We start from the raw sequence: 72,089 nt of genomic DNA on the forward strand, positions 1-72,089 counted from the left end.
TGAAGCAGAGTAAAAGAGAAGAAGTAAAAGGAAAAAGGAAAATTAACAAGTTCTAACAAAGAGTTTAATTGCTTCTTAACCTATTATTATTACCGAATTAAATGACTGAAAAACCTATGATTTCTAAACCCAACTGAGATGAAGAGTAATAAAAGGATACCGGCTAGATCGATGGCTCACAGGTGATGGCATACGGCGTGAAGAACCTCAACCCCATGGTGTGAATTGTAACATTGAACACTAGCCGGAATTTCTTCAATGGCTTGTGCTCTTTGTCATAGTCCTCATCACGAGTCAAAAATGAAGAAGAAACAGAAATAATGGCCCATCGGAGATTGTTGACCAAACTCGACTACCATGCATAAAATGAACCCTCAGCCAATTGGTGTTTTCACTTGAAGCTGGTCGATTCACATATGTCTAACACCAAGAAGAAGCTAGATTAGGTGGAAATCAGAAGAAAAGGGATGAAGGGGATTTCAGTGCTAACTTCGTTCTCCGATTTGGAGAGAATGAGTGGTTTGGGAGAGGAAACAAGGGTGGATTTGGAATGGAGGTGCAACGGTGGTTATATGGTCAACATTTTAGGGGTTTTGGAGATCAACCACCACCGTTGGCGATTTTCGGTGGGCAGCGGACGATGGTGAGAGGTAAGGGTGAAAGAGAAGATGAAACAGGGGTCCTAGGTTATTTTGATGACATTCAGACACTTTTAATTAAATGGGATGAAGCCCTTATTTTGATGACATTCAGACAAGGATCTTGTTACAACCCATATTTTTGTATGTGAAAGTACGTCGTAAGTCCGTTGATGTAAGCTCGAAAATGAGATCCTCTTGGAAAGTATATAAAGTAATTTAATGGTGTTACATCCCTTTTTTTTCAAGCCTTTGAGAGTTAATATTAAAGGATAAATATTTATAAGGGTACATGTTGTTACACCCCGTACTTCAGATGTTACTATCATTATAGGATTATCTAATGTAAACTCAAAAAGGATGAAATCCTTCTACAAGGACAAGAAAGGTTTGCCGAAGTGTTACGCAAGTTAAAATGAATATAAGACTTGTTAATCATGATTTAAATGAGTTTAAATACATGATATGACTATATATGATATTTGAATATGAAGTATAAAGTTTGAGAAAAATCGGATTTAAGTTGCGGAAAAACCGACTAAGGATTTGCCTTGTAATAAAGTTTTTTTTAGTAATATATTTCGTGTGCTATATGAGATCTTTTTGGGACATATTACATACCAAATTGAAGGTCTTGTAATATAGTTTCCAACGCTCTTAACCGTTTGTTTATACGACATCCGGATAAAAAGATATAAGCATTTGAATTAAAAAAAAGGTCAATGAGAGAGTGACACGTGGCACCTTTTTGACTTTTAGAAAAGGGGATGTTTATCTCTCTGTCTCGTATCTTACTTTGGTTTTCCAGAGAGCTCGACCATATAACACCCCTAAACTCATCCTCAAGTCCTCCATACGGATTTTCAACGATACTATCATCCGAGGCACGAAATCACAAAGCAATAACACAAGAACGATCCCCACGACGTAAGTATTGCTATATAACCTCTCTTTTTCTTTGTAGTTTGAGTTTTGGAAGGTAGTTTGAAGTTAATAAAAATTCCTAATTTCTGGTTTCAAGATCTTAAATATCAAGTAAGGTTGATTAATTCATTTCATAATACTTAGAACTCACGGGACGGTGATCGGAAGCCGTGAGTTCGAGTTATTTAATTTGTAATGGACTGTTTTGTGGGCTGTTTCATGTAGCTTTTGAGCTGTATATTTTGCTGCTATTTAATGGAGTTTTTGGAGGATAAATTATGTGGAGAAACACCACATATTGGTGAAATAGTGGATTAGTCATTCTTTATAATACTTTCGGGGTGTTGGATACTACGATAGTCGTTGTTTTTTGTATGAATTGATTGGGGTATGTTGGGATGTTGTAAGCTAAATATAACATGAATTTCGACGTGCATCTACTGTAGGAGGTAATTATATTGTGTTCCAACAAGTTCTTAAGGTTATATTGACATCGGTTGAGTTAAATGGATGAACTAGTGAATAAAGTTGCCAATTAAGAATAATTGAAGTTGTGGATCATTTTCTTTGTTATGGATATATGGTATAAGGCTGGAATTACTGATGAATGACTTCATTATCATGTTAATGATACTATTAAGTTAAAGTAAAAAGTCTATAAGGGATGATATGGGGTATACGAATTCCAATTGGAGCTTGCCGCTCGTCGTAAAATAGTTATGACTTGTTGTTGTTTTATGGTGTCTTGTTATTGATGATTATGTATTGCTGGATTTCTCTGGTAATTTTTGTGGGTATATTATATTGGAAGAGGCTCTTGTTACAGGGGATATGCTGCCCGAATTTATATAAACGAGCTACAAGTTTAAGTTGCAGATTTAGCCTTTCAACACTGATTTTGAATCTCCTTATGTAATGGTGGATTGAGTTGAGTTGTTTGAAGAGTAGCTTGGGAGGTATTAAGGACTCACCATGGTTAAGGTATGTTAAGGTACTTTCTTCTTTCTTTTTGCATGATCTAAATAGAAATGAACATAAACGATACACTATTTCATAATGAATCTACTCCTAGCAAATAAGGTTGTACATGTTGTTATTTCCGTACAAAGTTATTCTAAGAAAGTATGTATGATCCTTGAGTCCTAGTGAAGTTCATATTGATGGTATGATGTCCATAATGGTAATCAAAGGTGAAACGACCTTACGTCACTCTGAAAGGTTTAGAACGTGATTCCATGAGTCTAGCATGCATTATATATAATATCTATTTTGATCTACCGAGCTGAACTATAGTAGGCCGGGTACGACACCTATTGTGCAACCACTGATCAGTTGGATTTATCGAGCTCTACGTGGCCGGGTACGATTCTACCGAGCCTTATGATGGTCGGGTACATTTTTTCCGAGTCCTCTTTAAGGCCGGGTACGATATGATGATGATGATGATGCCTACAGAGACATATGTTTTTAGAAGTTTATGTATATATATGTATTATGCACTTCATGTCAGTAGCTCCCAGAGGCACGCAGATGTTACAGGTTGTATCTCCTCTATCTCTCTTTATATTAATGTTCTTGTTTATGCTTTCCTGCCTTACATACTCGGTACTTTATTTGTACTGACGTCCTTTTGCCTGGGGACGCTGCGTTTCATGCCCGCAGGTCCCGATTGATAGGTTGACAGTCTTCCTAGTAGGCTATCAGCTCAGCGGAGGTGTTGGTGCACTCCACTTGCTCCGGAGTTGCATATTTGGTTAGTATGCTTTGGATATGTATTGATTGGTATGGCGGGCCCTGTCCCGACCTTTATGATTTTATGTACTCTTAGAGGCTTGTAGACAGATATCAGGTTTATGGATACGTGTATGGCCTTATTGGCCTATGTATTGAGTTTACAAAGGGTCATGTCAGCCTTATAGGCCTGTATGTCACATGTATAAGTTTGTATATCATGTTGGATCGTCATATGTTGAGTATTCCCTTATGATTTATTCTTGTTATCTCATGACGGATTTCTGGCTCATTTACGTAAGATAGTATAATAAGAAAGATATGTTATGTTGGTACTCGGTTGAGTAAGGCACTGGGTGCCCTTCGCGGCCCTTCGATTTGGGTCGTGACAAAAGTGGTATCAGAGCAGTTCTGTCCTAGGTAGTCTACAAGCCGTGTCTAGTAGAGTCTTGTTTATGGGTGTGTTGTGCACCACACTTATAAGCAGGAGGCTACGGGGCATTTAGAACTGTCACTCTTTCTTCTTACTCTAGATCGTGTTGTAGAGCTCAATTGTAAAAATCTAAACTTTTAAATTCTATTGTGTTCGTAATACAATGATACCTCATCCAAATAAATAGATGGTATGAGATTGAATGTGGTTGTGGAAGAGTTGAGTCAGAGGAACTCGATTTTGCATCATGCTTATGATGAGGAAATGTGGGGTCTTCAGCAGATCATGTGTGTTCTAAGATGTGTAAGCTTCTTGATAAGGATCCCTAAGGCAAGAATATCTATCCACTCGTATGGTAAAAAGGAATAAGTGAATAGGAAAGTAGACACAAGTTTCAGCAAGTAAAACAAGCAAGATGACGAAGGGTACGAGGTACCTAGTTAATGAAGATTATCAGTATTTACAATTCAGGCAGAGAAATGTAAGTATTGGTGTTACCTTCAATATTAACGGTGATATATACAATTGACGACACTCATATCAGTTTTTCCCTATGAGAGCTAACAAATATAGTTTAAAAGAAGAAGGTGATATCAAGATTCAACTCGGGTTAGAGTAACTCAAAATTATGGATGGATTGTTATCATTAATTAATGTTTCCGAACAATAGCGCAAATGTGGTAATATATCTTTTTGTGAGACACCTAGATGGTGAACTTTAGATTAGTACAATCAAATATGAATACTAGAATATTCATAAATTTCAGAAGATAGGCGGTGGGATCCTAGAATAGGCAAATATTTACCTTAGTATGACTCCAGCCCCGAGTAAAGAAAAAAGAGAATGTTAGGCATTCCGAAGAGCCAGTGAGATGAAGAAAGGGGAGCTAAAAGGGAAAGAATATTTTGTCAGAGTTTTCAGAATAAAGTGATAGATAAAGATATTATCCGGAGAATAAGAAGGGAGTAAATAAAGCATCATGAGTAAGATGTGATAAATGGATGATAACGGTAAATCAAAATATGACACAATGATAGAATCCATAGTCAAGTGAAGGAAAATACAAGAGGTGACAGGCCTTGAGGCAATAAAAGAGTATAAGCCATAAAGTTATATCCTTATTTCGAGAAATGAGTTGGTTCCTTCAACGTGATTACCAGGAGGAAAGGTTAGACCCCAGAGTAATAAAAATCAGTATGTGTTGGTGAACAAGATAAACTAAACATGAATTAAGGGCTGAAGGATTTTATAATGGTTGATATCATGAGAATTTCAGAGATAACATTCCGACAATAATAGAATGGACAACAAAAGAATAACCTTTAAGGTTCGTTTAGGAAGATGCTTCCCTAAAACAAGCACGTGGAGCAGAGTTAAGCTTAGGGAACTAAGTGTGCCAGTTACACTAAGTGTCGCCCTTATGCGTAATAAATTCGATTATCCCCGATATAGAGGGGTTACCGCAAGGCGAGTAAGATGTTAGTGAAGATGTGAAAAAATGGCAAGATGAAGAGGTAACTATGGAATAGTAAAGGAGGATTGAGGTAAAAGGGTGAAAGGAATGAGATAGAATCTATTCAGATCCTATAGATATGATATGACTCCAGAACATTATGCAAGTATGACGCTGGAGAGAAGCTTTAAGTGTTGCACACCCGATGATGTTGATAAATAAGTGAAAATGAATACTCGATACATAAGGAGTGAGCGTGGGAGGTAAATTAAGACAAAGTAAATAACCAAAGAGAGATTACGAGGAATATAGATATGAGAATGGACCAACGAGTAGTTTGTAGTTGATTCAGGAAAAGCTAAGTTATGGCTAGACAAAAGGTTATAAGCAAATCATGCAAGATAAACGTCGTGAATCCTAATCTAATAAATTCAGTCTCACAGATATGATGTTGTAACCTTGAGAAGTATTCAGATAAGAGTTGGATTACTAAAGGTACCGTATAAGTGTTACGGAAATAATGGAGAGTGCCAATAAGGAGACAATCAAAATCTGAGTTTAGAAGTAACCTTACGAGCACAAGGGCACGAGGTATGTAACTAAGGATGTTTGTAGGCGAGTAAGAATATCGAAAATTCCTTCGGGTATACAGTATAACAAGGTCGTAACTTTACAAGATCCAGAAGGTCTCCTTAAGTACTACAAAGAAAGACTAGCTGAGGAAATAAGGAAGAAGGCTTCAACTTAAGCATAACCGATCTAAAGAAGAAATGGTCTTGTAACAATAGTCTCACTACAACATGGTATACACTTCATAAGAAAGTGGCACCTATCGTGATTAATGAACGGGAAGTCAGAAGTGATATTTGAGATTATATGAGTTATAGGAAATTCAAGTATTGGTGGGCAATAAGATAAGCCAAGTATTGACGCAACAAGTGGCATAACGACCAGGAAAAGTGATTGCTTAGATTTAAAGAACGCTGAGAAGGCACGAAAGGAATTATTCAATCAATGACCCAGAGTTGGTTGCGTTGTGAACACACTTAAGATTTCAGATTTATATCCATGACATTCATACAGCTATAGGAGACTCTAGTATAAGTAAAAGAAAGAATTAAGTCCACGTCACCGACAAAGACTTGAATTGTTAGAAGATTATATCATGGATGCTACATAGAGTCCATGAAAGGCTAATGTAATAGCTAATACCCTAAGCTGAAGATTGGAAGATAGTCTAAGCTTAATTAAAGGCTGATAAGGTAGAGGAAGCTCGAAAGTTACATCACGAGTCCGATTGTTAGACCCAGATGATTATAGAAATCGTGACTCAAACCATAGCAGGAGCACTTTTAATAGCAGAGGTATAAGAGGGATAGTACAACAATCATATTCTATAAAAGCTCTACGATAAAGCAATTAGAAGAGTACTAGCCTCATAACACGTTAATGTAAGCACGTGATTTTTGCCCTACATGAGAATTACTCCCAAAAAATGCAAAATAAAATGATTTTCCTTGGTGTGCAATTTTGAGTATTTTTGTGACATTTTTGGATTATTATTTGTATTTGTCTGTGTTTGTTTATTTGCTAAATTAATAAAAAATACAAAAATATGTCGCATTTGCATGTAGGATTTAATTCTATAATTGTTAGTAATTAAATTAGTTTTATCAAAATTAAAAAATTTACAAAAAATATGCATCTTTTGCATTTTTAGCATTTAATGTCCAAATGAACAATTTTATGCTTAATTATTACTTAATTGTGCGTTAATTGTTATTGGTAGTTAATTTGCGCTTTTATAACTTAATTTAGTTCTTAATAATAATTTAAGTATTCTTATAATTTAGTTTTAGAAAATAAAAGAAGAAAAGATAACAAAAATACAAATAAAAATCGGATTGGGCCACTTCTTCAATTTTCAACCCCAGGCCCAAATAATTGTCCACGACCCAGTCCACTTCACACGGGTCGACCCGGTCCGCCCCATTAACCCATTAACCCAACACCCCTCTTCATTCAAAAAACAAAACAAAAGAAAAAACAAAAAGAACAAAAAAACCCTAAAAACCTAAAACTAACTATCCGCCCCCCACACCCATTTTTGCTCCTTCTTCTCCAAAGCTCCAAGAAAGCATCCATGGCAACCTTTACCCCCAACACACACACACACGCTGTCCAGCCCGTTCCCAGTGCGTCGTCGCTTCTGCTTCACTCCATCTCCTCCACGCACACAACCAGTCGCCGCTGGTTCGTCTTCCCCGGCGACGAGCTGGAAGCTCGACACCCATGGTTGCTGCCTCCTTAGCTTCGACCTCCATCCATGGCTACCGTAGTTGCTTCTTCTGCTTTCAGCTTCATCGTCCAAACGGACCCAACGAACTGGCTTCCTCACCTCCAGCTTCTCCGTCGACCACTACTCGTCGCAACACCCGAAACCCACCAGCCCGTCGAACACCACCCAAACACCATCCAAACACCATCTACGGCCATAACCAGTCGACGACCAAACGACCCAAACCATCACCCTCGTCCCCAGCTGCACGTCGCAGCTGCTGCTGCGTCGTCACTATCTCGTCGCCCCAACTCCCTCTCCATCTTCACGTTAGTCAACCACGTCTTCAGCTCCACCAAGACAGCCATGGCTGCTGCACCATCTTGTCCGAAAACCCCAGTCCAAACACCACCCCCACGACCCCTCGTTCTTTTGAAACAACAACAATCACTGCTGCGTCGTCAACCACCATTGCATCGCCTCAATATCGAGCGGCTGTCCGTCGACCTCCCCGTCGACTTTGTCGCCGTTGCTTCTCCGTTTCCTCCATTTGATGCTGCGTCGACTGCTGCTGCTGTGTCGACTGCCGCTACTGTCTCGACGTGCTTCTTAAAGTCAAGTTCGTCGTCGAGTTAGTCGTTGAGTCCGGGCAGATTTATTCCCATCTGAGGTTCGTCGAAACAGTTCATACAATCGAATCCGTCGTTTTTCATCTCCGGTTAGTAGTTTTTTGATTTTTATTTTGTCCGTATTTTGTTTTGATATTTTCGAATCTAAAATCGGCAAAATGTTTGTTTTGTTCATATCTATGGCTAGATATTTGATCTTTTGTTTTGTTCATGTTTCTGTGTTTTGTTGAATTAATTTTCAGATTTCAAATGGAAGTTAATTAGTTATTTTTCATGTTTATTTCATGTTTGTTTAAGTGAATATTTGTTAGTTTAATGTTTGTTAGATTCAAATTGGAATTTAATTAATTATCTCTTCAATTTGTCTCATGTGCTATGTATTTTCCAGAAAATATTAATGTTGTTTGAATCGTTAGAATCCGTCATGTTTGTTGCTAAAAATAGATTTAATTCATGTTCATCTTTGTTTGAAGTTCATGTTTAAATCCAGTGATTTAATGTGAGTTTATGTTTGTCTTTGATTTGTTAATTTAGTTTGAATCATGTGTTTTGTTGTTCGTATTGTTGTGTTCTTGCTCATACATTCATGGTCTAAATTAACCAGGATTGGTTCCCGATATGGTTAATTCATTCCATTAATTTTGAGTTGTGTTGTTCATCGTGTTCATATAATTGTTGTTGAAGATTGTTGAGAAATTGGTCATCTTGACTATATTTTGGTTGAGTTATGATTAATTGTTTGTTTAGAGCTGAGGGGGTAGTTTTGGTAAATTGCATTGCATTCGGGGGTAGAATGGTAATTGCAATAATGTCAGAGGGGTAATTTGGTAATTAAACATTATTTTGATTCTTTATGTTAAGCATGGGGAACAAATATAATGGGGTGGAGTTTTTGATGTACTTGTTTAATGTAATAGGGGACAAGACAAAACATAATGGGGAGGAATCTTGTACTTCTTTAATATAGGCATGGGGAACAAATTGTAATGGGTTGGGAATGTGTTATTTATTTAATGTAGGCATGGAGGACAATATTTAAAATAAAGAAAACATTAAGTAGTGGGACAAAGCATGCCATTGGGGGAATAATTTTGGGGTTGGGAATGGAAGACTTGTCTTGCTATATATAGAGGACTATTCTTGACATTAAGGGGGGGAACTTGAACATTGAGAGGATTTTTAGAGAGAAGAAAAAAGGTTGAACATTATTGAGAGATTATTGTTGAGAGACTTTTACACTTGAGAGTTGACATACTTTTATACTGGAGAGAGTCTGTGATAGTAAAAGAGAAAGACAATTTGAATTTTCACTCGAACAATTCTGTTTGCTTTTCTTCGAGTGTTATTCAAAAATCCGAAGCTGCTGCATCTCGTATCTTTTCTCTCTTCTGCTTTGACTGCGATTGTACTTTTGCACTGCTGAGTTTTCAATCTGTTACTGGGTCATTCTACTGGTTGTTACTGGTTTCGCGGTGTTGCTGAACCTGCTGTTGCTGTGTTATTACTGCTGCTGACTCCTACTTCTTTTGTTCTTGTATTGCTGTTTCCAGGTACACATTTGTACACTCTTGGTTCGAAGCAAAAAATGAAATATTAATCAGGCTCCTGTTCCTGTTGAATTCTTTTGTTTGGATCTGTGTTTGAATATTAATTTTCCTCTCTTGTATAAAAATGTAGTCGATTAATTAATGAGTAATGAGGCTGCATATGTATGATTTCTTCATCTAATAATGCTAGTTTAAATTATTTGAAGAATAGTTAATCGGCTTTGATATTATTGTGTATCCCCCTCATGTTCTAGCATTAGTAAATAATAGAATATAAAAATGAAAGTAGTTTTTCTTTGTACAAACTCGATCGCAATTTTCCAATCGCATTAGCCGTAAACTAATAACTAATAAGTTACGTTTTCAGCATGTAAATAATTAAGAGATTTTCTTTTATTTTAGAGACAAACTTAATAGAAAATATAGTCACTATAGGTTTATCCTTTAAAATAAAAATGAGACGAGCCTCGCCAAATAAATCACAAACCGCCGGGGCCCTCAATAAAATACATAACCATTGACTAGACTTTGGATTTGGCCGTTTAATGAACCTTCACGGCCTCTTCCTAAAATAACAATACGTTAGACTCTTTAGGACGCGCCTTAATAAATCTTACCTTCTTAAACTCGGGTGCACATTTATGTGACCCAAATCCAATTCTCAACGGAGTCGAAATGTGTTTCTAATCACGGGTACATTGATTGTGACGTGGTTCGAGATGCGTGTCCATGACGTTGCAAATTCATTTAAAAAAAATAAGAATGAGATGAGCCTCGCCAAATAAAATACAAATTGCGGGGCCCTCAGTAAATATTTGCTTTAAAAATTGTTTAGACTTCGGGATGGACCGTTTAGTAAAATTCCACGGTCCTACCCAAAATAAATACGCTAGTCGCTTTAGGCGCGCCTTTAATAATTTAATTTCCTTAAACTCGGGTGCACATTGATGTGACCCAAATCCAAATCTCAACGGAGTCAAAGTGTGTCGACGACCACGGGTACATTGATTGTAACGCGGTTCGAGATACATTTTCACAACGTTGCAATTCTTGATAAAAACAGTAAATGATAAAAGCGGTTAAAAGTTAAATTTTGCACATAAGTTCACACTTGTATAAAATCAGATAATCAAGCCGAATATAACAGTTGAGCGACCGTGCTAGAACCACGGAACTCGGGAATGCCTAACACCTTCTCCCGGGTTAACAGAGTTCCTTATCCGGATTTCTGGTACGCAGACTGTAATATGGAGTCATTCTTTTCCTCGATTCGGGATTAAAATTGGTGACTTGGGACACCCTAAATCTCCCAAGTGGCGACTCTGAAATAATTAAACCAATCCCGTTTTGATTGTCCTTTAATTGGAAAAAACTCCCTTGCACCCTCGCGGGTATGTAAAAAGGAGGTGTGACAGCTAATACGAAGCTCCTACCAGATTGTGTATGCACCAGGGTTGCAAGTATTATAGTAGAGCTTTAAGGTATGGATGTGAATTCCACTAATGTATAAGGGAGGTTATGAAATTGATAGAAGATACGGTGCGAGATTTAAAGGTAAGTATGGTAAATATGAGTGAGAAGGTGACAATAATAGGCAAGGTCTCAGGACTAAACCCGTCAAAACAAGAGGTTTGATGATTTCCATGAGCTATAGAAAGCTCGGTACACTTTGAATGAACTCAGAGGAGTATAAGAACATGAGCAATTAGAAAAGATGGAATACTGCCCTGGTAGTAGAATAAGGGTGTAATTATGATAGTTAAGAGAATGACGTTTGGGCCTTCGATTGAGTAATGATTTAAAGAAAAGATATTTCATGGATGGCACGGTATTAGAATGCCCTCATAAGATGAATATGTTGGGATGTTATGAAAATGCAGTTATTGAAGTATAGTATCGTCCCTAGGTGCATCAAGAAAATCACTTCAGATGTTCCCTGATGAGACATGAGCCTTAGTGACAATGTATTACATCCGAGGCGATGGTTGGAGTTAGTGAAGGACTATGACGTTTATACTTTATATCATCCAGGGAAGGCGAATGTATTAGTCAACGCCCTCAATCGTAGATCTATGTTTAGCCTATCATATTTACAGGCATAGAAGAGTGAGATAGCTTGCGAGATTCATCTGCTAGCTAATCTTGGAATTCGATTACTAGATGCATGTGGTACCAGAGTTACTACTTAGGACATGGAAATCTCCTCTTTAGTAGCTAAAGTGAAGGAATGCCAGTATGAAGATCATGTGCTAGATCATTATAGAGATACAACCCTTCAAAAGGAGAAGACACTACTTGAGATTACAGAAGATAGAGTCCTTAGATATTGAGGTCGATTATATGTTCCTAATGTAGTAGGGTGAGATAGAGTCCTTAGATATCGAGGTCGATTATATGTTCCTAATGTGGTAGGGTTGCGCCAGCAGGTTATGGGAAAAGCAATTAGAAAGTAACCTAGAGTTGTGTAGCACACCTCGGTAATAATACCAAAGCTATAAAACGAAATATAGCAATAGTCGTACATTCAGCAAAGTACCAAGCGAAGAACTTAAGTATACCTATATATGCCCAGAGGGACATCTTGTCATAGTTCTATATTTGTATTCACAAAGTGAAGCCAACAGATTGGCAAAAAGCTGGAGGAAAAAGGAGAGAAGAGTCGTGCATAAAAGGGCATAGTCATATAGGATACATCATAGAAGGTAGTCGAAGTTACGAGATCGGAAGGACTCCGGCCATAATTCGCGAGGTGAGAATAGGACTAAAGGGGGAAATGCCCTGGTTTTTAAATTTATTCATAGAACAATTGCCTAGATGACAAAGGATAATGTTAAAGTATTCATAAGAGCCATATGGTATGAGAATGAGAAGCACATCAGTCAACATTCGAGGACGAATGTTCCAAAGGGGGGAATAATGTTACAACCCATATTTTTGTATGTAAAAGTACATCGTAAGTCCGTTGATGTAAGCTCGAAAATGAGATCCTCTTGGAAAGTATATAAAGTAATTTAATGGTGTTACATCCCATATTTCTTTTTCAAGCCTTTGAGAGTTAATATTCAAGGATAAATGTTTATAAGGGTACATGTTGTTACACCTCATACTTCATATGTTACTATCATTATAGGATTATCTAATGTAAACTCAAAAAGGATGAAATCCTTCTACAAGGACAAGAAAGGTTTGCCGAAGTGTTACGCAAGTTAAGATGAATATGAGACTTGTTAATCATGATTTAAATGAGTTTAAAGACATGATATGACTATATATGGTGTTTGAATATAAAGTATAAAGTTTGAGAAAAATCGGATTTAAGTTGCGGAAAAACCGACTAAGGATTTGCCTTGTAATGAAGTTTTTTTTAGTAATATATTTCGTGTGCTATATGAGATATTTTTGGGACATATTACATACTAAATTGAAGGTCTTGTAATGTAGTTTCCAACTCTCTTAACCGTTTGTTTATACGACATCCAGATAAAAAGATATAAGCGTTTGAAAAAAAGGCCAATGAGAGAGTGACACGTGGCACCTTTTTGACTTTTAGAAAAGGGGATGTTTATCTCTCTGTCTCGTCTCTTACTTTGGTTTTCTAGAGATCTCGACCATATAACACCCCTAAACTCATCCTCAAGTCCTCCATAAGGATTTTCAACGATACTATCATCTGAGGCACGAAATCACGAAGCAATAATACAAGAACGATCCCTACGACGTAAGTATTGCTATATAACCTCTCTTTTTCTTTGTAGTTTGAGTTTTGGAAGGTAGTTTGAAGTTAATAAAAATGCCTAATTTCTGGTTTCAATATCTTAAATATCAAGTAAGGTTGATTAATTCATTTCATAATATTTAGAACTCACGGGACGGTGATCGGAAGCCGTGAGTTCGAGTTATTTGATTTGTAATAGACTGTTTTGTGGGCTGTTTCATGTAGCTTTTGAGCTGTATATTTTGCTACTATTTAATAGAGTTTTTGGAGGATAAATGGTGTGGAGAAACACCACATATTGGTGAAATAGTGGATTCGTCATTCTTTATAATACTTTCGGGGTGTTGGACACTACTATAGTCGTTGTTTTTGGTATGAATTGATTGGGGTATGTTGGGCTGTTGTAAGCTAAATATAACATGATTTCGACGTGCATCTACTATAGGAGGTAATTATATTGTGTTCCAACAAGTTCTTAAGGTTATATTGACATCAGTTGAGTTAAATGGATGAATTAGACATGAACTAGTGAATAAAGTTGCCAATTAAGAATAATTGGAGTTGTGGATCATTTTCCTTGTTATGGATATATGGTATAAGGCTGGAATTACTGATGAATTACTTCATTATCATGTTAATGATACTATTAAGTTAAAGTAAAAAGTCTATAAGGGATTATATGGGGTATACGAATTCCAATTGGAGCTTGCCGCTCGTCGTAAAATAGTTATGACTTGTTGTTGTTTTATGGTATCTTGTTATTGATGATTATGTATTGCTGGATTTCTCTGGTAATTTTTGTGGGTATATTATATTGGAGGAGGCTCTTGTTACAGGGGATATGCTGCCCGAATTTATATAAACGAGCTACAAGTTTAAGTTACAGATTTAGCCTTTATTCAACATTGATTTTGAATCTCCTTATGTAATGGTGGATTGAGTTGAGTTGTTTGAAGAGTAGCTTGGGAGGTATTAAGGACTCACCATGGTTAAGGTATGTTAAGGCACTTTATTCTTTCTTTTGGCATGATCTAAATTGAAATGAACATAAACGATACACTATTTCATAATGAATCTACTCCTAGCAAATAAGGTTGTACATGTTGTTATTTCCGTACAAAGTTATTCTAAGAAAGTATGTATGATCCTTGAGTCCTAGTGAAGTTCATATTGATGGTATGATGTCCATAATGGTAATCAAAGGTGAAACGACCTTACGTCACTCTGAAAGGTTTAGAACGTGATTCCATGAGTCTAGCATGCATTATATATAATATCTATTTTGATCTACCGAGCCGCACTATAGTAGGTCGGGTACGACACCTATTGTGCAACCACTGATCAGTTGGATTTATCGAGTTCCACGTGGCCGAGTACGATTCTACCGAGCCTTATGATGGCCGGGTACATTTTTACCGAGTCCTCTTTGAGGCCGGGTACGATATGATGATGATGATGATGATGATGCCTATAGAGACATATGTTTTTAAAAGTTTATGTATATATATGTATTATGCACTTCATGTCAGTAGCTCCTAGAGGCACGCAGATGTTACAGGTTGTATCTCCTCTATCTCTCTTTACATTAATGTTCTTGTTTATGCTTTCCTGCCTTACATACTCGGTATTTTATTTGTACTGACGTTTTTTTTGCCTGGGGACGCTGCGTTTCATGCCCGCAGATCCCGATTGATTGGTTGATAGTCTTCCTAGTAGGCTATCAGCTCAGCGGAGGTGTTGGTGCACTCCACTTGCTCCGGAGTTACCTATTTGGTCAGTATGCTTTGGATATGTATTGATTGGTATGGCGGGCACTGTCCCGACCTTTATGATTTTATGTACTCTTAGAGGCTTGTAGACAAATATAAGGTTTATGGATACGTGTATGGCCTTATTGGCCTATGTGTTGAGTTTACAAATGGTCATGTCGGCCTTCTAGGCCTGTATGTCACATGTATAATTTTTATATCATGTTGGATCGTCATATGGTGAGTATTCCCTTATGATTTATTCTTGTTATCTCATGACGGGTTTCTGGCTCATTTACTTAAGAGAGTATAATAAGAAAAATATGTTATGTTGGTACTCGGTTGAGTAAGGCACCAGGTGCCCTTCGCGGCCCTTCGGTTTGGGTCGTGACAGATCTATCCTATGTTGAGGAGCCAGTGGCGATATTGGACAGGAAAGTTCGAAAGCTGAGGTCAAAGAGCATTGCATCAGTAAAGGTTCAGTGCCGGGGTCAGTCGGTTGAGGAGGCGACTTGGGAGACCGAGCTGGATATGTGCAGCCGTTACCCTCATCTTTTCACCATTTCAGGTATGTCTCTATACTCGTTCGAGGATGAACAAATATTTAAGAGGGGGAGGATGTAACGACTAGGCCGGTCGTTTTGAGAATTAATGCCTCGATCCCCTATTAACTGTTTTCCCCGTGTTTGTTTCTGCTATTGTGAGTTGCCGGGAAGATTCGTTTTGAGTTTCGGAGTATTTTAGGAAACTTAGTCCTCAAATAAGAGTTTAAGCTTAGAAGTTGGATCGTAGTCGGAACGGTGTGAAGACAGCCTCGGAATGGAATTCCGTCGATTCCATTAGCTCTGTTGGGTGATTTCGGGCTTAGGGGCATATACAGATTGGGTTTTGGAGGTCCGTAGCTTATTTAGGCTTGAAATGCCGAAAGTTAAATTTTTGAAGTTTCCGGATCGATAGTGAGATTTTGATATCGAGGTCGGAATTTGGTTCCGAAAGTTGGAATAGTTTTGTAGTGATGAATGTGACTTGTGTGCAAAATTTGAGGTCAATCGGATATGGTTTGGTTGGTTTCGACAACTATTGTAGAATTCTTGAGATTTCAAGTTCATTAGGCTTGTATAGGAGGGTGATTCATGGTTTTACGGTTGTTTGATATAATTTAAGGGTTCGACTGAGTCTGTATGTTGTTTTAGGATTAGTTGGTATGTTTGGTTAAGGTCCTGGGGGCCTCAGGTGAGTTTCGGATGCTTAACGAAAGTGAATTTGGACTTAGGCAATTTCTAAAATTTTGTTGAACCTGTTGGTTTCACAGCTGCGGAGTTTGGACCGCAGATGCGGCGCTGCAGAAGAGGATTGGTGACCGTAGATGCGGTATGAGGCTTGGAGATCAGAGGTCGCAGATGCGGCTCCAGGACTGCAGAAGCGGAACCGCATCTGCGAGTAAAGGGGCGCATGTGCGGAAATCCGGTCGTTTAATGAAATTTCGCAGGTGCGGAGTAAGAGCCACAGGAGCGGGACCGCAAGTGCGGTGGAACCCTTGCAGAAGAGGAATTCACTGGGCAGAAAAAGAGAAAACGAGGGTTTGAAATTCATAACTTCTAAAATCGAATTGGAGCTCGGTGGAGGGTGATTTCTGGAGAGATTTTGAAGGAGAAAGATTGGGTAATAAATTCAAACTCTAATTTGGTCCTAATGCACTAATCTATTACTCCCTCTGCTCCAATTTATGTAAACTTGTTTGACTAAGCGCGGAGTTTAAGAAAAAATGAAGACTTTTGGAATTTGTGGTCCTAAACAAAGCAAAAGGGGGCCTAGAGTATTTGTGTGCTTATAAAAGCTGCTCATTAAGGGTAGAATTGGAAGTTTAAGCTAAATTGTTACCAAATTTAAAAAGGGATTATTCTTTTTGGAATGGACCAAAAAAGAAATAGGTTCACATAAACTGGAACAGAGGGAGTATTATTTTCCTCATTTAATCTATGAATTTGAGTGGAAGAATGGGGATTTGGGGGAAAAGTTCCCCAACCAAGTTTTTGGGTTTTGATTGGGTTTTAGCTGTCGCAATTGAGTGATTTTTGGACCAGTGGTCTCGTGAGTAAATGGGTGTTCTAAAATTTTAACTTATACCTGATTCCGAGACGTGGGCCCGAGGAGGATTTTTGGGCGTTTTTCTAATTTCTTGCTATAGCTTTGAATACATTAGTTAAATTAGTTGCTTGTAGTTTTATTTACGTTATGTAATTAATTTGTTTAGATTTGGACCACTCGGAGTTGGATACTCATGGAAAGAGCGTGATATCAGATTGATTTTGAGCTGGTTCGAGATAAGTGGCTTGCCTAACCTTGGGGGGGGGGGGGACCCCCCTTTGGATTTTGGTACTGTTGTTATATGAATGTTGTGTACGTGAGATGACGAGTGCGTACATGTGCTAATTATTGAAAATCCTTGTTTTCATTAAGTAAATATCTATGTTTTCTTTTAACTGAGCAATACTAGTATATGAAGCCTCCTGTTTAGCTTAGGAAAGCATGCTTATGTGACTTAACTGTCTTACCTGCTTTAACTGCTTACTTGGATTTTGTGTAGCATGTTTAGGGTAGAAATTTCGTATTTTCCTGATATGAACTTGAATAGAACTGTAGGATTCTTTCTTGAGACTGTTGTGTGTTTACTTTGGGACTACGGATCGGTATTCCGGGAGATACCCCTGCACATTTATAATTGGGACTACGGGACGATGCCCCGGAGATTCCCCCTGTATTGGATAACTACTTTGGGACTACAAATCGATATTCTGGGAGATTCCCCTACATATTTATGATTTGGACTACGGGACGATATCCCGGGAGATCCTCTACACATTTACGTTTGGGACTAAGGGACGATATCCCAGGAGATCCCCTGTTGCTATCACTGTGTACTTAGTTATATTTTTTCTGTGATTTTATTCTTACTCGACTATTAGTATTTTTACTATACTGTCACATTTCATACTGTTGTACCTTGTTTTATATACATAACTAGTAGGGTCCTGACCTTCCTCGTCACTACTCGACTGAGGTTAGGTTTAGCATTTGCTGAGTACCGTTGTGGTGTACCCATGACCTTTCCTGCACATATTTTCCATGTGCAGATCCAGGTTCTATTTCTTAGCCATACTTCTAGTGAGGCGAGGCGATCCAGAGACTTCTAAGTATATCTGCCGCGTCCGCAGACCTAGAAGTCCCTCTCTATTCCTCTTTTAGTTATAGACTTCCTGTATTTTTCTTCGTTGTTAGACTTTCTGGAGATTAGATACACTATGTACTTATGTAGCTTGTGATTTCATGAGATTTCGGGTTTTGGAAGTGCTTTGTGTTCCGTTTGAGAGAGTGTTATTGTATATGCCGAGCGGCATTTTAAACTTCTTTATTATGTTACTCGTAAATTGCTAGTTTCGTATCTTTATTTTCTTTTTCCGCAATTGTTAGGCTTACCTAGTCGTAAAGACTAGGTGTCGTCGCGACAGTTCACGGAGGGAGAACTTGGGTCGTGACAATAAAACTTAATGAAAATATATTGCTAGTGTAAAACTTCTTCTATGTCGAAAGAGAATTATTACTAGAGCTCTCTTTCACTCTTTTTTTACCTTTTGTAGATGACTTTCTTACTTAAGCGACGAGTAACTTAGTATTGAAATCATGGGATTATTGGATTAAATTTCGTGCATTATCTCAACTTATGACTCAAGAAAGAAGAATTTCTTCTTGGTATAGCACAATTAGATGATAAGGTGGCTAATTAAACTAATATATGATGTACTTTAGAATTTAGAATGAACCTACTGTGACAAATTTTTGGGCAAAATACATAATTGGTCGGCCGACCGAAACTAATTGAATTTACTAGTCAAAATGTATATAAAATATATATATATATTATGTATATAATACATATATTACCAAAAAAAAAAAAATAGTGAGTTATTATTTTTGGAAAAGGCTAAAAACATACATTTTTCAAATTTATATAATTGGTAAGTTAAATCCAATAGAATTTTAGTAATGCAAAGGGCAAGGGAAGTTGAAACGGCAGTATAGCGCTAGCGAGGAATCTGAAACTACTGCCATGACTTTTAGCTCAGGTCGTAGTAGACGTTTGTCTGTTAATTGGTCGAAAAGGGGCCGGGTGATGAATGAGTTTAATTTTTGCTTAAAATACTAACACTAACAACTGCTATTTTCGGCCTTTGATTTGCTGAAATTGGTGAATCAATTTCAATTTCTCAGCGAGATCTTCATGCAATGGTATTAATTATGCCAAGATCCCAGAGTTTACTACTAATTGAATTTAAATTATATACAAAGACGCTCCATTATGCTATAAGCAAAGAATTTTTACATAATCATGCTACTTAAAAGTAGGGTTGCTTATCGTGTGGATCTAGTGTATATTTACGCTTAACAATTCGGCTTATCGGTTATCAGCTTTAAATGTACTGATCCGCTAGCCAATCGATAAGATATTGAGCAGTTCAGTATGGAGTTAGCATTATCGGGCGGTTAATAGGCTAAAAATATACATTTCTTTAAATAAAGACCAAAATTTGGAATTTTATAAAAACAAACAATGTACAGTTAAGGGAAGCCACAACAGTACAATTCGTATTTATAGTACATCCAAAAGACTCAAAGTTACTGGAAATGTAAAATCAAGGTAACAAGTTAAACTGATCATGAAACTAGTTATGGCTGAGATTGGACTCTTCAATCTTATCCCACGATTTTGTCTTAATTCCAACTGATTTCACTCTCCAATCATAAAGTTGGATCTCTGCTCTTTAAAATGCTACAAATTAATTATGGCAAAATGAGAATTGAGATAGGAATTAAGTAGCTAGTTAGATATTTTATATACGTAGGAGTAAAAATGTCAATATAATAATTATTGAGGGGTTAATAATTTATTCGATAAGAAAATTAAGTAATCTGCTCCCGGACCGATAAACCATTAATTAAAAAAATTTAATCTGTTCATGAATCGTTAATCCGATAACTCGATACCAATAAACTAATTTTGCAGTTCGATTAATTATTGGTTACGATTCAATTTTAAACAGTCCTACTTAAAAGCCAATTTAGCTACACGAAACTTTCTATAGTAAATACATATTGGAAACTCGAATAAAAAAGGTAACTAGTAGTCTAAAATTGGCAAGATATAATGACATTACAAAGAATTTTACACCGTTAACGTATTTTACTTAAAATCCTTAAGGTTTGTGATCAAAATTAAATTGCATTCTGGTTGAGCCAACCATGAGGCCTTCAATTCCTCTAGCAAGTTTAATTTTGAATATTATGTAAGTTGGTAATAAATTTATAAGCAGGATTTTTTTTTCTTTTTTTCGCTATGTTATTTTCTTTGAGAAGTGACGAATTAGCTGAAAATAAGGGACAATATGGGGAGAAGCAGTTGGTTTAGTTTCAGTACAGTTACTTCTGCACATTCCTCATCAATACTGGAAAAGCGCATTGTGGACCCTTTACGTGTGTGCTTCATAAATACAAAATCTTATAACTGCAATAACTTAAATATATAGCCCCACAATTTTATATATATATCAGAGTAAAAAAATCCCAAACCAGAAGTTTGGTGAAAACTAGATCTCTGCTTATATCTATATAAAGACAATGCAAACACAATAAAATCACAAGGCAAACAGCGACTATCCTCGTGTGTTCACGCAATTGGTTACTGCAGTCAAAAACATCAAATATATCTGATATTGCATTTACCTCTTTTCATGAGTCTCATCTCCTCTTTTTTATTCCTCTTCATCTTACCAACTCCACCCCCCTCTCTATAGTCTATACCCTTCTTTTTTATCTCCATTTTTCTAATAGAATTTAAGTTATATATACACGCTCTATATCTGTTGTAACAGATCAGTTACTAACGTTTTGCACAGGTAAACATCTCATACTTGCTATAGAAAGTTATATATATATATATATATATATATATATATATATATATATATATATATTACTTAATGGATTTTTAAGTGATCTAATAGCAGAGGCGGACCTATCCTTTTGGGGTAACTTCGGAAAAAATATATGTATATATGTGTATATATAACAGGTATATATTTTGATTGGCTTCATAAGATTTAAATCTTAGACAGATGCATTAGTCGACGTGGATGGCACAACTTGAATTTTAGTGTGTTGCCTGGGTTCGATTCCGGCTCTAGCATTTGCTCAAATTCTTATTCGATAATAGTGTAGCCGCCGCTTTCAAATCTTGGGTCCGCCTCTAACTAATAGTGTACAAACATTTTACCGTGACACTATATAGAAATTAAATTCTTTGTAGTATGATTTGCATAGCCAGCCTGTAGTAGTACATAGACTATTTACTCCAGACCAAGAACCTCTTCAAGAATTATAGTAGTATATATTAAAGCTTACCTTAAGCTTTTTGTGCATGACACAAAACACTAAAAAGGACAAACTAATGAACCCCTTTATAGTTTTGCAGGCTATCATGTAGTGATCATTTGCCTTTGTCCTCGTTTTCAACCATTTCTGATCTGACATTCAGAAATAAGTCTAGTATTTCTCCATTATTTTTGCCATTCTTGGAAATAAAGACTGTACTTTTTTTCAGTCCAAAAAATGGAGAGTTTGCTATGTGATGAAGTTTGGCTCATGAGCCCTGAAGATCATGACGTGCATGTAAATAATGAAGAAGAAGGAGATACTAGTTTTTTCTACTCAACCAAAGAAGAATGCGAACAAGCTTTTGGGATATTATTAGAGAAGGAGATGAGTTACATGCCTAAACCAGATTATGTGAAGCGAATAAAAGAAAACTGTTTTATTGAGAATGCTAGGTTCAAAGCTATTTACTGGCTTATTAAGGTAAACTTAAATTTTATTTTCTTGCATAACACTTTTATTTTTATTTTTATTCTATCTTTGGTTATATTAAAATTACTCTACAGTGTCAAAGGAGGTGGAATTTATCTAATGAAACTATATTTGGTGCTGCAAGTTACCTTGATCGGTTTATCTCTTTAAATAAGTGCCAGGTAAGAATACGTTAAAAGAAAGTTTTTTTTTTTTATAAAAAATTTCCAAAAGAACCAAAAACATTGAATTGAATTCAGTTGAAAAAATTCCATTCTATGCCAAAACTAAATTTGTAGGGATGGAGATACTGGATGTTTGAGTTACTTTCAATTGCTTGTTTGTCTGTGGCATCCAAATTCCATGAAACAAACCCTCCTCAATTGCTTGAATTACAGGTGAGTAGTCCTCCACCATTTGTTTTTATTTATTTATTTTGTTTAATCCGGATGCTTTCATTTTTATTTTTTTTTCTAGACTGTTTGTGAAGGGGAGTTGCGGATCGGAGCAACAGTAAAGTTGTCTTTGTGTGACTTATAGGTCACAGGTTCGAGTTGTGGAAGTAACCACTAATGCTTGCATTAGGGTAGGCTATCTACATCACGCCCCTTGGGGTGCGATCGTTCCCCGGACCATGCGTAACACGGAATATTTTGTGCATCAGGCTGCCCTTCTAAACTGTTTGTATCTTTAGGGTTAGATGTTATTAATGTTATGATGTTGATTGATAAATTAACAGTTGGTAGGATGATTGCAGATGGAAGGTGTTGAACATTTGTATGAATCAAAAATGATCAAACGTATGGAGTTGACATTGTTGGAGGCTTTAGGATGGAGATTAAGTTGTACAACACCATATTCATACATTGAATTGCTTCAGTGGAATATCAAGTCCCTCAAAATTCAAGATTTTACTTCCCGTGTCAAGGACCTACTTCTTGGAGTTCTTTTAGGTATACAAAAACACTTGGAAACCTTGCTATTCTTTATCTCCGATTTAACTTATATGCGTTGACAATGTAATTGATATACTATGATCAGTGCGCAGAAGTTAAACTTTTAAGAAGAACCAAATTAATTAATTTGATTTGAATATCTGAGTTTTCCTAGCATTAACCACTAAGCCTGTTGACAGATGCTAAATTCTTGGAGTTCAGACCTTGTGTCATTGCACAATCTGCTGTTAACTGCGCTTGTGAAGATTTCTCTCCGTTAATAGATGACTATTTCAACAATTTTTCTAGACTCTTCCCTCAAGATCAAAAGGTAATTAAGATTAATCACACATAATCTTTTTATTTTTTTCATGAAAAACATGCTTTCTATAAGAACTTGAGTGCTATTCCATTGATTTCTCATTAATATATTTTGGTTTTTCTCATTAGGATGATCTAACAAAGTGTCAAAAAATGATGAATAAACAACTCTTGGTAGAGGAATTTCAAGAAATGGTGACATATGGAGGTTTTTATTATGGCCCTTCAAGTCCAGTAACTGTATTGACAATGGAACAGCATGAGTTGTGTGATTGCCAACTTCTTCATCATTGCTATTGCTCTCTCTTCAACATTCCTCAAGGGGACATCAATTTCATATCAAATGTTAAAAAACGTAAGAGGGATCAACAAGATGTCTTCTAAGGTTGTCAGCTACAAATAATGTTGTAGTAATTTGTTATGTGTTGTACTAATTGATAACTCTTTAAAAGCTACTAGCTACAAGTATAGGAAGATTGAGAATCAAGATTATCATTGTCCTACTGGCTATTGTGAATCGCATAAATGAGAGAAATTTCTCTGCTAATAGCGAAGCTTTTAGCAAAACTCTAAACCTTGTCACCTTGTTACCTTATCACCTTAATTATCCTGCTGTTGTTAATATTTATTGTGTTTCTTCTTTTTCATTTTTACCTTATCGGAAACAAGTTCTCTACCTTCACAAGGTAAGGGTAAGGTCATTCTACCCTCATACCCTAGCTACTTTGTGGAATTACACTGAATTTGTTGTTGCTGTAGCCAAACCAAACAATCAAATAGCGGCATAATTTTTCTATTTTGATTTCAGATGCATTTTATTTGATGTATTTGAATATATCTAATCATCTAACTTTTTCTACCAAAATTAATATTTCTGACTAAGCATTTTCTCATCGTTTGAACCCTTCATTCTCCAATATTTGACATTAAGAGCACGAATCTGTCATCTTCAGTTTTGGTCATTATTTGTTATAATCAGAACATAAAGGTTAATGACTTAGATCGAAAACTCAACTGAAAAATAAATTCAAATGATATAAAGATTCTTTTTTTACATGTCAAAAATATTACTTACTTAAAGATTTATGCAGATATGCTAGAATTAGTTGCATGGGATAATGGCAACGTGAGCTTTTGTAGTGATTGTAGTTGTAGAAGTGGGCCAAGTGGCTACGTGGCCCCTTGGAGTAGAGTTTACGTGTTTCATTCTTGTCTTCTTAAATTCAACCGTTGAAATTTTGGTCTTTATTTTTTTTTTCTTAATTTGCCAATGAAGTGGAGTAAATTTTATAGGGGTCATTTAACTCGTTCATTATCCAAAAGTAATTTTATATTTTTTTTGTTATGTAAAAGTCATTCAACTTTGTGTTCATACCCAAAAATTACTTTTTCTTTTTTTGTTAGGTAAAAGTCATTCAACTTTGTGTTCGTTACCCAAAAATCACTTTTCCTTTCTTTTGTTACGCAACAATTATTTATTTTGCTCTAGTTATCTCAAAAGTCACCGTGGGCAAATTTTTATAACGTTTTTACTTGAAAAGTCTATTATGTCCTTGACATCAGAGACGGATCTACAATTTGAACTCTATGGGTTCAACTTTTAAGTTTTTTAGTATTAAACTCATTATAATTTTTAAATTATGGGTTCATATCTACTATTTTTACAATTTTTGTGAATTTTTACATATGAATTTTTATTCCGCATCGAAAGTTATGTGTTCAATTAAACCTGTTACTATCACATTACATATGCCCCTGCTTGACATTATAAATTTTTTCATTTATGTAACACCTTCTATATTATATATCATTTATTCGTAACCAAAATAACTTTATATTGTTTTATTTATTTTATTTACAATATGTTCGTATATTTAATTTTTCTGTGGTACTTAATTTGTTTAATCATATTCAAACATGAACATATTTTAAAATATAAAAATGACAAAGTTATTTATTTTCTAATATCTATTTGAAATAATAAAAATAGATTTATTTAACAAATGAGTTTTTTATAGTCAGTTAAACTTTTAAAAAAATCAAAGATAATTTTGTTTAAGATTAAGTTTTTTAAAAGCTTTATCTATTAATATTCTTTATTTGAAAGTATTAATTTGATGTGCCAGTGTGATAAATGTGTGCATTTTATTTATTTGGATTAACGAATATGGCTTGGCACTATAAATCTATGAGCTTTGATTTTATAATTTTTATTAAAAATGTTTCATCAGGCATGCTTGTGAAGGTTAACTTGAGATTTTTTCATAATAATGTTAGTGACAAATTTAATAATGCTACATATATATCTTGAAAATTAATATTAAGAAAAATTAAATGTACGAATATATTATTAAAATAATAAATAAAATAATATTTTTTTTTTAAAAAAACACCTAGGTAAAATATATTATTTATTATATATATAGAAGGTACTACATAAATCGGAGGATTTATAATGTCTGAGGCATAATAGAATTTTTAGGTGAAAGTTTTACAAAATCTAATCAAAATAACTAGTGTGATAACTAGAGCATAGTAAAATAATTTTTGTGTAACAATAAAAAGAAAAGTGACTTTAAAGTAATGAACATAAAGTAAAATAATTTTTACGTAATAAAAAAAAATTGGGTAATGAACACAAAACAAAATTACAATGTGATGTTTTCTCATTCAAAACTAATACATTTGGAAAAGTCGCATATAATTGGACCTTTTTCTTTTATTTTTCAAGTAGTTATTGTGTTTCTAAAACAAAAGGAAGGGAGCGAATAATGTTTGAGAAAAGAATATGAGGTACCAAGCGAGACACCTACGTGGGGGTTGGGACCCAAAGGGTAACTCCACTTATCTGAATTTGGAGACCACAAAATTGTTGATAAGGTAACAGAAAAACAAGAACACAATGGACATGCTGTACGTACATTTGCTGCAACAATGGCTGCTACTACTTCACCTGCACTCTCATCTTCCTTCCTCTCAACAGCAATCCCTGCAACTCATTCTCAGAATCAGCTATTCTTTCTCCCCCTTAATCCCAACTTGAAAATCACCAAAAGGTCCTCCTTCAAGATTCAGGCTGCAAAACTTCCTGCCGGAGTATGTTTTTTACTATCTATATATTTCTTCCGTTTCATTTTATATGATGCTACTATTTTCTTAATCTAATACACCCTTTAAGATGCGGCCCTTCCCCTGGATTCTGTGTGAATGTTGGATAATTTGTACATCGGGCTGTCCTTTTTGCTATTTTTTTTAATCTGTTCTAAAAAAGAATGACATACTTGTAAATTCTTGTCTTTTAATTTTTCATTCTTACTAATAATGACACGATCTTATAACAATAGAAATGTCACGATTCGTTTAAAATCGACCTCCAATTATACATGTCCCTAGCTCTACTAACTACCAGAGGCGAATGCAGTTCAATCGAATTCAGTATTTTTGACACATAGTATGGGTATATATGTGAAAAACTACTAAAATTTAAGCTTGTATTATAAATTCTTAACCCATAATATTAAAAGTACAACGAGTTCATTACATTAAAAATTTAAAGAAAATTGATGTACTTGTAAATCGCACTATATTGCGTAGGTGGAGTTGCCAAAGGAAGTACCAAAATTGAGCAGACCATTTCTGGGATTTACAAGGACAGCAGAGATATGGAATTCTAGAGCTTGTATGATTGGTCTTATTGGGACATTCATTGTGGAACTGGTAACTACATATCTTTCTTATGTGAGTTTAGTTATTCCCTAAGTACTGTATTATGATCTTTGTAGGTTTTTTCCTCTTGCTATTTTCAGATTTTCAACAAGGGAATTCTTCAAATGATTGGCGTAGATATTGGAAAAGGCCTTGATATTCCACTCTAATAGTTGTATATGTTTAATTTCTTCATGCACAAACTCCAATTCTGTTGCCTATGTATTCAGTAATGTACAACAGCGAAAAATTCATAATTCAAGAAAATTTGGAAATCTCTTCTGGGATTAATATGGAAAAGCAATTCAGCTACAACCTTAAAGAACATTAAAATCATTCCATATCACAAAACATTTCAGACCTTTATTGTTCATTAGGTCGTTTCTGATGGGCCCACATAATCTTATGCAATTCGGGGTCAGTCGAGCGTATTCAAAGGTGTACTACCTAGAAGCTTACATAATTCTCAACTTTTACATTGCAACTCATAAAAAGCATATTATATCTACAGAAGTATATAGATACATGTTAGTTGTGACCATAATACATCTCAAATTTCCGAAGAAAACATGTAAGAGAGGAAACTACAGGACCCGGCTGATTCGAGTATCTATGACAGCCACCTTGGTCGATGACTCGGATGGCTCTAGTGCCTCGGCGAGTGACAATCTGCGATTTGTCCAAGCCTTTTCAGCCCACTGCTTCATTTTTTCACCTTCTGCCTTTCTATTTTGTTGCACGATAAGCGTCTCAGCATACCCACCTGCACAACAACCAAGCAACTTGATCCAGGCACTAGCATGGAATTGGCCAAACTATAATTTATACACATGAAAAAATTATACTTCATGTATAGCCAGAGTACATCAAGAAGTCATTTCATGATACTTATCAAGGTAGGCAGCAGTCTTGTATAAGAAACAGCAGCAAGCGAAAGCAGAGTGGATAAATGGAAGCTTGCAATCTTATCGACAGTCGACACAACAGATGTGCCCCTTTAAACAGAACCATTTTGCGGAAGAGGCTATCAAACTGTTAAACCTAAGATCAACCCTTCAAGTACAAACAAGACTTTCACTGATCGTTGCAGCAGAATTCTTGATGAATTTTCTGTATCTTTTTTTTTTTAAATCATTTGAGTCAACTTAAATAGATCGTCCATTCTTGAAAAAGATAGAACTGAAAATCAGGAGGCATCTGTTACTTCGCTCAAAGCACAACGTTCCGGAAACATGCTAACCCCTACAATCTATAGCTTGTCTCTTTCAATGAAGACTCAGAAACTAGACTGCCAGAGGGAAGCAGGGGTTGAGGAAAGAGAGACACTTTACCGTAAACGATAAATACACATCTTTTGCTACTACTATAAACTTTTGGTCCAGAAGAAAGTCTTGTAATTTGGGTAAAAGAAGACTTTCTGGAAGAGGTCAAATAGCTCCACAAAAGACGCGGATAAAACATAAATAAGATCCACTATATTTCAGAAGCAAGGAATACCTCTTGCAAGGGCAAGTATGTCCCTTCTGGACAGTTTTGCTTCAACACCTGTAAAAAGAAATCAAATGGTCATTATTCTATCTATAGTTGACTTCCGCACGATGAAAACCTGAAAAATTTTCAGGTTTGAGAACTTCAATTGCTCATACCTTCTATTTCCAAGGGTGGAGCTTTGAGCACTTCAATTGCTCTTCTATAGAGCCCCTGCATTCAAAGAAACCTTTTGAGAGAGTATTCTCACATTCAACTATTAGAACTCTAATACTTAGGTCATTCGTTAAATCTTTGGATTCAGGTCAATTGAAGCAAACTGTTTCTTAGCGATATATTTTGAAACAGCTCTTCAAAATCATCAACAAAAAAAATCCAAAACAAACACCACCTTAATCATATAGGCAACAAACCCAAATTCTGTCCATTGAACCATGTGTCTTAAAAAATTTGGAAATGCATCCCAAAATCTTCTCCAACGGCTAAGGTGAATTCGACTCGAGCCAAATAATTGTTAATGGCCTGATGTTGCATAGGTGTTGCAAAGGTAAAGAGACGGTAAAGGTACATGGTGTATAGATATTTGTAATGGCTTTGAGCATAGACTCAGACCTCTTGAATCAAAAGAGAGCTTGACCGTTCCATGGCTGCTTTATGCCGATACATGAGAGCTATGCAGGTCAAAATAATACCCACCTTTGGATGATAATTACCTGCATCACATAAATAAAATACAAAATCAATAAGCATACAAATTATTTTGTCGCTCATACAACGATAAATTGATGTATCAAACCAAAACCCTCTTCTGCTTTCTTCAGTGCTGCAGTCAGTATTTCCTCAGCATCATCAAAATTCCTACAACCAGAAAAGTCGGTGCATGAGGGAAAATTATAGAATTATATGCATTTACAAGGGAAAGCTACATATTAAGAGATAGGCTCACCCCAAATGAGCCTCAAGCTGTCCTAAAGAACAAGTAGCCCCTAATAACGACTCCTCCAAATTCATGTTACAAGCTGATAAGGACTGTGAGTCGGTAAAATCTTTACTTTCTGATACATCCTGCATTGCCTTTTGATATAACTCCCTCGCCGTTTGGAAATCCCGCTTACAATGAAGGAATTCACCATAAGATAGTGCAACGTTGCCTATACATCACGATATCAATACATTGTAGAACTATGTCATCTGTGATGTCTCACAAGGCAAATCCTTACCAAAGCAACCTTTATCACCCTGAGCTCCTTCAAAGAATGTCTGAGCTGAAATGAACCGGCTCAAATTTAAATACCATAAAAATAAAGGATAGCCCAGAAAGCAGAGGAAAAAGCGCGACCACTATATATGTCTCACCTGATTCAACGTTACCACGGACCAACTCCACAAGCCCCTTCAATGCTTTTGCACGAGCTTCCAAAAACTCAGATCCGCCACCACCAATCTCTAGCCTTATGGTTTCCAGCAGTTGCAAGCATATCTCTGCAGTTGCCGATGAATGATCATCCTAAAATGGGAGACAAATTTGCTTATTTTCCTTAATATATAAAACCTTAAACCTAAATCAGTTCATGCAGACATCAGAAGTTCAATAGCTCTTACTTGATGCGATTCTAAATAAAGCCCAGCAAGTGCTTCAGAAGCGGCAACTGCAATCATATGCCTAATTGTTACCATGGGAACTCCAAACTATGATTTCTATCAAAAGTTTCCACAAGTTTTTACCTTTAACAGCTAAAGATGACAAGCCTAAATCTTGAACTTTCTGGAGCTTCTCAATGGCTTCACCAAAATTTCCTCTAAAATAACACACAGAAAGGAGAATAAAATAATTAAATTCAACTTAAAAGTCAGTCAAAATTGTTAGCAGATAACCATAGAATTATTAAGACTCTGAAACCTTTCAGAAAATAAGGTTGACATGGCGATCAAAACCAATCCTTTAGCACTCTCATCCAGCTGAGCTGAGTGGCACTGCTCAAGTACCAATTGAGCTTGTGCATATGATTCATCTACAAACCCCGCATGGAAGATCAAAGAAAACTCACAATTACAACAGAGAACCAAACTTAAGAGTTAAGACGCAAACCTGATGAGCTGGAAAGTAAAAACGCCTGATTTTATAGAAACGGGAAATCAAAGCAGATTCTTATTTAAAACAGAGAATCAAGCTCAAGACATGAACTTGATGACTTGGGAAAAGTGAAAGACCTGATTTTGGAGTGAACATCTACCACCGTATGGAAAATTAAAGCAAAATCACATTTACAACTATTATATATGGTCGACCGCTTCCAGAGCTTAGCTCAAGTAGCAAAAGTTGAGGGATTTGTGACTTAGGTCACAGGTTAGAGCTCTGCATCATGTGAACCAAGCCTGGTATTTAAGTGGAGAATGGTAGAGCAACAAGCACATTATCCCCGAGTTTCAAAGGTTGTGGTTGGTCATAAGGCTTGGCCGCAGACGGATTTCTCAGTCTCATATATGGTAGGTTACAAATTTCAGAACCGCTTAGTCCTAGCCGATTGACTATCATGTTTTCTCGAAAAGACACGTTCATTTATGAAAGGGTATCACTTGAAAAATCACGACTTTTGTTTCCATTAGAAAGCAACTCTTCCTAAAGAAATGAATTGATGCCTTTATTAGTCTATACCTATAATAAGTAAGACTAACAAAGTACTCATGAAATGTGTTAATAAGTTGTTAGATTAGATTGAATTTTCAAACTTAGAAAAAAGAGAACTAGGAATTTTTCAGTATTACTAACAATATAAGTCATATGATTTGGTAATATCCTAGCAGAGTCTTTCCATGAAATAACTTTGTGCAGGGGAACATAACTAATCTAAACAGAGCGTTTAGCATTAATCTTCATTTGCTTCTGTCAACTTTCTTTCACCAAACATTATAAAAACACAGAATCGAACTCAAGAATTGAAAACAGGCAACTAAGACCCACATGTAAATCAAAGCAAAATTCACATTTACACCAGCAAAACAAACTCAAGAATCAAATTCATGAGATGGGTATAGTGAAAAAAAACCTGATTTTTGGGAACGGGCAAGGGAAAGAGCGTAATTGATCATCTGAAGAGCAACTGGGTTGGTCTTAAAACTACTAGTGTTAACATTGTTGTTGTTAACAGAGAAGAATCTTGGCGGTGGCAGTTGCGATGACCCGAAAAGAGAGCCACCAATTGTTGCAGCTCTAAAGAGCTTAGCTCCGATTCTAAGCATAGTAGCTGCTTCTCCAAAAACCCTAACAGGTATTCAAAGGGTTTATCAGATGAAGATAGAGACTTATTTTCCAGTACCTCTTTCTTGCTGAATTTGGGGTTGTGACCATTTTAGGCGGTTTTGCCCTTCAGGTCCAAATTATTCTTTGGAACATATTTTGGAAGAGTAAATAATTTTTGAAAAACCATGGTATTATTATTCTCTCTTGAAAAAAAAATGTTTTGTAGTACGTGGACTAAAACATAAACTTTCTGTGTGTTTCTAATAAGTATCTCAAATTTTAGAGTCATACAAATATAGGATATATTTAAAATAATAATTAAATTTTTTTTCTTATACTTCATGCCAATTTATAGCCTATTTAACTGAGTTTCATTTGGCCAAAAGTACTTTTGTCTAAAGTTAATGTGTTTGGCCAAACTTTTAAAAATAAAAAAAGTATTTTTGAGTAGAAGTATTAGCAATTTTCAAGAAGCAGAAAAAATTAGTTTCTCCGTAAGAGCCCGTTTGGATATAAGAAGTTTTTTCTTTTTTTTTTTCGAAATCAGTGTTTGTTCATAAAATTTTCAATTTTCACTTGAAGATGCTTTTTGAAAATTTTCAAAAATTTTAAAAATTTCAAAAATCTGTTTTTCAAAATTTTCATTCAAATCACTCACAAAACTTCAAAAACAACCCAAAATTATATTCATGTCCAAACACAACTTTAAGTAGGCGTTTGGACATAAGAATTGCAAAATTCAAAAAAATGGTGAAAAAAAATTTCAAATGAAAATGGTATTTGCAATTTAGAGTTGTGTTTGAACGTAAATTTCAGTTTGGGTTGTTTTTGAAGTTTTGTGAGTGAAAATTTTGAAAAATATTTTTTTTACAGTTTTTTAAAATTTCAAAAATTTTCAAAATGCATCTTCAAGTGAAAATTGAAAATTTTATGAACAAACGCTGATTTCGAAAAAAAGTGAAATTTGTTGGAAAAATCTTCCATCAAATTTTATGTCCAATTCACTTGAAAAAAAAAATTCATCCTGTTTTGAAATTTTACAATTCTTATGTCCAAACGCCCACTAAATATACCTTTGTAAAAAGCATTTTTGAGAAAAATATATGTTAAAGTACTATTTAAAACTTAGTCAAACTCTAATTACTGCTTAATGGTATTTTTCAAAGTAATTAACTAAACACAAACGGAATCTTACCAAAAATATTTTTTTTTTGAAAAACACTTCTCAAAATAAGTCAATTTTAGAATCACTGTTAATTTCATATGAAGTAGTGAAACAGAGGAAATACTAGCTAGTAACTATCATGTCTTTGAATTTTTACTACTTGTTGTCATTTATTATTTTTTTTTCCTATCCTTTCTCGTCAATTCATGACACAAATATATACATTGGTTTGCAAATAAAAGATTTATAACTTATTATTCTATCGATTGTAAAATGGGGGATAAAATTGACTAAATAAAGCATTTCTAGTTTAATCGAAAAAGTATAGGGATGTGCTTGCACCTATTGTCCTTGGTTCGAAAATTATATATGCATGCATATTTGAAAAGTTCTTGAAGAAAATTCGCATTCTTTGTCAATTGTCATGAAGGAATAACACAAATGGTTTAAAACACCCATGTCCTTAATCCTGAATCCGCTAATAATATACTTAAGTGGAAGGATCTTTTCTCAAATGCTCTTTTGCTAATATGTTCACAAATAAGCACATGGTTTCAAGGTCGAGAATTTGGGTTGAGAGTTAATAGATAGTCAAGCACTTTTTTTAGTACCAGTAGTATTGGTGTAGTTTTGTATTTTCTTATTTGTAGATTTCTATTAATACTTGTTGTTTATTTCGTTTTAGTTTTTTTACTATCTTGTTGTTATTGCTTGTTGTTAGTGCCGCTTTTTTCATATTTTCTTGAGTCGAGATTCTATCGGAAACACTCTCTCTACTTTCTTAGGTAAGGATAAAATTTGCGACTTTGTATATACACTACCTTCCCCGGACCCCACTTGTATATTTACGCTGGGCTTGTTGTTGTTGTTGTTCACAATAAGTCATGTTGAATTAGATTTGAGGGAACCATTCTAATCTTTAATGTGAAGTTAAGCGATGGCTTAACACTTAATGCAGCTAAAATTCTCCCATATAACGAATAAGGATTCTTTATTGTAACTTTGTGCACAAACTTGTCCTTAATATTGTTAAACAAGTTAAATAATTCAGGCACGTAGGGGACATGTATTATGGACGAATTCTCTGATCAGACCTAGGGGTGTAAAGAGGAAACCGACAAACCGCACCAACCCGATAATCCGAGTCAAATCGAGAAAAAAATCCAATTATGGTTTGGTTTGATTTGTTTTGGTGTTGGAAAAAAAATACCCGACCATAATTAGTTTGGTTTGGTTTTAACTAAAGAAAGTCAAACCGAAATCAAACCAACCCGACATTACATATACAGAAATTTTAGATATATTTAATATATAAATATACTATTGTGATGTAATTTATAAATATTTCTTAAAAATTTTCATAATTTTATCTTTTAAGGTATTATTTCAAGGTTGGACTTAGAACTTTTGAATGTTCCAATAAGTTTTATAGTCAGTAATATTAGTAAATTAAATAATGCTAACAAAAGCCCAAACCAAAATCAAATCAATACTAATGCTAAAAAAAAATCAATTCAATACTACGAACGGGAATGTATTGAATATCTATTTTTTGTTTTGCAATAATTAAGATAAAAATACATAACTTATTTTTGTTTTTTCTTTAGCGTTTAGTCATGTAATTAATACTCTCTTATTAGTTTACTTATTTTAGCATGACTTAGTTTTAATCCGAGAAAAAACGAGAGTGAAAAATCTGAGTTTTATTGGTTTGGTTTGGTCTTTAGATTTAATAACCCGATACAATTGGTTTGGTTTGGTAATTGTAAAATTCGAATCAACCCGACCCATGTACACCCCTAATCAGACCTCAGTTAATCAAAGATGATTTAAGCGTCTAATGAGTGAGTCAAGTTGGAAATTGAACACAAGGCACTTAAGCTCTAGGGGTACAAGTCCTCCCCTTGAAGTAATGCATATATGCCTTTGCTCTTTAAAAAGGAAGAAGAATACCTATGACAATTAAAAAAAATTAAAAGCACTCTTAAAACAGAATGTTCAGTCTGTACTTTAAAATCCTTAGTTCTCAGAGTTAAGCAGCTAGCTCTTCCACTCCCCACAAACTCAGTACTCACTCTTAAAGTGCCAAATGCTGGTTTTATATCATCTAGTCAGTATTCCACTCTGTGTATTCCTCTTTCTTGTCAGCACAAGTAATTCTTAGCTCTTAATCCTTTTCTTAGTTTCAAGTCTGCATGCATAATATTTTCTTGATTTGTTTTACTTTTTATTATGTGACTGCAGATGGGACACAACTTATTCTAGTTAACAACTGCAGAAGAAGCATATGGCCTGGAATTCTTGGCAATACAGGACAGATGACTCCTAAAGATGGTGGCTTTCATATGATAACTGGTGAGGAAGTAGTCTTCGATGTGCCTAAGAAGTGGTCGGGTAGGATATGGGCCAGACAGAATTGCCACTTCGATAGAAATGGCACAGGCTCGTGTGACACTGGCGACTGTGATGGCCAGTTAAAATGCCGGGGGCTAGGAGGCAAGCCCCCGACTACTGTTGTGGAAATGACATTAGGCTCATCGACTTCGCCCTTGCATTTCTACGATGTGAGCTTAGTCGATGGCTTCAACGTGCCAGTTTCAATGAGACCTGTGGGTGGAGGAATAGGTTGTGGCATGGCGGAGTGTGATGTTGATCTGAATATATGTTGTCCATCAGCACTAGAAGTGAAGGTTGGTGGGAAAGTGGTAGGGTGCAAGAGTGCTTGCTTGGCTATACAATCAGCCAAGTATTGTTGCACAGGACAGTTTGCAAATCCCAAAACTTGCAAACCGACTATTTTCGCTCTTCTTTTTAAGGCCATCTGCCCTAAGGCTTATAGCTATGCATTTGATGAGTCCTCTAGCCTAAACAAATGTAGAGCTTCAAGGTATGTCATTATTTTTTGCCCTCCCAAATGAGGAACTTGAAAATCTATATACAAGTTTTTGTACCTTAGCATAGGCACTATGAGTCCAACTTATGTAATTCAGTCTCAATGAGAAATTAGTGGAAGGCCAATAAACAGCAATATTAGTACTAGTTGAAATTCCCACATGGTGATAAATTGACCCCTCAAAGAGAAAAGAACCAGATCCAACAGTTGATGTTTTAAATATACTGCAACCAAAAAATACAGCATTACACGCTGAAAATTTCAGTTAAACAACAAATGAAAAGAAGAAAATTGGATGACACAGATGAGAAGAAAGGACGATAAATTATCCAGAAAACACTAGGCATCTAACATACAAAGTTAATTGTGGTCACAAGAAATGTTCAGACAAAGAACTGGTATTGCCTAAACAACGTATATCATGCAGAAGCGTTTCTATTTTCTTCCCCAGCCACGGTTTCACTGGAGCTATTTTAGGCAGGGGGATCCTGTGCAGGTGGACCTAGGCCTAGCAGTAATGGGGCCTGTTTCTTTTCACTACTCGGCTTCGTATCATCATTCCTATTTGCAGCCCAGGCTCTCAGAGGTGGTTCAAAATGCTTACTAGCCACATCAGGCGGTAATGCATCATCCTCTCCGGGGAGAACAACTAGGCCTTGTTCTCTAAGAGAAGAAGGCTCATTGTAGCAGGTATTCCAGAGGGAATCCACAAGCTGCCGCTCTTCTTTAGCAGCACCAAGATCTTCAGGTGACATAGCGGAAATCCCCTTAATTCGCTCCTGGAGTATTTGCTTGAGTTTTTCATCATCTTCACTTGACGAGCCATTTGCCGCCTGTGCTGTCCTGTCTTGGCCAAGATCAAGAAGGCCTCGTAGGGCACCCTCTCGCACCTCTCCATCCTCACTGGAGGCTAGATGCATAAAAATTCGAGGAAATCCTAACTCGGTTACTACAGCACAGTCTGAACGATTTTCATGTAGTAAATAATGGATCAAGTTAAGGGCTTTCCTGGGGAAAAAACAATACCTATTAGAACGAATACAACAGGGGAAGCTTTTACAGAAAGTAAGCAGTAACTTTATCCGATTCTTTTGATTCTCAAAACATATTGAACATGACATTGCAAAATCATACCTTTGAAATCTCACACTCTCGGAACTCAAAGCATCTCTTAGAGCTGCATAACCATTTGCAAGACGAAATGCAGCAATGCCAAGCTTGTTGTGCCTGATTAAAGCTGGAATAAAGGGGAAAGAATAATTGATCAGTGTTATTGCAACACGGATGACATGTCAACTGAAATTAAAGGACTCAATTTACTAATGAATCATTCATCAACAGGAAAAATACCCACATGAGATTGCACCAAGAGCTTTAGTGCGGGCAGTAACATCAGGATCTGAGGTGAAATTTGAGAGAAGAGATTCTAGGCCGTTAGCTTCCATTACCAGCTGTTGACTCTTCGGATTGTTCTGAACAATTGTACTTACGACTTCCGCAGCTTTGGCTCTAATGTTTGCATGGGAGTTCTTTAAGTAACCAAGAAGAGGCACCAATCCACCAATTGAGTGCAGATCTGCCAAATTAACAATAAAAGGAGAGAACATGAGACTAAAACTTCTAATAATGGGAATAGTATTAACTATTGAAATCTCCAAAAAAAATGTCAACGTAGTCAACCGAGTTAAGGAAGCAATATCCCCAATTAGTCATAGGCTTTCTAGTTTAATACAATGCAGTAAAGGATGAGAGCTAAAGTGCTATAGTGGGTTTTTTATTTCATACTTTTTGATACTCTTCAAGCCGTCTTCTGTAAGTGTTTCATTTTTATCCTAGGAAGAAAACCAGTTACCAAGCTCTTAAACAGGCACCAGAATCAAAAACAACTTGAACTGTAATTTCCACTCTCTTTATGCCCATGCAAACGGCAAACCCCTTGACTGCAGTCATACCAAAGCATCTAAGATACCTCTTTTTTGTCTTTTCATTTTGTTTACTGTCCTTTTTTCTTCCAGGTTGAATAGAAGTCTCAACCACCTCATACCGTAGGGCACAATGACACTGAGAATATATATATATAAAAGAATATTGCAACTACAACAAACAACAAGAAGAAACCCAATGAATCCCACACGTGGAGAGGACCCTACCTTTAAGAAGGCACAGAGATTGTTTGCAGTAGACCCTCGGCCTAGGATAAAAGAATATTGCAACTGCTTATATAAACTATCACAACTAAGCTTATGACGCAAAACAGTGGGACAGAGGATCTTGAGTGATGTATGGTGCTATGCAATAGTGTCAGCTTAATGGATCTTGTGTGAGGTATGGTACTGACTACATAATAGTGTCAGCTTGGTCCATTAATGCTCATTATTTTGCTTTCCAACAAGTACTACAGTGTAGAATGGATAATATCTGGACATCACCAATAACAACCCCTAGAAACCAGGGATAAACAGCAGGAAATCAGGTGCGATATCCAAGAGGATTACGTGAAGTTCAGGTTTTTATTTGTTTTGGTTATGTGATCAAGCACAAAGATCTTCAACAGAGATGTACATGAAGTTACATATCTTTACTGAAAACTTTTAGTCACATGCATATTGCCTTACGATGAGCGGATGAATGTCCTTGAACTAGTCGGAAGTAAAAGATCAGTGCAACATCATTACTGCTATTTTAAGAGACTTCATCAGTCTAAGGAAAAAACCAAAGTAGAATGAAGGTTTAAACAGGCCCATCATGCATACTGCAAAGTAGCTACTCTACAGAAATACAGGATGCTTGTCAGGCCATATTTCAGAAAACAGAAAAAATTTACAGGCTTGGCTCCTAGATGAACACATGATATGCACCACCTTAATGTATCAACAAAGGACAGGTCAATAAAAGAATGGAATCATATAACCAATAAAGTTACTCCTTGATTAGGCACTTTTTTTTGTTTTTTAATTACCAATGGATAGTGGGGCACGGTTCTAAACTCGGTAATAATGGGCACACCAATCTACCATTCTCTACTTAAATAGCAGGCTTTTTTATGCCGTAGAGTTCAAACATGTGACGTGCAACATTAGAAATTTCGACTAGACCTTCACAATATTATTAAGAAAACGAACTTTGTGCGTAACTCAACTCTAAAAGCTAGTTCATAAGGCGAAAATTGCGCAAGATCATATAAGGAAACGAGAGCTAATTCTCTCGCCCAGTGTATTAAAAGGAGTTTTCGGGGCGAGGCGCACCAAAAACGCCCCGAGGCGACATTGTGGGGCGAAAGTCTCAAGAGGCATACGCCCAGCAACTCGGGGCGTACGCCCGGGCGTTCGGCGCATGTTTTTATAATGAGGCGTAAGCCCAGAGACTTTTTCAAATTAAAACAAAATTTGTTGAATAAGTCCTTTGATGACTATAAAATATTCATATATTATATACTTAAAAATAAATTATTTTAAATTATATATATATATATATATAAAATATGTCAATTATCTGTATTTTCTAATAGTATTTTGCAGGAAATAAAAATATCATGATAAAGAAAATAAAGGAATAAAAGAGAAGCACGAGGCATCACGGCAAAAGAACCACGAGGCATCATGGCAATAGAAGCACAACGCATCATGGCAATAGAAGCACGACGCATCATGGCAAAAGAACCACGAGGCATCATGGCAAAAGAACCACGAGGCATCGTGGCACCTTATGAGATTTGATTTCTATAAATAGGATGTTTGTGTTGAAAGGAAGAAGATCATACGTGCCTAATTAGCAAACCTTTCTCTAGCTTTGGTCTTTACTTCCCTCTTTATCTATTTCATTTTATCTTGTAGTCTTTGAATTTTCTAAGAGTGTTGATAGTATTTTAAGAATTTCTTTCTTTGTGAGATTTAAATACTCCATAATGGAGTAATCTCTTTTGTTGGGATAGTTGATGAAGCTCGATAGCGTTATAATATTAATCTCAATTTTACTACATGCTTGACCTGAAACTTTCTAATTATATTTCTATATTGTGCTGGAATATTAGTTTTAATTAATTATTATCACTTCTATCTATTTATTCTCCAACGTTAGTTGTATGTCAATTTTGTAATTCTCACGAAGCAAAATTAATATACGATAACTATTAGGTAAAATAATAGAGTGAGAGTAATTCTTTTTAAGCTATCATTCCAAGTCTGTAATCTTGCTTACTTCCATTCTAATTCTCACAGAGTGAGAGGAGTTGTAGATGGCAAGATTATTGATTATTAGTAAAAATTAATCGCAGGAGGTTTTTGCTATCTTTTAGCATAATTCAGGCAAGAAAATTATTTCAGTTTAATCATCACGAGTCATATATCAATTGATTTACATAACCTCGCGGAGTGTTATTAATTGATTATTTCTTAGTGAGCAAAATATAACTGTATTAGCAATAAACAGTTATTCCTAAGAGAAATACATGTAGAAGCTAAGATTTTATTATTATCACGCTATCGAGTGAATTCAATGATTCCCAACTCTTTTTAAATATAAATCTTCCGAAAGTTATTTTGTTTCAACTTAAGCAATTTAAATTTTCAACAAACAAAACTTCATCAATCTGATTCTCTCAAATAGTAGTAAGAATATTATAAGTTTGTAACTAGATTCTCCAATCTCTGTGGGATGATATCATAAACTATACTAGAATTTGACAAAGTACGAGCAGCAAAATCTTATACGCATTGGCCTCGTCATCTTTCATATAATACCCAAATTCTCAAAAGCCGGCTAGTAATTATTCAAAGGTTTTAAAAAGGAACTTAATGTATTAAATTAAAAAGTCAAGACATTTTTTTATTGATTGAAGCCTTAATTCATGATCTTTCCTAATTCTTTATCTTGTCCGCTAGTCTGCTAATATCTCCCAAAAGCAACGAATATTCAATTTTTTTTATATAAAGAGAACTACATTCTCCTTCATAGGAGCAAGTTCAAAGTTCAAATTGCAGGTTAGTCATCCTTTTTGTTCCTCCATGTACTTTATTCTTTTTGACTCAAGTTACTTGTTTGTGCTTGTAAGTAGTGTATAATAGATTGTTCTGACTAGTTTTTTGTGGGGATGGAGCACATATATATCACATATTTATAGTTTTCTTCAATTTTTTCTGCAATTTTACATGTTTATAAATATTTACTGTAATTATATAATTTTATAAAATATTAAAAATTAAATATCTATGGAACTTACACCCCGTGCCTCGAGGCTTATGCCTAGCTGAGGCATATGTAAAATGCCTCGTCTTGCGCCCATGCCTTTTAAAACACTGCTCTCGCCCGATGTGGGACATGCTAACACTCCTCTCGACGACCAAGCTAGACACATGGAGCATGAACATATTAACATGGGGACCTAGCCAAGAATCATATTGGTAAAGCTCTAACACCGTATTAAGAGAATGGACCTTGGGATATCAACACCAAAAGCTAGCCCACCAGATGAGAATTGACCCAAACCATATAAGGAGACAACAACTTATTCCCTTAACTAATGTGGGACATTTTACCAACTATCGCATCAAATTAAATCTTCCACATATCAATTAACTAGGTCTCAATCCCTAATTAGTTTTAGAATTATGCAAGACGTAATAAAAATCAAATCATGATATGCAACATGTTGCTGAATATCAAAGAACTCACCGTTAGCCATGTCAATCGATTCAACATGTTCTTGTAGCTCATCCAGCATATCTGGAAAAATCACCAGACCAGCAAATAAGACCAAATGACCAAAGGTCACAAAATAGAATACACATTGGCCAAAAAACTACATACAAAGGACTCAAAAATCAAGTACCTTCAATATCTTGGGAAGTTACCCCCTGTGATTCCAAGACCTGCTCTGGAGTCTGCATTACAAGAGTAATCTCCTTCATTCTCTTTACTACATCTACAGTTTGAGCTTGCATAGCTTCCATGAACCACCTCCTGTCCTCCTCACTGGTAAGCCAATAAACCCATCAGCGACAAACTTCAATCCGAAACACAAACTCCCACATAAAAGAACAACGAACAACAGAAACTGCATTTAAATTACAACACCAATCAACCACGCCTCAATCCCAAAACTAATTTGTCAACTATATGAATCCTCTTTTATCCATTCCACTCATATTTAAACTATTTTTAGCTGGTCCTCAACCTACAACAAAACCCCTCGTTTATCTAGGCATAAAACTGGCTTGGCGTTCCTAACATACGTGGAGCTATTATTACTACCGTTCTTCGCTTAAATACCAGGTTTTTGCCTACAGCACGGGTTCGAACCTAATAACATAGGTGGAGCTATTATTCAAATAACTACGACCAAAGAAAATGAAATTAAATATAAAAAAAATACCAAATCAAAGTTCCAATCTTTTAACTTTTCAGTCCCATTAACAATACATAAAATCACTCAAAACAAGATTCAAACTTTCCATGACCTCATGAGATAAATTCGACTCACTTCAAGAAACCACATAAACATAAACATAAATATTTAAAAAAAAAATTATATTAAAAGGGGTTACCTCAAATTGCGAGTAGGATTAGTACCATCAGCATGAGACAGACTCCACTTTAGTAGACCATCCCAATTAGGTCCCTCTTTTGCCATTTTCGGTTCTCGTTTTTTAATGAACAGCAAAAATTTCTCAAAAACCTTATAGCTTAGTAATAATATAATAATAAATAAATATAAATACAAACGTTGGAGAACAATGGGTATATATAGAGGTGGGTATGCAGACACGAAGAGGCGGTAGACGATGAAGGTTCAAGGACTTTTTGGAGGGGTTTGTAAGACTTTCTCGAATGTACGCGAACTGTCTAGACAAAAAGAATGGACCTTTTTCGAATGGATCTGGAATATAAAATGGGCCTTCCTTGGGTAGACTATCAAAAATTTAAGCCCATTAATGTTCCACTTTGGGCCAATTTTAGTTAGTTGGATGATGGCCCACGCTTTTATGAAGGAATTTTGAATTGATAATATTTGCCAATATGTTTAAATTACATGTGCTTCTTCCCAAACCAGCTATGTCCATTTATAAGTAGCTTATTACAAAAAATGATCAATTCATTAAATGTTACTAATGTTAGCCAAATATTGTCAATATTAGCCAATTAACTATTTGTAGTAAAAAAAAAGATTAAATTTTTGCTTCTTTTGAGTGGGTGTTGTTAGAATAGATTGGGTACATCTTAAGGAGTTTGAATCTCAGTTTTGGGATGATTTGGTGAAGTTTTGAAATAGTTTGAATTGAAAATTCGAAATAGAAGACAAAACATGGAAAAATAATGTGCATCACATTGTATATCATTTTGTATCACATATGTATCATATTTGTATCAAATGTGTATCACATGTATATCCATACATACCTGTGTGTGTGATACATGAGTGAGACATGTGTCGTAGAAAAATTTTTTGAACTCGATTTTAACTACAAATTTTGATATCAAATCAGTCCAAATCACCTCCAATCTTCCTCAAAATTTGTATATTGACTCATCTATATGTTTTCAATGAATTTCAACCATACCCATAGAAAAAGATCCTTTTTTGCTTAGATATGTAAAATCTTATTATATATATATATATATATATATATATATATTTCATCACCTTGTTTGATACCTCATCCATAATATTTTCTTTCGATCTTGCATCTAATGTTGCTGATCACGCTTAAAAATATGGAAGGAGATTTTTACGTGTGATTCTTAGAGAGAAAGAACCTTTTATTTGAGTTTTCAATTTTTATATGTGTTTGGCTAGTTTTGGTAAGTCTATGATTAATGGCTAGAAGTTGGAACTTATTTCGGAGTCTATCGGAAGCTAGCTTAACTGACTCAGTCGTGGTGGCCTTCATTGCTCTTAACATCCTCTGCATTCTATCAATAAATACCCGAGGGTCCTCGTTTGGATCTGTCCTAGTGAATACCGGAGGGTCTAAATTAATGAAGTTACGTACCCTCGCACTGACGGACCTATCTGCCTAACCAATACCTACTTCCTGACGTCGAGCCTGTGTGGCTATTAATCGGGTTAATAGCTGAATAACATCTTTCATCTCTTGATCGGTGTATTTGGCTGAGGGGTTGAATGTACAGGAACAAGCGCTGCAGTTGGTGCCCCTCGGAGCTCTCCTAGAGAGGGCGAGGTATGTGAAGTCTGAGATGGAATCTCACTATGAGACTCTCCCCGAGCCCTGGTAACTCGTGGCGATCGACAGGTAGTCTCTCCAGCCACATACTTTTCCTTCTAGGTAGTTGTAGTCTTTGGAGGCATCGTTGAAACGTAACATATCGTTAGGAACATGAATTTTTATATCGCACGATCTAAGATAAAAAGAGAGGATAACACATATATGTCTTGTAGCCTCCTGTCTATAAGTGTGGTGTACAACACACCCATAAATAAGACTCTACTAGACACGGTCTATAGACAACCCTAGGACAGAACTGCTCTGATAACACTTTTGTCACGACCCAAATCGATGGGCTGCGGGTGCCCGATTTCTACCTGTCGAACACCCTTAAGCATGCATCTAAGATATAAACCTGAATGACGTCTGTTGAATTTTGAGAATACATACATGAAGGAAACCTGCCAAAAAGGCATATGTACATATACATGCGAAATACAGTGGGCGAGCCGGCAAGGCTGCTATAGACAACTATATACCCATAACTGAAAGCTGACAAGGCCACATACTATCCAGCTATACATAACTATCTACAGACCTCTAATAGAAACATAACTGTATAAAGATGGGACTGAGCCACGTCATACCCATGTATATATACAAGCATATCGTACCAAAATCAAAAGACGCTCCGGATTAAGTGGAGCACGCCATCTTTCGTTGATCAAGGATCCTAAGAAGGGGGACCGTCAGCTTGCCTACCTGCACCTGCGGGCATGAAAGCAGGTCCCGTAAAATAGGGCGTCAATACGAAAAATTTACTGAGTATGTAAGGCATGAAAATCTATACATAAAAGACATAGATGGAACATAGAATAAAGAGATCCATATATAAATCTGAATAACTTTGTAAATTCTGAAGCATTTATAATGCCATGCACGTGTATATAAATGTCGTGTCATGCATGGGTATAGGTGTACATAACATCATCAAGCCATTGAGGGCATCCCATCATATCGTCTCGGTCACTGTGGGCAACATCATCAACATATACCAACAGATCAGGTGGTGGTGCGTATAACACCGTAACCTCTTTTCCATATCCCATATACATAAATATATCTATATTATTAAAAAAAGCATGAATAAAATGTTGGATTACAAAAATAACCTTTTAATATTAAGCATAATAACTTATAATAAAAGGATATAATCGAAATTCTAGACATTAGCCTTGTAATCCTATTAGTGTTAGGACATAATACTATACGTTCGGAATCTTACGTGATTACCTTTATGAATTAGATTTTATTCTTTTTATTTAAAAAAATAATGTATGTTGCTACTAAAGTTCATATATAAAAGAATCAAATTTACACTACGCAATGTCAGCACACTATTATGAAAAGTCCAAGAATCCCCTTAACAGGACGTTTCGTAAATGTCCAAAAGTCACTTTCTTTTATTTTAATATTATTAAATAATTAAACGTCCTGTTAAGGGGATTCAATATTTATGCTATTCAATAATTTATGCTATTTCAATAATTTAACTTTTAACTTTTGGGGTTCCAACTTTTATAATAACACGTGATGATTTAAATATTTATTTATATGAATGAACAATAAAATTTAATTAAAGAGATAAATTTATATATATAATAATACAACAATCATCTAAAGTATAATAACTCATAATAAAAGGACATAACCAGAATTCTAGACATTAGCCTTGTAATCCTATTAGTATTAGGACATAATACTACACATTAGGAATCCTACATGATTACCTTTAGAAATCCCATTACTGTAATTATGTTCGGGCATAGATATATAATACTACATGTTAGCATGTAAACCTAATAAATTTAGGAACATGTTAGATTTTCTATTAGTATAATTACTTTCGGGATATGGATATATTTTTAGACATGTAATCCTATTACTTTACGATATACTTCTTAAAAAAATTCTATTGCTAATTTAATTTGAAAACGTATTATATTGTCTAAATTCATTTAGAAACAGGAGAGCTTATATTATTATAAAAGTACAAATATAATATTGAATAGACCAAAATAACCCTAAAATATTAAACCGAAAAACTCACACGGAAATGACATAGTTGTAATAACTTATTTTTTTGAACTACAATAACTTCTATGTTAATTTTTTTAATATTTAAGATTTTAAAATTAATACAATCTTTTATATTGGATTCTTATTAAAAATATGAAGGAAGGTTTAATAAAAATAAAATTTCATAAGAATCCTCCATAGTGGTGGTAATACATTACCACTCTATAATATTCGATACCAAGAAAAAATAAAAGAAATGCTAAAAGGATTGCATAGAGCGTTGAAATTGAGAAAACAAATCCCTGCAATAATATATTATTATATTATATCTGAACTGCTTTCTACTCAAATAATATTTTTTATTATTAATTTTTCGTGTAATGTAGAAAAATATATTCAATTATTAAAGAACAACTAAGAAATTTTTTAAGAATATAAATGTATGAGAAAAAAAAAGATTGGTAAGAGCCAATACTACTAATGATTTGCAAATATAAAGATCTAAAAGTGGAATGTCAAATTGATCTTTTTACTCTTTAAAAATAAATTTATGGTAGATAAAATTATAATTACGGTTAAATATTCAAATATGAGATGAACTATTATTAAAAATGTAAATCAATAGAAAATAAATTATACTTTATGTTAAACCAAATAATCAAAAAATTTAATTAATTATTTAGCAAGAGAATCCAATTAGATTATTTTTTAAAATTCATATGAGTAAAATTATTTTTCAAGTTAAAAAAAGATTTTAGGGAGGTGATTTCTGTCAAGTACGAAAAATTGGCGAAATCAGAAACCGTAAAAGCTAGCTTGCCTTAATTATACTTATGACCTCAAATGAAAAATATTCAAATGACAAGAAATATAAAAGTAAGAACAGATTCAACATTCAGTGACTTCTTGCTTCGTGTCGGAAACGAAGAAGAACATCCAATAAAAGATGATTTGGTTCTTCTAGAACACTTGGTTATCAACCCCAATGGTACTAGTAGTGCATTTAATAAGGAGAATATTTTCATTATTAGATTAAAAAGCAATTTAGGAGAATTACATGATTGGAATTAAAGAGCTATCTTAAATAGTAGGAATGAATTTGTTGATCAACTAAATAAAATGTTGATTGCTAAGTTTCATGGTAAAAATAAAATACTTTTTAGTTTTGACTCACCAGAAGATGATACCAACAGTTATTACCAAGAAGAATATTTAAATACTTTAATACCAAATGGTCTTCTAACGTACATGTTTGTTGTCAAGTTCATTATTTCTTAAGTATGTTACTGTGACCATATATATATATACATAGGCTAAGTTAAAATTGATCTTTCATTGCATATAGGTTGATTTTGAAGAAAAATATGTCAGTCATGCTACTGCAAACTTAGATTCGCTGAATAGCTTATGTAATAGTACACATACGGTATATAGAAGTTTTGACGATAACGTCATACATGCAAAACTTATGATACTGATCAATGTGCTCCTAAGTATGTGTTTATCCCCGAATTTAACTTTCGTCTTCCGAAACTAAAGAATATCCTTCTAAATTTGTGTAAAAATAATTTTCAGTATGTTTATGTTTTGTAGTTATAATAAATAAAGCACAAGGGCAAACATCCTAAATATTGGACTATATTTACTATAATATATTTTCTTATACGAATAACTATATGTTGCACTTTCAATAGAGATATCAATATCGACAACATGAGTTCTGATTATGGCAGAAATAACCAAAGTATTATAAGGAAACATATACAAAAAAACATCGTCTATAAAGAAGTGTTCGGTAAGATGTCATCACATTAGATACCTTTAAACTACAATACATAATTATCAACTTAACATGACTAAAATTGATCATTTATGTAAGTTCCGATGATGTCTTTTCCTTTTGAATTCACGTATTATGCTAATGTAACAATATTTTTCGGTATTTAGATGATTGTTATAGTATTATATATAAAATTTCTCTCATTAATTAAATTTTATTGTTCCTTTATATAAATAAATATTTAAATCATCATATGCCATTATTACCGTGCAACGTTCATTTATAGATACTAGTACATATAAATACGCATATATAACGTCGTCTGGTCATGGGTCAATGTATATGCATAAATGAATAATGCATGAAAATATGTTAAACAATCTCAATATTCTTTTTGGATAAACTTTATCAACTGCGTATTATTTTGAGACCCATGATATAATAATATGGCATATGGGGAATCAAGAACACAGAGACCCTAGTATTTCTATGAATATAATCATTTATGAAAACTGTATGTTTGCTCGTTTATTCTGTATAACTTGGATCATGCCAAAAAGAAAGAGGGGATAGCCTTAACATGCCTAGAGTAGGGAAAACTCTGTATAATATTCTTGGAGAAGATTGCATCGTACTCCTTTAGAACTGCAAAATTTTACATTGCTACGATTCTAACAATTCTCCTTGGAATTGTGTTGTGGCAAAAATTTCGTTGGAAGTCTTTGAATTTAGCTTTTGTCCTTGAAGTAATTTGAACTAAGAAAATGCTATATGGTTCTTGCTTTAGAATTTAGGGACGTTTGGTTCTTTGTCCAAATGAATGGAACAAGACTTGTAATAAGTCTTATTTGTTAAATGCTAATTAATCCTAGATAGCCACCTAGTCCTAGAATGACTAAGAGTCATTCTCTTGGTTTATGGCTCTGTGCCACATTTTTTTGGGGAGGGGGATTAATCTTATCTTATATTTTAATAATTAACTAAGTAATGTTCTGTTACCCAATAATTAACCAATTACCCGTATAATTAAGAATTATCTCAAATTACCTAAAAATACTACTCATTTTTAATATACTTTATAAATTATACTACCATGGTCATATGGTACCTTGCATGGTACTAGTTCATAATTATCGGGTATTATCACTCGACCCATACTTTATCCCAATTGGCCACTTTTAACGAAACTCGTTTCTTTAATTTGTGTACCCTTTATCCTTTATAACACTTACTTATCGCTTGTTATAAATAGTGTAAATACGTTAACCTCAATATAATCTCACCCCCGAGTCTACATTAATTAACAGAAAATGAAACTTTTAACGTACGAAAACGCGTGATGTAACATCCTTCCCCCCTTAGAAACATTCGTCCTCGAATGTTTAACTCTCCGGGATCAATAACGACAATGGTCTCACACGATCAACGACAATAACTGACACAAGAATCCATACATGTACCTTAAGGTTATGACGTCTCAGTCAGACCCTTCTCTGAAGGAGGAAGTAAGTAGGGATATCTAGACTTCATGTCTTCCCTGGCTTCCCAAGTCATTTCTTCCAAATTTTTGTTTCTCCAAAGTATTTTCACCGAAGCTATGTCTTTAGTACTCAATCTCCGAACCTGTCAGTCTAGTATAGCAGTTGGAGTTTCTTCATATGATAGCTGCTCTGTGACCTAAATGTCGTCAACTAACACAATTCTGGAAGGATCTCCGATACATTTACGGAGCATAGACACATGAAAGACTGGATGTATAGACTCCAATTCTGAAGGCAAGCCTAACTCATATGCTACCTGGCCTACCTTGCGTATGATCCTATATGGTCCAATGTACCGAGGGATAAGTTTTCCCCTTTTTCCGAACCTCATAACGCCTTTCATCGGTGATACCTTTAGGAATACCCAATCGCCAACCTAAAATTCCAAGTCTCGCCGTCGATTATCCGCATAAGACTTCTGACGGCTTTGAGCTGCTAATAGCCTTTCCTGTACAAGCTTAATTTTCTCGATTGCCTACTGTACCAATTCTGGTCCTACTAACGTAGTTTCCCTAACATCAAACCACCCTATAGGTGACATACACTTCCTTCCGTAAAGAGCTTCGTATGGAGCCATCTGAATACTGGAATGGTAGCTATTATTACATGCGAACTCAGTAAGTGGCAGATGATCATCCCAGCTACCTTTGAAGTCTATCACACAAGCTCGTAACATATCCTCCAGTGTCTAAATAGTACGCTCAGCTTGTCCGTCTGTATGGGGATGAAATGCTATACTAAGACTTATTTGAGTCCCCAATCCTTTTTGGAAGGACCTCCAGAAGTTAGCTATAAATTGAGCTCATCTATCCGAGATAATAGATACAGGGACACCATGCAGTCGTAATATCTCTTTAATATAAAGCATTGCATAATCTTCTGAGAAATATGTAGTCCTAACGGGAAGAAAATAGGTTGACTTTGTAATCCTATCAACAATCACCCATATCGAATCAAACTTACGCTGCGTACGAGATAAGCCTACGATGAAGTCCATATTGATTACTTCCCACTTCCAAGTCGGAATCTCCATCGCCTACAACAACCCACTGGGTTTTTGATGCTCAATCTTGACCTGCTGACAGTTAGGGCACTAAGAAAAAAACTCTTTTATATCCTTTTTCATTCCGTCCCACCAATATGCTTCCTGAATATCATGATACATCTTTGCTGCTCTTGGATGGATAGAATAACGAGAATAGTGAGTTTCTCCCATAACCTGTTGACGCAACCCTGTAACATTAGGGACACATAATCATCCTCGATATCTAAGGACACCATCTTTTGTAATCTCAAACGGTGTGTTCTCCTTCTGAGGGGTGGTATCCCTATAATGAACTAACACAGGATCCTCGTACTAGCGTTCCTTCACTTTAGTTACTAAAGAGGATGTTGTCGTATCCTGAATAGTAATTCCAATATCACCTGAGTCTAGTAATCGAACTCCAAGACTAGCTAGCTGATGAATCTCATGGGCTATTCCCCTCTTTTTCGGCTATAAATATGACATGCTACCCATAGATCTACGACTGAGGGTGTCAGATACTACGTTCGCCTTCCCCGGATGGTATAAAATATCAACGTCATAGTCTTTAAGTAGCTCCAACCATCTCCTTTGATGTATATTTAATTCCTTTTGCTTGAAGATATACTGGAGGCTCTTATGATCCGTATAGATATCAACATGAATGCCATACAAGTAGTGCATCCATATCTTTAGTGCATGAATCACTACAGCTAACTCTAAATCATGGGTCGAGTAATTCTTCCCGTGCTTTCTCAGTTGTCTAGAAGCATAAGCTACAACCTTACTATGTTGCATCAGTACGCAACCTAGCCCAACGCCCAAGGCGTCACAATAGATAACATAACTATCGGTCCCTTCTAGGAGCGTTAGAACCGGTGTTGAAGTTAATCTGTCCTTCAATGCCTGGAAACTCCGTTCGCAAGCATCAGTCCATTGAAACTTTGCTCCCTTCTGAGTCAAATTTGTAAAAGGAGCTGAAAGGGAAGAAAATCCCTCTACAAATGTCCTGTAATAGCCCACCAAACTGAGAAAGCTACGAATCTCCGTCGGTGTTATTGTTCTAGGCCAAGTTTTTACTGCCTCAATCTTTTGTGTATCCACCCGGAAGCCTTCACCCGAAATGATATGCCCATAGAAAGCTACAGAGTTCAACCAGAATTCACATTTAGAGAATTGTGCATACAACTTCCCTTTTTATAGTACTTTGAGCACAGTACGCAGATGATCTGCATGCTCAGCCTCTGAACAAGAATACACCAATATATCGTCGATAAATACAATTACAAAGAGATCTAAAAAGGTCCTGAACACACTGTTCATCAAATCCATGAATACTGCTGGGGTATTGGTCAAACCGAATGACATAACACGAAACTCAAAGTGCCCGTATCTGGTCCTGAATGTTGTCTTCGGAATATCTTCCTCCTTAACCCTTACCTGATGGTACCCGGATCTCAAACCTATCTTTGAAAAACACTTGGCACCTTGCAACTGATCAAATAAATCATCAATCCTCGGGAGCGGGTACTTATTCTTGTTCGTCACCTTATTCAACTGTCTAAAACCAATACACATCCTTAAGGAACCATCTTTCTTCCTCACAAATAACACAGGTGCTCCCCACGGTGATGTACTAGGTCTGATAAAGCCTTTTTCAAGCAAGTCCTTTAGTTGTTCTTTCAACTCTTTCAGCTCTGCGGGGGCCATTTTATAGGGAGGAATAGATATTGGATGAGTATCTGGTAGTAGGTCAATAGCAAACTCAATTTTTCGCTCTGGCGGAAGGCTCGGAAGCTCATCGAGAAAAACATCGGAAAACTCATTAACCACAGGGATGGACTGAATGGTTAGTGACTCCACTTCCACATCCTAAACCCGAACTAAGTAATAAATACAGCCCTTTGTGATCATCTTCCTTGCCTTGAGATAGGAAATAAATCTACCTCTCAGCTATGCCGTATTACCTTTCCTGTCACGCTCCAACCTCGGGAGGCGCGGCCGGCGCTCAATCGAGTAAACCCAGGTGAGCAAGCCTTTTTAACGATTTCTACTCAGCTCATTACGATTAAGAAACCATGCTTTCATTTATTTAGACAATAGCAAAATCGTACATTCAACATTGTTAATTCATTTTCATACCACGAACCTTAAGTCGTGGTTAAGTTTTTAAGATTCATACAGTTACCGCTTAGAAGAACTAGAGTTTAAAATTACTATACAGTACATTGTCCCATCCGACATCTGAACACAACCCACATAAACATCTACGGAGCCTCTAAAGATACAAAAGACAATTATGACAACGCCAGCGACAAGGCCCCGGCTATACCTCAAAAGTTGAAGTCTACAACAAAGATGTACAACATAACCCCTTGGAGAAGAAAGGGGGCTCACCAAGACTTTGAGAGGAGGATACTCCGCTATGCGCGATCGGCACTGTCCGCTATGGAGACACCTACATTCATTCAAAAATGTAGCGCCCCGGTAGAAGGGACGTTAGTACCATGGAATAATATTAGTATGTATAACTAAACACCATCCTGTTAGAAAAAACAACCATACAAGAGTAAAAAGAAATCATAAGGACTACAAAGCTTCAAACAAACACCACGCTAGCAATATAAAAGGTTCACATAGTTTCCGAAGTTTTAGGTTGGGGCATTCTATATTGTTGCATAATCATCCGCAATACCACCACTCCCTTGAGCGGAGTCCGATCACGGCCCGATCATCTAAGCCGTCTCACCAAGATGTTACCCTTATTTCATTCTCACTTTCCAGTTTCAATTATCAATACATTACCACCATGTATGTATAACATGACATCTGATCACAGCCCGATCGGCTAAGCCATCTTACCAAGACGTTACTCTTTTCCGTTAATCATCTCACTTCAATCTTTTCTTTCACATGTATTAGTTCATCGGCACTTGGGGGCCACAATTACCACATTTCATAACTCACGTTTCACATTATTCTCATTTTCAACATTAACCTTGCCATTTAAGATCATAGGTATATACATAAGCAATTTAAATTATAAGCATAGGGAGGAATCTATCTAGTTCGGCATATTAATCACAATGTAACCTTGACTTGACATTTAGGCATTTAGCACATAGCTCATGTTCTCCACACATCCTCAATTTACAAAGAATAACACATTAAACATATGGAGAAGCACCTTCCACATACATTTTCACAACATCAATTCATTGGACATGACAAGTACTACATCAATTAAATTTCGGACTTACAACCTTTGCACGGGCACCATGGAGGCTCAATTTCTAAGAGGAGGGGTTTTTAGCCATACATACCTCAATAGATCTTTCCTTAAATCCTTACAATAAATTCCGGAATTTCCTAGCAACTTTGATCTATTTTATGAAAATTACAAATTGAACCAAGAATTAGAGGCATGAATAAGATTCTAACTCATTTAAGTAAATTATCAAGCACTAAGTGTGCACAGTGATTTTAGGACTCTTTTCAGAGATTTCTATCATTTGCACCCCAATTTCTATCTTTTTAGTTCACAATCTACCCATACCCTATTATCTTTTATACATGCAAGAACATCCATTCTTATACCCATGAACCCCCAAGCTAATTACTCATTCTAGTGTGAATTTCGAAACCAATGGTTAGGGCTCAAGTTCTTACCTCTTGGGGTGAAGGCCTAGCAAATTTTATTTGATAATCTTCAAGGGTTTAGGCAAGAATTGAGTGCGGATTTGATGAAGATCACCCTCTCTCTCTCTAGAACTTCCCCTTTCACTCTTTTCACAGAAGAATATCTTAAATGGGGTCTAATGGGGTATTTTTAATGGGATGGGGTTGAGTTTTAAAAGTTAGAAAATAGGAGCCTTGACACGATCTGCGATCGCATATTGGACATGCGGCCCGCAGAATGGACCACAAAAATGGCCCCAAAAACCCGAACAAACTGCCTGGGTATGTGACAGAAATGTGGCCCGCACACTTGTTCTACGGTCACATAATGCACCGCAGAATTGCCCCTTACAAAAATTCCAAGGGGATTATGCGATGGCAATGCAGCCCGCATATTGATTATGCGATCGCATAATTGGCCGCATAGTTGACCTCAAATTAACCATCAAACTGTCTGACTCTGCGGTCCGTATAGCTATTCTGCGATCGCATAATGGATCGCAGAAACGCACTTTTCTGGAAAACATTGTTCCTTAACTTTTTAATACATAGATCAATCCAAAAGGTCCGAACCGCGACGAGCTTGTGAGCCGTGAAGAATTTTACAAATCTCTAACATATATACCTAACTTGGCACTACGAGCTTTCGGGTTTTGAGTAGAAATCTTCACGGGGCCTCACATCCTCCCCCACTTAAGATCATTCGTCCTCGAATGAGGATCAAGGTTCACTCATTAGAAATTTTTATGTAAACTCAACTTTTCGCAACATGAAACATATCCACGACCCCAAATTTGGCTAACTCCCTAAATTTCCAAAAGTTTCGCCAGAGTTTCCTTTGTAACTAGGCCTATCCACCTGTCAGAGAGCCCCAGAAACATATCCTAACAGAATATACATGTTCTATAGACATAACATAACTTGTACAACACCAACCATGGCCGCATAGGCAACATATAACCAAGACAGAACAATTTTACATAGATCAAATCAAAAGATAAGAGTTCATAGAGACCAAAGGCATAAAAAGCTATTACATGGCTATACAAACAAATGTGGGTACTTCTTTCTCATTTCTTCCTCGGCTTCCCAAGTGGCTTCCTCAATCTGCTGGTTCCGCCATAACACTTTTACTGAGGCAATTTCCTTATTTCTCAATTTCCGGACTTGCTTGTCAAGAATGGCAACTGGAAATTCTTCATATGACAGTTCCTTATTAACCCCAATGGTTTCAACTGGCACAATGGTGGACGGATCTCCCACTACCTTCTTCAACATAGACACATTGAAGACTGGGTGTACCAATGCCATCTCGGGTGGCAGCTCGAGCTTGTACACCACCTGACCAATCCTCTGAATGATTCTGTACGGTCCAACATACCTCGACTCAATTTTCCTTTCTTTGCAAACCGCATGATACCCTTCATGGGGGAAACCTTCAAAGATGCCCAATCACTTTCTTTAAACTCCAAATATCTGCAACGAATGTCTGAATAAGACTTTTGGCGACTCTGAGCAGTTTTCAAATTCTCCTTAATCATTTTAACTTTCTCTATGGCCTGATGCACAAGGTCCGGCCCTATCAATTCCGCTTCTCCTACCTCGAACCACCCAATGGGAGACCTACATCTCCTACTATACAATGCTTCAAATGGCGCCATTTGGATACTAGCATGGAAGCTATTGTTATAAGAAAACTCTATAAGTGGAAAATGATCATCCCAGCTACATTTGAAATCAAGAACACAAGCACACAACATGTCCTCAAGCGTCTGAATAGTCCGCTCTGCTTGCCCGTCGGTCTGAGGGTGAAAAACTGTGCTAAGATTTACCTGTGTGTCCAAATATTGCTGAAATTTCTTTCAAAAGTTGGTCGTAAATAGATCCCCTCGATCTGAAATGATTGAGACTGGAGTACCATGCAACCTAACTATTTCCTTGATATATAACTGAGTATACTGTTCTGTTGCGTTGGTAGATTTAACTGGCAAGAAGTGTGCTGATTTTGTGAGTCGGTCCACGATCACCCAAGTTGAGTCGAACTTCCACGGAGTGCGCGGTAACCCTACCTCAAAATCCATGTTGATCATCTCCCAATTCCACATTGGAATTTCTATGCTTTGGGCCAATCCACCGGGCCTTTGATGTTCGACCTTCACTTGCTGACAGTTCGGACATTTTACCACTAAGTCCGCCACCTCCTTTTTCATGTTGTTCCACCAATAGACTTCCTTGAGATCATGGTACATTTTCGTAGACCCTAGGTGCACGGAATACCTGGAAGTGTGAGCTTCTGTCATGATCCTTTCCCGAAGACCATCAATATTTGGAACACATAGGCGGCCTTGGTACCGTAGGGTACCATCATCCATGCCAAGGGAAAAGGCTGTGGTCTTATATTTATGAATCCCCTCTTTCAGTTGTGCTAATAATGGATTGTCGAATTGTTTCTCCTTCACCTCTGCTACAAGCGATGATTCAACCCTATTCTGTACAATCACTCCTCCTTCATTAGAGTCCACAAGGCGAACTCCCAAACTAGCCAACTGGTAAACCTCCCTAGCCAACGGCCTCTGATATGCCTCCAAATGAGCCAAACTTCCATTTATTTTTGACTAAGAGCATCTGCCACAACATTAGCCTTTCCCGGGTGATAGAGAATATCAATGTCATAGTCCTTCAGTAACTCTAGCCATCTTATCTATCTCAGATTCAATTCCTTCTGCTTGAAAATATATTGAAGGCTCTTGTGATCCGTAAATACATCCACATGGACCCCATACAAATAATGTCGCCAAATCTTTAGCGCAAACACTACTGCCGCAAGCTCTAAGTCATGGGTTGGATAGTTCTTTTCATGATTCTTGAGTTGCCTAGAAGCATAGGCTATCACCTTTCTGTGTTGCATTAACATATACCCAAGCCCGATCCTTGAGGCATCGCAATACACCACAAATCCCTTTGTACCCTCTTGCATGGCTAATACCGGTGTTGTAGTCAATCCAATTCTTGGAAACTCATTTCACAAGCATCGGACCATTAGAATTTAACTGCTTTATGCGTCAATTTAGTCAATGGAGAGGCAAGAGTAGAAAACCCCTCCACAAATCTCCTATAGTACCCAACCAAACCTAAGAAACTGCAAATTTCTGTTGGAGTGGTAGGTCTAGGCCAATTCTTCACTGCTGCAATCTTTTGAGGATCAACATAATTCCTTCCTTGGAGATGACATGACCCAAGAACACGACAGATTCAAGCCAAAACTCACATTTTGAAAACTTTGCATACAGTTGATGTTGTTGAAGAGTCTGCAGAACTGCCCTGAGATGGTCATCATTGTCCTCCCGACTTCGGGAATATACAAGAATATCGTTAATGAACAATATCACAAAGGAGTCTAAAAAAGACTTGAAGACTCGATTCATAAGATCCATAAAAGCTGTCAGGGCATTTGTGAGCCCAAAAGACATCACCAGAAATTCAAAGTGCCCATACCGAGTCTTGAAGGCTGTTTTTGGAATATCCTGCTCCCTTATCTTCAATTGATGATACCCGGACCACAAGTCAATTTTTGAGAAACACTTAGCACCTTGCAATTGATAAAACAAGTCATCTATTCTTGGTAGAGGATATTTGTTTTTGATTGTGACTTTGTTGAGTTGCCGGTAGTCAATACACATCCGTAGCGACCCATCTTTCTTCCTTACAAACAAGACCGGTGCGCCCTACGGTGACACACTCGGCCGGATGAAACCCTTTTCTAGAAAATCCTTCAGTTGTTCCTTTAGCTCTTTCAGTTCTACCGGTGCCATTCTATAAGGTGGAATTGATATAGGTTGCGTGCCTAGCATCACGTAGATCCCAAAATCAATCTCCTTGTCTGGTGGAATCCCAGGGAGCTCATCTGGAAAGACATCTGGAAATTCATTCACAACTGGTATGGACTCGAGGCTAGGTGCCTTGGCATCAATGTTCGTAACCCAAACTAAATGATAGATACACCCCAAACTTGAAATCAGACTATCTTTGATCTACAATCAACATTGGCATGACAAGAAGCCAACCAATCCATACCCATTATAACATCAAATTCTACCATATCTAATTCAATTAGGTCCTCTACGGTTGATCAACTATGAACTACTATTATACAACCCCTATATACTCGCTTAGCTATCACTAAGTCCCTAACAAGTGTAGACACCTCAAAAGGTTTAACCAATTTAGGTTTTATTCCAAACTTGCTAGCAACCAACGGAGTAACATATGATAAGGTGGAACCTGGGTCAATCAGTGTATATACATTGTATGAGGAGACTGATAATATACATGTAACAACATTAGGCGATGACTGCTGGTCCTATCGTCATGCCAACACATAAACACAGTTCTAAGGACTTCTCGAGCTAGATGCTCCGCATCTGCCTCTACCACGACTCATTGGTGCTTGTGAACCTTGCCCAGGGGGCGTACTAATGAGGACGAACCATCTACAGATCCTGCTTGCTGAGCTATGCTTGCATCACCTCTCATTGGACAATCCCTCATAACGTGGCCCGAATAACCGCAAGTATAACAAACACCTAAACCCATACAACACTACCCGACATGCTGCTTACCACGCTAAGCACATCATGGCAAGGGCGGCCTCATCTTACTTGACTCACCCCTATACTAAGAACTTGAGGCCCTGGAATTCTAACCAGGCCCTAAATATGTGGAACGATCAAATCTCTTACCGTCAAACTAGGGGGTGCGCTAGCCGATGACTGGGCTGGATACCTCGGGTACTGTTGCCTCTGACCACTTCGAAACTCACCAGAAGGACTCGAAGACCTTGCTCTCTTATTTTGGGCCCTATGATGCTCATGATTGGCCCTCTGTTTCTGCTTACGCTTCTCTACACCTTGAGCAAATGCCTGAATACGAGAAATATCCATGTATGACTGAAGTGAGACCGACATACAATATTTAAGCAAGTACAGCTCTAATCTCATCACGAATCGGTGAACCCGATCCTCCATATTAGATATAACAGTGGGAACATACCTAGCCAATGAATCAAACTGAAGACTATACTCCCGAACACTCATATTACCCTGCCGAAGGGTCAAGAACCTATCAACTCTAGCCCGCCTAATCTCTGGTGGCAGATAATGATGAAGAAAAGCTTTTGTAAACTCCTACCATACTGCTAGAGGGGCATTCTCACCTCTGGACAACTCCCAAGACTCGTACCAATTAATTGTAATATCTCGGAGTCTATAGAAAGCTAGCTCAACTGACTCAGCCGCAGTGACCTTCATTACTCTTAACGTCCTCTATATTTTATCAATAAATACCTGAGGGTCCTCATTTGGATATGTCCTAGTGAATACCGGAGGGTCTAAAGTAATGATGTCACAAACCCTCACACTGACAGACCTATCTACCTGACCAATACCTACTTCCTGACACCGAACCTGTACAACTACTAATCGGGTTAATAGCTAAATAGCATCTCTCATCTCTTGACCCGGGGTATCTGGCTGAGGGGTTGAACATACAGGGGAGGGCGCTGGAGTTGGTGCCACTCGAAGCTCTCCTGGAGAGGGCAAGGTATGTGAAGTCTGAGATGGAATCTCACTATGAGACTCTCCCCGAGCCCTGGTAACTCATGGCGGTCGACAAGTAGTCTCACTAGCCACGGATTTTCCCTTCTAGGTAGCTATAGTATTTGGATGCATCGCTGAAAATGTAACATATCATTAGGAACATGAATTCTTATATCGCACGATCTAAGATAAAAAGAGAGGATAACATCCTATATGTCATGTAGTCTCTTATCTATAAGTGTAGTGCACAACACACTCATAAACAAGACTCTACTAGACACGGTCTGTACACAACCTTAGGACAGAAATACTCTAATACCACTTTTGTCACGACCCAAACTGATGGACCGCAACGGATGCCCGATTCCTACTTGTCGAATACCCTTAAGCATGCATCTAAGATATAAACCTGAATGACGTTTGCTGAATTTTGAGAATAACATACACGAAGGAAACCTAAAAGGCATATGTACATATACATGCAGAATACAGTGGGCGAGCTGGCAAGGCTGCTATAAACAACTATATACCCATAACTGAAAGCTGACAAGGCCACATACTATCCAGCTATACATAATTGTCTATAGACCTTTAATAGAAATACAACTGTACAAAGACGGGACTGAGCCACGTCATACCCATGTATATATATAAGCATATCGTTCCAAAATCAAAAGCCGCTTCGGATGAAGAGTAGCACACCAACTCTCGCTGATCAAAGATCCTAAGAAGGGGGACCTTCAGCTTGCCTACCTCCACCTGCAGGCATGAACGCATGCCCCATGAAATAAGGCGTCAGTACGAAAAATGTACTGAGTATGTAAGGCATGAAAATCAGTACATAAAAGATATAGATGAAACATGGAATGAAGAGATCCATCTGTAAATGAGAATAACTTTGTAAATTCTAAAACATTTATAATTTCATGCACGTGCATTTAAATGTCGTGTCATGCATGGGTATAGGTGTACATAACATCATCAAGCCACTGAGGGCATCCCATCATATCGTCTCGGCCACTATGGGCAACATCATAAATATATACCAACTGATCAGGTGGTGGTGCGTATATAACACAGTAGCCTCTTTTCCATATCCCATATACATAAATATATACATATAAATATGCGTATATAACGTCGTTTGGTCATGGGTCAATGTATATGTATAAGTGAATAAAATGCATGAAAATATGTTAAAAATCTCAATATTTTTTTGGATAAACTTTATCAACTGCGTATTATTTTGAGACCATGATATAATAATATGTCACATGGGGAATCAAGAACACAGAAATCCCTAGTATTTCTATGAATAGAGTCATTTATGAAAACTGTATGTTTGGTCATTTATTCTGTATAACTTGGATCATGCCAAAAAGAAAGAGGGGATAGCCTTAACATGCCTGGAGTAGGGAAAACTCTGTATAATATTCTTGGAGAAGATTGCACCGTACTCCTTTAGAACCGCAAAATTTTACGTTGCTACGATTCTAACAATTCTCGTTGGAATTGTGTTGTGGCAAAAATTTCGTTGGAAGCCTTTGAATTTAGCTTCTGTCCTTGAAGTAATTTGAACTAAGAAAATGCTATATGGTTCTTGCTTTAGGATTTAGGGACGTTTGGTTCTTTGTCCAAATGAATAGAAAACTTGTAATAACTCTTATTTCTTAAATGCTAATTAATCCTATATAGCCACCTAGTCCTAGAATGACTAAGAGTCATTCTCTTGGTTTGTGGCTTTGTGCCATATTTCTTTTTGTTGGGGGGGGGGGAATTAATCTCATCTCATATTTTAATAATTAATTAGGTAATGTCCCGTCCCTATAATTAACCAATTATCTGTATAATTAAGAATTATCTCAAATTACCTAAAAGCACTATTCATTTTTATTATACTTTATACATTATACTACCGTGGCCATATGGTACCTTACATGGTATTAGTTCATAATTATCGGATATTATTGCTCGACCTGTATTTTATCCCAATTGGCCACTTTCAATGAAACTCGTTTTCTTTAATTCGTGTACCCTTTATCCTTCATGACACTTACTAATCTGTTGTTATAAATAGCGTAAATACGTTAACCTCAAGATAATCTCACCCCTGAGTCTACGTCAATTAACTGAAGACGAAACGTTTAACGTACGAAAACGCGAGATGTAACATAAATAATACTATATATTGTAACAGTTGGCCTTGTTATTTCCTGTCCATTATTATTATTTAGGGAAATTTTCGTTCCTATACCATATAGGAAACTATATTACCAAATATGTTCATAGTTTGCATATTACCCTTCATGCTAATAGTATTCCTATAAAATATAGACAATGCATTAAATAAGGAATCATTGTAGCTGTAGGATTTCTTATTTAGGAGCGCTAAAATTGGGAAATTAAATATTCTTCAAGATCTTCCACAACGCAAATCACGCACATTCATAATTATCGTCGGCTTCACTCTGATATTTCACAACGCAGATCAAGATTTTCCATACTTTATTTTTGCGATACACTATGTTTCCAGAATTCTCTCTACATCGCTCTCTATCTCTCAATCCCAAATTTCAGTAATACAACGCAAAGGAAAAGAGAGCAACAATTCCACCATTGACAGCCATTAAAAAGCTTTGAATTCAAATTTGGATTTTTAAAAATCATTATTTGCTTGGATTGAGTGTTGTTAAAAATAATTGGGAATATGATTTGGAGTTTATATCTCAATTTTGAGGGGTTTTGGTGAAGATTAGACTTGGTTTTGACTGAATTTCAGATTGAAACTCGATGACGAAGAAGAAGAAGAAGAAGAAGAAGAAGAAGAAGAAGAAGAAGAAGAAGAAGAAGAAGAAGAAGACATATATTGAAGAAATTGTAGAAAAATTGTAGATTGTTGTTTATTTATTTTTCTTTATTCATTTACCTATTGTATGAAAGTTGAACAACATTGTATAAAAATTGTATTTAAGTGGATGATTTAGTATTGTTTTGGACAAAAATATGTATCAAAAATGTGAAACATACATTTCAGGGGAAGCATGTCGAGTCCAAATATGTACCCAATTTGTAGATATTTTGTAGATAAATTGTAGATTATTTGTATTCTGATTGTAGATGCTTTATTTTCTGTTTTCACAAATAAAAAATGACTAAAACTTCTACAAATCTTCTGAAAAAATGCAATTATGTCAAAAATCCCAATTATGCTACAATTGAATGAGAATTGGGATATTAAAATTTAATGTACCCAGTTTGTAGATATTTTGTAGATAAATTATAGATTATTTATATTCTGATTGTAGATGCTTTGTTTTATGTTTTCACAAATCAAAAACAACTAAAAACTTCTACAAATCTTCTGCAAAAAATGCAATTATGTTGAAAATCCCAATTATGCTACAATTGAATGAGAATTGGGATATTAAAATTCAATGTACCCAGTTTGTAAATATTTTGTCGATAAATTGTAGATTATTTATATTCTGATTGTAGATGCTTTGTTTTATGTTTTCACAAATCAAAAACGACTAAAACTTCTACAAACCTTCTGCAAAAAACACAATTATCTCGAAAATCCCGATTATGCTACAATTTTGTGATTCTCCTATATGCTCTTGTTACTCCTTACGAAACTGCTATGCTAAATATGAAATCCAAAAAATCATGCTGAAGGGATAGATCTTCCTAAGAAATTTTGTACATAATTCGTAGAAACAATGAAATTCTGTATTTTCATGTTAATTTTTTAAATGATATGTAGTTTTGTTGTAGATTAAATGTAGAAAACAAGTCATTGTAAGTCTTATTTGACTCATTCCTCACATTCAACCTATTCTACAAATTCACGCCTCTTTAAATACAATACAACCATACTTTCTTGAATTTAAAGGTATAGCAATATATATAACTTAAAAAACATCTTCTCCTCTGCACAAGTTAGCTCCAAAACAGACGAAGTGGAATAACAAGCTCCCATCAAAACTTTTAACACAAAAATACAAAGCTCAAAAATAAATAAACAACAGTCTATAATTTTTCTACAATTTCTGCAATATAATGTAGATGTCTTCTTCTTTTCTTTCTTCGAGTTTCAATCTGAAATTCAGCCAAAACCAAGTCTAACCTTCACCAAAACCCCTCAAAATTGAGATATAAACTCCAAAGCATATTTCCAATTATTTACAACAACACCCAATCCAAACAAATAATGATTTTTGAAAACCCAAATTAGAATTCAAAGCTTCAAAGCTTTTTAATGGCTGTCAATGGTGGAATTGCTGCTCTCTTTTCCTTTCCTCTTATATTACTAAAATTTGGGATTGCGAGATAGAGAGAGACGTCGAGAGAATTCTCAATTCTTTGCAACAACATCCAATCCAAACAAACAATGTCTTTTGAAAACCCAAATTCGAATTCAAAGCCATGGCTATGGAAGAAATAATGGGATTTTGATACAGAAATCGTGGGTGTGGGAGGGAAATATGGGTAAAGGTGTGGGAATTGGAGAGAAAAACGTGGGGAAGTGGTATTAGAAGGAATATACGGTACCATTAAATTAGGAGTGTAATTAATACTCTTAAAAACCACTAATCGTAATAATTGGTAATTAGGTATACTAAATGTAATTATATCAAACCTTAAACATTGAGGGTACTATATTTTCCTATGTGTCATAGGAATGTAAAAATTCCTATTATTTATTACATTAATTTTCCTGTTACGTGATAGATTTATAACAGTTAGGGCAATAATACCAAATTGCGTATAATCAAGGATTTGACTGATCCTTTCCATATTCGTAGCTATTAATAATCTTAATTATCAACCTCGTGGATATTCTCTTATGTTGAACCCCGAGATTAATAAGTACCGTATATGCACAAGTGATTCTGAGGGTGTTGTTTACACCTTTGGTACACGTCATTTTGCTTTGTCGTTTTAACTCCCATTATACCGGTCATTGCTGTATTAGTACACGTGGTGGGTTTATTTTCCACTAATATATAATTCCCCCACTTTATGAATATTCTCAACTGAGTATTCGTAAAGTGGAGAGTTTATTTATGGCGGGAATGTTTGCCGGATTTTTCGAGATTATTATGACATGTTTCAGAAATGAAGAGACTTGCGTCCTTCCTATTTAATGCTCAAGACACAAATCTTATTGTAGTTGGCTCTAAAGACTACAAGGATTTTCTAGGCACAGGGGCCTCTCTGCCAGTTTGATACGATAGTTCCATAATGACGGTTCATAATGACGTATTTTCCTTACAAATAAGGAACTTTAAACCCTCAAAAAGTTTCTTCTACTCTCTTTCGTCTTTGTCTTCTCTCAAAAGTTTTTTCTATAACTCCTTACCTCTGTTTCCAACTTCTTTCTTTTTTATTGTCAATGGCTTCCAAATCTCCTTAAAGTTGCTACTCGTCCTATAAGTGTATGTTATTCTTTTTACGTACATCCAAAATTTCTTTAATTGTCTTAATTTGAGCTGGATTCACCTCGATCACTCTTTTAGAAACAAGAAAACCTAAGAACTTACTTGATGCTACAACAAATGCGCACTTTTCTGGATTCAGCTTTCTATTATACTTCAGAAGAATTACAAATGTTTCTTTCAGTGCACAAGATGATGTTTTGCTTGTGTTTATTTTACCAGTATGCCGTCAATGTATACTTCCATACTCTTCCCCAAATATTCTTGGAATATTTTGGTTACCAATCTTTGATATGTAGCTCCAACATTATTTCAACCAAGGGCATAACTTTGTAACAATAAGTCCCTCTATCTTTAATAAAAGAAGTTTTTTCCTCTTCTTCGGGATCTATTTTAATTTTATTATATCAGAATAAGCATCTAAAAACTATAAAACTCATGGCCGGCAGTAGAATCAATTAATCGCTCTATATGCGGTAAAGGAAATGAATCCTATGGATATGACTCTTTCAAATCAGTATAATTTATACATACTCACCATTTATTATTCTTTTTCAGAACTATGACAGTATTTCTAACTACTTAGGATATTTTATCTCACGAATAGAATCAATTTTTAAGAGTTTACTTACCTCTATTTGTATTACCTGGTTTTTGAAAGAATATTACTTTCTCTTTTCTTGCTTCACCGGTAAGTGTAATGGGTCTTTATTTAGTTTATGAGTCATTACCTCCGATGAAATACATGTCATATCTGAATGCGACCAAGCAAAATAATCAGTGTTAGCTCGCAAAAATTCAATTAACTTATATTTTAGCTCCAGGCTTAAGTTTGTTCCTATATAAAAATTTCTTTCAGACCAGTGGACAAATAAAACAACTCGAGCTCCTTTGATGTTATTTTGATAGTATCATTTTCCTCTGGTTCCTGGATCACATAAGGTCTTGCGTCTATGTTGGCTTCATTTCTCGCAGTTAATGTTGCGGTTGTTGAGGGTTCGATGGGCTCTTCAGTTTGGCACTGTAATTGCTATTTTTCTTCTCCATCCTTGGTTGTTCCACTTGCTATAGCCACCGTATTCATTTCTCGTGCAGCTCATTGATCTCCCTAATTTATCGAATTCCCCAACGATGACGGGAATTTAATAACTTAATGCAACATTGAAGGCACCACATTCATTTCATGAATCCATGGTCTTCCTAGGATCATGTTGTAAGTCATATCAGCTTCCACTACTTGAAACTTAGTGTCTTTCACTACTCCTCTCTGCAAAAGTTGGCAACACGATCTTTCCCTTGGTTATTACATTTGATTCGTCAAATCCGGACAGAGATTGAGCTTTGGCTATTATCCGGTCTTTTGCTTGCATCTCATTAACCATTTGTAGTAGTATATTACTTACTGAACTGCCTGGATCAATCTAAAATCTTTTTACATTGGTATCATGAACAAGTAAAGAGATTACCAAGGCATCATTGTAAGGTATGAATAAGCCGTCTTCGTCTTCATCATCAAATTATGCTCTCTCCTTCCAGGATTTGTCGAATACATTTTCCATGTGTCACGAATATTTTAGCTATTGTTTTCGCTGCTATGTATGTTACTTCATTGACCTCTTCACCTTCGATTATAAAATTCACTGTTCTTTTTGGTGATGGAGGCTTTGGTGATTCTTCCTATGACGACCCAAAGGGTCATCACTTGTTTTTAGTTGATTTCTGTGTCTCCGAGGTCTTGAAAACCTCATTAGAGTCACCTCGATTTGCATGCGTAGTTCGAGCGCGTATCCGGAAAGCTTAAATATGAAACTTTGTGAAAAATGCTAAGTTTTGATGTTAAAATGAATAAATTTAACTTCGATCAATATTTTGGGTAAACGGACCCGGATCCGTAATTCGATGGTCCCGGAGGGTCCGTAAGAAAATATGGACTTGGGCATATGCCCGGAATCGAATTCTGAGGTCCCAAGCCCGAGAAATAAATTTTTAAGTGAAATTGTTTTCAAAAATTATTTAAGGAAATTCGAAATGAAAACTGATTAGAAGGTGATGGTATCGGGCCCGTATTTTGGTTCTGGTGCCCGGTACAGGTCTTATATATGATTTGAGTCATTCCTGTCAAATCTGGTTAAAAACAGACGTCGTTTGACGCGATCCGGACCTTAATTGAGAAATTTGATATTTAAAAGAGTTATGAGAAATTTCATTGATCTCGAGGTTTAATTCGATGCTCGTGATATTATTTTGGTAATTTGATTACCCGAATATATCTGTAGGATATTTTTGAGGTTGTGTGTATACTTGGGTCGGAGTTTCGAGGGATCGGGTGAGTTTCGGGTAGGTTCCGGGATGCCTTAGGCTTAGAAAGTCAGATGTTGCAGGTTCAGGAAGTTGCAGGTCTCTGAGCCCTCTAGTGCGGTCCGTGAGAAATCGCGTGCGACCGCAGAGGGGCCAGCGCGGCCGCGGTCGCCTTTGTGCGGAGCGCATTGGAGGCTATGCGCCACAGTCGCCTTTGTGCGGTCCGCACAGGGTGCTGAACTGCAGGTCTTCAGGGAGGCCTATGCGGCCGCGGTCCATTTGATTCGGTCCGCACAGGGGGTCTGAGAGGGGTATAAATAAACGGAAATTTCAGTTATTTTTCGCTTTTCAAAACCCCAAAAACATAAGAGGCGATTTTTCAAACAACCTTTCTTCTCCAAAACGTTGGTAAGTGATTTCTAACTCATTTTCTTTACTCCTTAACCTCTTTTAACATGATTTCAACTTCAAATCAAAAAATTTCATAGGAGAAATTGGGTGTTTTGGGTAGAACCTAGGTTTTTTCTAATATTGGGGATTTGGACCTCAATTTGAGGTCCGATTTCAAAATAAATTATATATTTGGGTTCGTGGGGGAATGGGTAACCAGGTTTTGGTCCGAACCTCGGGTTTCGACCACGTGGGCCCGGGGGTGATTTTGACCTTTTGGGTAAAACTTTGGAAAACTCATTTTCATGCATTGGGGTTGATTCATTTAGCACTTATTGATGTAACTAAGTAACTTGTGACTAGATTAGAGCGGATTGGTGGTGGAATCGAGGGGTAAAGCTATAATTGAGACTTGAGTGGTGTTCAAGGCATCAAGGTAAGTATTTGGTCTAACCCTAGCTTGAAGGATTAGGAGTTGAGTCATATTTGCTACTTGCTTCTTGTTGAGTACGACGTATAGGCATGGTGACGAGTATCTATACGTTGGTGTCATGCATGACCGTGAGTCTTAAATTGAAAGTTGTTGTGTTCTTAAATGACACTTGGGTGCTTTACTTAATGATCTTCTATGATTAAGCATTTTCAATAATTGAATTGAGTACAAGTTAAGTTGAGATTGGTTATAGCTGATTCTCCCTTGCCGGGATGACTATTTCAATATTGTTGTTCCCTTGCCGGGAAAATTATTACATTGTTGTGTTCCCTTGCCGGGAAGTTATTATATTGATTATTTTCCCTTGCCGGGATTCCTTGAAATTGTAAGATATTATGAAATAGGAGTGGGTGGTATGCCTACCACAAGATATTATGAAATGGGAGCGGGTGGTTCGCCTACCACAAGATATTATGAAATGGGAGTGGGTGGTACGCCTACCACAAAATATTATGAAATGGGAGCAGGTGGTACGCCTACCACAAGATATTATGAAATGGGAGCGGGTGGTACGCCTACCACAAGATATTATGAAATGGGAGAGGGTGGTACGCCTACCACAAGATATTATGAAATGGGATCGGGTTGCACGCCTGCAACAAGATGGAAACCGAAAGTAAAAGTTGTCTTTACTTTTCTTTATCTGTGTTAGAAGTTATATTGTCAGCTTCCTTATTTATTCCCTGCTATTTTGCTTTATCAGCTATCCCCGAGGCATGTTCCCCTTCCCCAACTTTAATTGCTTAATATCTGTTTACTTTTCCACCATATATTATATAACTGCACAGGTTTATCTGGAGTCTGGTCCTAGCCTCGTCACTACTTCGTCGGGGTTAGGCCAGGCACTTACCCGCATATGGGGTCGGTTGTGCTGATACTACACTCTGCACTGTGTGCAGATCCCGGAGCAGCTTTCGGACAGTAGTTGGAGGGCTTCCTTCAGTCCATCTAGAGACCCAAGGTAGACCTGCAAACGTTCACGGGCCCTGGCGTCTCCCTCTATCTCTATTTCCTATTTCCTTTTCTCTTGCTCAGGAACAGTACTATGTATTTTCTTCAGACTTTGTATGTAGTGACTCTTAGACAGTCAGTGGCACTGTGACACCAGATTTTGGGGTATTAAAGTTTAAAAGTGGTAATAGACGTAGCTCTAAGCTTTATAAATGTTGACTTCCGCCAATTTACTAACTTCCGTTTTATTTATATTGTCGCCCTATGATTGTTTTAAAAGAAGTAATATGAAAACGGTAGTAGATAGTTAAGGGTTGACTTGCCTAGCTCACATTAGTGGGCGCCATCACGACTCCCGAGAGTGGAAATTCCGGGTCGTGACACTTCCATATTCTTCATATAAGATTGTTTACATAAGTGATATAACCTTTCTTCAATAGATAATTGACCTCTTTTGTAGAATTCTGCAATCCACTGTTCTTTGCCCATGATCATTATGGAATTCACACTAAAATTCCTGACTCCTTTTACTAGGATCTGACCTCATCTATTGAGGCTGCCGTACTTTGTCTCCCATGCCTTTTAGTACTGCTACAAATTCTAAAGTACTTACGTTAAAATTATAATTTGCTAATTTTGGTCTAGGACTCTGGTCGTTTTACCTCGCCATTTCTCATTCCTTCCCAAATCGAGAGGAAGAACCTACTTCCTTCTGCCTTGACTTTTGATAAGTTCGTACCTTTTCTGGCTTTGGCATGTGATCTCTTTTTGTTGGTACCATATAAGGTTCATACCCATTTTTGCATTTCTTCGTTCTCACTCTGATCTTCTAGGCCAGAACCTATCTTTCACCTTCGACGGAGACACTGTGTCTTCCTCTATTTGAAGCTCCGTGCGTTATCTGTTATAAACATCATTCCAAGTAGTCGGCAGGAATTCTCGTTAAGTTTCCTTTAACCTTCTAGTGGCTTCCGAACTTCTCTCATTCAAGTTCCTTGCAAAAACTATCGTTGCCTAATTATCAAGTACGGGAGGTAACAATATCCATTCTCGTTAGAAGCGATCTACAAACTCTCTGAGTAGTTCTGTATTTCCTTGTTGTATTTTGAAGATATATTTCACTTTTTATTTTTATTTTTTGGCTCCTGAATGTGCTTTAATAAATGAATCTGTAAGCTCAGCAAATGAGTCAATTAAATTTTCAGGTAAAAGAAAATACCATGTTAATGCTCCTTTTATAAGGGTTTCATAAAAAAAATCACCGGTATCGACTCTATTTCTTGATCAGTCAAATCATTGCCTTTAACTCCTGTGGAAAATACAGTCACATGATCTCGTGGATCGGAAGTTCCACCGTATTTAGGAATATTTGGCATTTTAAATTTCTTTGGTATGTGCAATGGTGTTGCGCTTGGTCTCCGCTATTGTAAATATTTATCTATATCCATACTTTTGATTGTCGCTGGTATACCCAATATCTATTATATACATTCATTTTATTATTTGAGCTATTTCTGCAAGGTTAGAAATAAATTTTGTAAATTAAGATTATTTGGCGTACGCGAACCTCCCGCTCCAAAGTTGTTTGGCGTTTTCTCACTTCCTGAGTTTTAAGCCCCTATTGGGATTTTCTATAGTTATGTTAACTGGCGGTGGAACTGGAACTATCCCTGGAACGTTGCATGTCAAGGCTCGTAAAGCTTCACCAATCTGCTGAGCGATAAATTGCTTCAAGTCATCCTGTAAACCTGATTGTTCTTCATTTCGCTGCTCAACGTTGCGATTAGCAGATCTGACTGGTGAGTTGTCACATGAGCGTTGTGGAAAATGTGTAGTTGAATTGTATGGAGGAGACCCCACTTGTCTATTTTCCTGCTGAGTGGTCAGCTCCAGACATAATTTATTGTTAAAGAGAAAATGTAAATATAAAGTATAACCATTGTTAGATTCTCGGTAGCAGAACCAAATTGTTTAACCCAAAAAATAATTTTGAAGTCAAAGCAATTTAAAATAATGCGGACTTCTAATAACCAGTTTATTTTACTTTCCCAAATATAAATAATATGAAAAAGGAATAAGGAATAATGATGGTAGGCTAGGAGCTCGTGTATTAGCTATATTTTGCACTCTAATTACTGCATTTTGATTGTATTTGAGCCTAACTGTTAGTACTTTGTACTTATTACGTGTGTTATATTGTGTAGGATGTGATTTCGAGTAAAGAAGCAAATTTGAAGCTAAAATGGATGATTTGGGGCTTTGAAGTCTAAGTAGAAGCCCAAGAAATTAAGTCGGGGTCACGTTCGGAGGTCGAGGACCAAGTTTGAATATCAAAAAGTGAGGAAAAAAAGATTACTCTGAGAAAAATGCACTAGCACGTCATGCCATGCACTGCAAGCGCTAGTGCAAAATTCTTGCAGAGTAAAAAAAATAGGCCTCTGAGCTTTTTCACTAATGCGGTGCATGGCGCGCCATCCGGTGCACCGCGGTAGTATATTTTCTCGCGCAACTTTTCTCACTTTGGCTTGGAAAAGATAGTATCATCCGGACCCATTCCTACATAATATAAATACATCAAAAACACGAATTTTGGAGGACTTTTGACCTACAAAAGACTAGGAGAGCTTAGAGGCTCTAAGGCACAAGGATTCATCATTCTTTCCTCGACTCAACACCCGAGTTTGGATTGCATTCATGTCTTCTTATTCTTTAACTCTATTTCAGATGACTTTCTCCATGATTATGGAGTAGTTTACTTTAGGGTTTGACGGATATAGTGTTCTGATGGATATTTATGGATTTTTAGTCTAATTATTTTGCATGAATTCGTTTATAGAGCTTTGAATTATTTATAACTTTATTCACCAGTTTATTTAATCTAAAGAAGAATATTGTGGTGATTATCTTTGCATTATTTTG

The 72,089-nt window shown here is 36.3% G+C and overlaps 5 protein-coding genes across 7 annotated transcripts; 3 read left to right on the plus strand and 2 right to left on the minus strand.

The window, feature by feature from the left end:
- The first annotated feature begins 20,977 nt into the window (after positions 1-20,977).
- LOC104231266 (putative cyclin-D7-1) lies at positions 20,978-23,765 on the plus strand. Its single transcript, XM_009784230.2, has 7 exons — positions 20,978-21,048; positions 21,753-22,006; positions 22,090-22,176; positions 22,294-22,392; positions 22,752-22,947; positions 23,130-23,260; positions 23,380-23,765. The coding sequence occupies exons 2-7, from the start codon at positions 21,761-21,763 to the stop codon at positions 23,632-23,634; spliced, it is 1,014 nt and encodes a 337-aa protein (XP_009782532.1). The 5' UTR covers positions 20,978-21,048; positions 21,753-21,760; the 3' UTR covers positions 23,635-23,765.
- A 2,361-nt stretch (positions 23,766-26,126) lies between these two features.
- Positions 26,127-27,232, plus strand: LOC104231265 (light-harvesting complex-like protein OHP1, chloroplastic). The gene is made up of 3 exons (XM_009784227.2): positions 26,127-26,346; positions 26,845-26,967; positions 27,057-27,232. The coding sequence occupies exons 1-3, from the start codon at positions 26,185-26,187 to the stop codon at positions 27,123-27,125; spliced, it is 354 nt and encodes a 117-aa protein (XP_009782529.1). The 5' UTR covers positions 26,127-26,184; the 3' UTR covers positions 27,126-27,232.
- Positions 27,233-27,272: 40 nt separating this feature from the next.
- LOC104231264 (uncharacterized) lies at positions 27,273-31,826 on the minus strand. Of its 3 annotated transcripts, none has more exons than XM_070150510.1 (12): positions 31,491-31,826; positions 30,344-30,455; positions 30,169-30,242; positions 30,046-30,092; positions 29,800-29,950; positions 29,664-29,708; positions 29,390-29,594; positions 29,246-29,301; positions 29,056-29,156; positions 28,602-28,656; positions 28,453-28,500; positions 27,273-27,718 (listed from the first exon to the last, which is right to left on the minus strand). In XM_070150510.1, exons 1-12 carry the CDS (start codon positions 31,681-31,683, stop codon positions 27,540-27,542), a joined length of 1,266 nt encoding a protein of 421 aa, XP_070006611.1. In that variant the 5' UTR covers positions 31,684-31,826; the 3' UTR covers positions 27,273-27,539. The 3 variants fall into 3 exon arrangements, 2 of the variants coding, with proteins under 2 accessions (XP_070006611.1, XP_009782528.1); XM_009784226.2 differs by having other exon boundaries at positions 29,240-29,301; XR_712061.2 differs by lacking the exons at positions 27,273-27,718; positions 28,453-28,500 and adding an exon at positions 28,835-28,965 and having other exon boundaries at positions 28,600-28,656; positions 29,240-29,301.
- Positions 31,827-34,882: 3,056 nt separating this feature from the next.
- Positions 34,883-35,837, plus strand: LOC104231262 (thaumatin-like protein). The gene is made up of 2 exons (XM_009784222.2): positions 34,883-35,002; positions 35,094-35,837. The coding sequence occupies exons 1-2, from the start codon at positions 34,939-34,941 to the stop codon at positions 35,765-35,767; spliced, it is 738 nt and encodes a 245-aa protein (XP_009782524.1). The 5' UTR covers positions 34,883-34,938; the 3' UTR covers positions 35,768-35,837.
- A 90-nt stretch (positions 35,838-35,927) lies between these two features.
- LOC104231263 (uncharacterized) lies at positions 35,928-42,579 on the minus strand. The gene is made up of 6 exons (XM_009784224.2): positions 42,285-42,579; positions 41,570-41,712; positions 41,413-41,463; positions 37,097-37,318; positions 36,877-36,979; positions 35,928-36,750 (listed from the first exon to the last, which is right to left on the minus strand). The coding sequence occupies exons 1-6, from the start codon at positions 42,368-42,370 to the stop codon at positions 36,216-36,218; spliced, it is 1,140 nt and encodes a 379-aa protein (XP_009782526.1). The 5' UTR covers positions 42,371-42,579; the 3' UTR covers positions 35,928-36,215.
- Positions 42,580-72,089: the final 29,510 nt, after the last annotated feature.

Source organism: Nicotiana sylvestris, chromosome 7 (genome assembly GCF_000393655.2).
Source record: "Nicotiana sylvestris chromosome 7, ASM39365v2, whole genome shotgun sequence".
NCBI lineage: Eukaryota > Viridiplantae > Streptophyta > Magnoliopsida > Solanales > Solanaceae > Nicotiana > Nicotiana sylvestris.

Coding starts and splice junctions, on each gene's coding strand:
- LOC104231266 (XM_009784230.2), top strand. CDS start 21,761: ATGGAGAGTTTGCTATGTGATGAAGTTTGGCTCATGAGCCCTGAAGAT. Junction 22,393..22,751: donor CTCAATTGCTTGAATTACAG/GTGAGTAGTCCT, acceptor GGATGATTGCAG/ATGGAAGGTGTTGAACATTT. Junction 23,261..23,379: donor TCTTCCCTCAAGATCAAAAG/GTAATTAAGATT, acceptor TTTTCTCATTAG/GATGATCTAACAAAGTGTCA.
- LOC104231265 (XM_009784227.2), top strand. CDS start 26,185: ATGGCTGCTACTACTTCACCTGCACTCTCATCTTCCTTCCTCTCAACA. Junction 26,347..26,844: donor CTGCAAAACTTCCTGCCGGA/GTATGTTTTTTA, acceptor TATATTGCGTAG/GTGGAGTTGCCAAAGGAAGT. Junction 26,968..27,056: donor GGACATTCATTGTGGAACTG/GTAACTACATAT, acceptor TGCTATTTTCAG/ATTTTCAACAAGGGAATTCT.
- LOC104231264 (XM_009784226.2), bottom strand. CDS start 31,683: ATGCTTAGAATCGGAGCTAAGCTCTTTAGAGCTGCAACAATTGGTGGC. Junction 28,501..28,601: donor TCCACCCTTGGAAATAGAAG/GTATGAGCAATT, acceptor TTCTTTTTACAG/GTGTTGAAGCAAAACTGTCC. Junction 27,719..28,452: donor CATACTTGCCCTTGCAAGAG/GTATTCCTTGCT, acceptor GTTGTTGTGCAG/GTGGGTATGCTGAGACGCTT.
- LOC104231262 (XM_009784222.2), top strand. CDS start 34,939: ATGCTGGTTTTATATCATCTAGTCAGTATTCCACTCTGTGTATTCCTC. Junction 35,003..35,093: donor CCTCTTTCTTGTCAGCACAA/GTAATTCTTAGC, acceptor ATGTGACTGCAG/ATGGGACACAACTTATTCTA.
- LOC104231263 (XM_009784224.2), bottom strand. CDS start 42,370: ATGGCAAAAGAGGGACCTAATTGGGATGGTCTACTAAAGTGGAGTCTG. Junction 41,464..41,569: donor AACTTCCCAAGATATTGAAG/GTACTTGATTTT, acceptor TGATTTTTCCAG/ATATGCTGGATGAGCTACAA. Junction 36,751..36,876: donor GAGAGTGTGAGATTTCAAAG/GTATGATTTTGC, acceptor TTTTTTCCCCAG/GAAAGCCCTTAACTTGATCC.